This window comes from Panicum hallii, chromosome 5, assembly GCF_002211085.1.
Source record: "Panicum hallii strain FIL2 chromosome 5, PHallii_v3.1, whole genome shotgun sequence".
Lineage (NCBI taxonomy): Eukaryota > Viridiplantae > Streptophyta > Magnoliopsida > Poales > Poaceae > Panicum > Panicum hallii.
Genome location: NC_038046.1, coordinates 47,369,937 through 47,442,025, shown reverse-complemented (window position 1 = coordinate 47,442,025; position 72,089 = coordinate 47,369,937). Strand labels below are relative to the sequence as shown.

The window sequence follows — 72,089 nt, the reverse complement described above, 5'->3', positions numbered from 1 at the left end:
AACTCGAAGGAAATCAAGTTTGAAATCTTCTCTCCTCTTTTCACTTTTTTCAATTTTTGGGTAGCACCTCCCCTGAGCAAACAATGGGTGGCCGGAGAGGAGGAAGAAGGGTGGTCTGCTATTTTTGTCAGGTACTTTTAGGGGCGGGTGAGGGGTTGACCCGCCTCTACAAATGTTAAATTAACAAGCCCATTTTTAGGGGTGGGTCACGCCTTCACCCGCTCCTGAAAATGCTTTTCCAGAGGCGGGTTGGTTGCTATAGTAGCCCCTCTCCATTTGTAGCAACGGTTACATTTTGACCTGCCCCTGGAAAAAAATAGGCTGTTCTTATAAATTATTTTTTAAGTGGTGAAATGATAATAATAAATTTTAAATTACCTATTATAAAAGAGATTTGATACCATAAAATTTCTCATTATAAAATTATTTTCAAGAAAATTCAGTAATTGGTAATATGTACGCATGTATAAGTACTTGTTTAAAATTAGTGATTAAAGCTAGTAAAAAAATAGATTACATGTAGTCTTGTTGATAATCCCTCATTTCATCTTATAAGGCGTTCACACATATGAAAAAATCAATTCTCATAATCCTAAACCAATAATTAGCCTCACAAGATATAAATTTATTATACAAAAATGATATCATTCGATCACATTCAAAAATACTTTCTTATGGTGGTTTCATTGCTATAAAAATTATAGCATAAGAGAAATTAAGAGTCCAAAAATTCTAGTTTTAGTGACCTTGCCAAGTCAAACCACACCTTATACTTTGCATTGTAGGGAGTAATATATATATTTTTGCAAGCAACAATTTTGCAGTTTAACAAATAATCAGTAAGCCCATGCAAAAATCAAGTTCCTCTAGATCTAAAATGAACTTGCTTCAAAATAAGGAGAAGTCGCTTCCGAACAACTCAACCAGCTAGCATATTTAAACGAATTTGCTTCATTTGGTATTTCGTTCGAACATGGTGATGAAAGTTGGGAAACACACTTCGACGGGTATTCAGATAAAATGAAACACAAAAAAGCTTTGATCTCTCTTATGCAAGGAAAAGCAACAAAGGTGGCCATTCATTTAAATTTAGTTAATATAATACGAAAGGTAACAGCATGCATGCACAAACTATGGGCCTATGGTCCGTGAATGATTCTATAGCAATGGCATCTTTGTCAAAGACTCTGGCATCACGTTCCTTCGCCTCAAGAACTGTGCCTACCAAAATCTTTTTTCTATATAAACCGTCATGTCTTGTCCCACGATAGAACAACCACTCTCTGAGACAGAAGTAGCCTTAGCTAGATCTAGCCAGAGGCGTACGTTATCGCCATGTCTCCGGTTGCAAGCAAAGGAATGGATGGTGCGGCCGCGGTGGCGGCGGCGGCGGCCATGGCGGCCGCCGTCGCTCTGCTGTGCCTCCAGCTGCCGGCTGTGGCCCAGGGCCAGCTGCAGGTGGGGTTCTACAACACGAGCTGCCCCAACGCTGAGTCCCTGGTCCGGCAGGCGGTGGCCAACGCCTTCGCCAACGACTCCAGCATCGCCGCCGGCCTCATCCGGCTGCATTTCCACGACTGCTTCGTCAGGGTATGCCTGCCGTCCCTTCAATTCTCCATGGATAGTTTCCGTCCTTCTCTGCTTGCTTGGCCAGATCTTTTGGTCGTGCTTTTCTATGGTTATGGACCGAATAAAGGGTTCATGCAGCTAGTTGACACAGTCGCATATGTTTTTCTTGCATCCTAACTGGGGTTCTTCACCTTTTGGTTCCTTTGGTCGGTTTCCTTTCTTTTGGAGATGTGGACAAGACTTGACAGCAGGCTTGTGTTTTGCAACTAGTAGTAGTAACTAGACTAGAATACAATTCAAAGTTGTAATAAGGAACCAGGAGGTCCAGGAGAAAATGAGCGCCGATAGCATGGAAGTCATAGTACTCTAGATTTCAACCCATCAAGTCGTCGTTCCCCAACCTATATCTCTACGTAATGTATAGCTGGAAAGCTCAAGGTAAAGCGAAAGAACCTCGTGTATGAATCATTTGTCAAACCAAGTAACGAATCGTCGAGATGGACATGCTCCTACCATGCATGATGAAAAAAGTAAAGTTAAAGGAGCTAGATCTACGTACCCTTGTTCCTCCTCTCTCTACCTGCTCTCGATCGAACAGCCTTTTCAGCCCACAGATGATGCGGATGAGCACTGCGCCACGTGCATCTTCCTCGCTTGTGGTCGCCACTCGCCACTGTGGTGTCACTGTTGTAGTGTTGTAGGTGGGAACAATCAGAAGAAAGTATCCCCCTGCTATTGTCTTCCTTGGTGAGAAAAACACGTACAAGGGACAGTAAAAGATTCAGTAATTTTTGGCTAATCATTAGTCAGAATAGAAACAAATGAACCTGAAATCTTAGGCATATTTGATATGATCTCAGCAGTAGCTTCATTAATTTGCGCTATTATTATTCTTGTTTTTTTCAATCTTTGTCGTGCAGGGCTGCGACGCGTCGGTGCTGCTGACCTCCCCGAACAACACGGCGGAGCGCGACGCGGCGCCCAACAACCCGAGCCTCCGCGGGTTCCAGGTGATCGACGCCGCCAAGGCCGCCGTGGAGCAGAGCTGCCCGCGCACGGTCTCCTGCGCCGACATCGTCGCCTTCGCGGCGCGCGACAGCGTCAACCTGACGGGCAGCCTCCCGTACCAGGTGCCCTCGGGCCGGCGCGACGGCAACGTCTCCCTCGACACGGACGCCGTCAACAACCTGCCCCCGCCGACGTTCAACGCGTCGCAGCTGGTGGCCAACTTCGCTGCCAAAAACCTCACCGCCGAGGAGATGGTCATCCTCTCCGGCGCCCACACCGTCGGCCGCTCCTTCTGCACCTCCTTCCTCAACCGCATCTACAACGGGTCCACCCCGATCGTAAGCCCTTTATTCCTTTGGTCGTCGTCCTTGTCGATCAGCATGCACTGCACGTCTCGATCGAGATCTCATAATCTATATACGCTGTCCGCCATGTATGTACGTGCAGGTCGACTCGGGGCTGAGCTCCGGGTACGCGACGCTGCTGCGCGCGCTGTGCCCGTCGAACGCGAACGCGTCGACGCCGACGACGACGGTGCTGGACCCGAGCACGCCGGCGGTGCTGGACAACAACTACTACAAGCTGCTGCCGCTGAACCTGGGCCTCTTCTTCTCCGACAACCAGCTGCGGGTCAACTCCACGCTCAACGCGTCCGTGAACAGCTTCGCGGCCAACGAGACGCTCTGGAAGGAGAAGTTCGTCTCCGCCATGATCAAGATGGGCAGCATCGAGGTGCTCACGGGGAGCCAGGGCCAGATCAGGCTCAACTGCAGCGTCGTCAACAATGGCTCGTCGTCGTCGGTGGCGGCGCCGAGGATCGAGACGACGGTGCCCTACTCTGGATCCACCGCGTCCCTCGAGGAGATCGCCACCAGCTGATCGGCAACATGGTGCTGATGATGTATGTGTTTGTGCGCACGTTGTCCATCGTCTTTAGGTTATGTGTTTGTGTTAGTACCTACCTACTAGTACGTTATACGGCTATATATGAGTACGCAAGTGCGTGCGTACACGAAACTTCATTGCTTTGTCACCATGTATCCCATGCATGAATGCCGTATATCATCGGTGAATAAAACTGGACGTCTTACGCCTTAATTTATAGGGGTGAGAAGCTAGAATAGATCCCTGCGTCGCAGGACGCTAGGGATCTGGTTCTCTCTATGATTACCCTGATCGATGCCTGCCTTCAAAATTCTAGCAAGAACGGCAACGCGAGGATTTGAACCCTGGCTGCTCCGTCATCTTCTATCACCAGAAAGAAAATATGTTTTTATATGTTGTACGTTCTTCCGAACCGTTTTATTTAGATTTACAGAATGGACGATTTGGACATGCTAAACCTCAATTACATTGCAATTGTGTGTGTGCGCGCGTTTTTTTTTTGTCAACGATCCACATGATTGACATATGAAGATTATCGAGTCGTTTTCCTCCTCCATTTACTCCTTCCTCACGACACACCTCCCAAATGTATGCATTTGTCCCGCTTGCCAGCTGGCTACCTGCGTTTCTGGTGGCGGATCCACCACCTCGCTGTGCAAAATGAAATTAAAATCCCCTACAGTTCTCTTCAATCTCACCACACTAAGCAAATTATTGAACCCTAAGGCTGCAAGCAAGCCTCGCCAAAGATAAAACAATGCTAACCTTACTAGATCGAGTTCACACTAACTAACTTAAGAGTAAAATGCACAGGCGGTCCTTAAACTTGTAAGTGTGTGTCACTTAGTTCTGTCAACTCTGAAAGTGCATTTTTGGATCCACAAAACTGTAAGCGTATGTCACTTAGGTCCGTCAATTCCGAAACTGCATTTCTAGGGTGTGTCACTTAGCTCCGTCAAGTGACAACACATAAGTTTAGAGGCCGCCGTGCATTTTACTCTTAACTTAATATTCATCACAGTTCCAGTCTCCAGTACTCTAGGGCCTAGAAGTGTGGATATATTAAACATTCAAAAAATTTATGTATATGCATTCTGTTTACTTGATAATTGTGCCGCACTGCTTTATTGCAATTAAAACTTGTTTTGGTTGTAATAATTAATTTATAAAACCTGAGCATGTGTTCTGTACAGATCAGAAAGATTGTGTTATTTGATTTAGTTAACCTTTGAAGCACCTCTTGGTGACAACTAAAAAGTTGTAGTACTTTTCATGGGCTTTCCAAAATGTTAAAGAACACAACTTTTGGTGGGTTAGAACTCTAGAAAAGTGTTTAAAGCTTAGTGCCAGATTCTGTCCAAGCCTGCACAGAATTGTTTCTTCATGTTGTTTAACCTTGTTAATTGTTGAATTACCTTGAGAGGATAACAAGAAAGTTATAGATAATTTAATAATATTTTCAAAAAGTTAAGGATTATGGTTGTTGGATGTCGAGAACTCCAGATATGCATCTCTGACGTTCATATCAGTTTTCTGTCCTTGTTTGTGCAGTTCTGCTTCTTTATGTTTTTCAACCTGGTTAAGTTATGAATCAGCTCTGGATGACAATAACAAAGTTATATACAATTTCATAAAATTTCCAGAAAGTCTATAATCACCTTTGTTGGATGCCTATAACTCTAGTTATGGCTAAAACAAGTGCCTACTATGTTGCTGTCCAGAATCTGTGTTTGTACCTAAAGCTAATTGCTTTCACTTTGCTTTGCTTGGTGTGTTTGGTAGTGTTAGCTCATGAATTCAGTGATGTTAAATTAATTTACCGGAGGTATCTTATAACTTTTTTCTATATATGTTGGTTAATCCAATTAAGTTAACTAGTTAAGGTGTAGTCTTATGTACTTGATGTTTCCAATTGTTTGGGTGTATGGCAAGAGGATCTTGATTGGGCTTGTTAGAGCTAGCTTCCATGAGAGGTCTAAAAAAATTGTGGAACACTTAAATTAACTCTGACCTGCTGATTGTATGAAGTGCATGTGTGTTAAGCAAATGTAGGGTTGATGCAACTTGTGTTATGCACCTCTATGTATGTTGCTTGTGCATGCTCTCTAGTTGTGCCAACTTGTTGGTAAGTGCTTTATGCTATATGTGTCTTGTGAAACACTTGGTTAATATGATGGTTAGTTGGTTGGCCATGTTAAGTAAACCATAACAACCCTAGTACCTTTGGTGATACTAAATTTAACTAGTTCTTGATAACTAAATGTCTTGCAATAGATTAACCAAGTTAGCTTGATGTGCCTTGCTATATCACTAGGATAGACTTGAGTAATGTCTAATTAAACACCTATTGGTGCTTAAGTCTGTCTGGTGTGATCCCGGTTCATCTTGTGTGCCTTTTAATTTGTAATGCATCATGTGTTTCCATTCTTTACATTCATACGCTTGCATTGTTGCATCTCATATAGGTGCGCTAGATGCATAATGCGGAGGACTAAAGAACGTGATGTTGGAGCCGAACCGCAAGATGGTGTTTGGTGGACAAGTCCAGAAAGATGGAAGGACTACCCGGATTTAGCACCAGGAGTGGAGGTGCTCGTGGAACCAGAGAAGCTAACTGAACTGACATTGTGTCGAACCCTAGGCAAGCTCCGGAGCATAACTTATTATTTTAAATTATAAAATATTATCTATTTATTTATTATTTTAAATTATGAAATATCATCTATTTAGTTTATGCATTACATTTCTAGGAGTCGATTGAAACCCTATTCGCATGATTCTTAAGTTTCCTCGGTCTTAGTATGTGTAGGTCGGTAGCACCGCCATGCTTAATAGGACTCGGTAGAAGCCGAGTGATTTCCTATCACTCACGAGATGCAGGATCTATGCATACTTGTGGCAAGAAAGTTAGAAATAATGATGTGAGGTATGAAAATGGAGTTAGAAATAATGATGTGAGGTATGAAAATGGAGACCGAACGCAACAGAACAAGTTCCTGGGTGTCTTAGTCCCGTCTGTGTCGCTAAAGGCCCGTTCGTTGCTGGCCCTGCTGATTTAGTTTGAACAGTACTAACCACATGCCGGCAGTAGGAGGTAGTCGAACCCTGTAAGTGTAGTACCTCGGTCACTCTGATGTTTGAGCTAATACCTGCTTCTCCGGTCGAGTGCTGGTCAGTAACTCATGCCTAACCTGTTGTAGGTATCGGTGGGGATTAGCTACTTGCGGGTCAAGGGGTGGTTCAATTATTTTATAGTGGCCAACGGGAAATGTTGATGCGTGTGACTCGACGGGGTTGCATTTGTCGTGTGGTTAGCTTTTCCTTGTAAGGATTAAATCGGATCGATTCACTGCCGCTCTTGGATAAGAGAACCTTAATCGCTGCGTTACATCGTACAAAAGAAGTAAAAAGGAAGGCTGTAACCGTCGATGTTCACTATGGTTGCTATATAATTATTTGGTTTCCAGTTTAAATATTGCAATTATGTTGCGAATATAGAAAATAGTATATCTCATATACTTGTGCTAAAATCTTGAAAGTAAGGATTCACTATTAGTAGTTTTTTAGCAAAAACACGTCCACCAGCTAAAAATCTTGCATACTAGAAGTCGACTAAGTATATACTATTAGCCGGGTAAATATATATCATTAACCAGGATTCACGTTAGTGGGCTCGATGTGACATCCTCACGTCTTTGTATTTTGTTTTGTCTATTGAGCATTAAAATTTTTCTCATGTTAGGTTCTTTTCCGCTGTTATCACTTCTTGTGTTGATTCTAATTTTGAAAGCTGTTTTGTAAATACCTTATGTTGTACCTTATTTTTAAAAATTATTCATGCTTGTATTATTTGTGCTTGTCGTCGTGTGAGACTTCTGGTGTACATTTCAATCGAGATTACTCGTGGTTTATCGGGATTTACCCGACAGACTGCTGAATTACACGGTTTTAAGTGTGTAATGACCTGATAAATTATTAATATAATAGTTAGCACACTTAAGCCGGTTTAATTTGAGCGGTTCTGCCACAGTCAATCGGGAAAACACTTGGAAATTTATAGAAATCTTGTACCGGATGCGCATGGCTGTTCATTTTTTGTTACCAATTGACCCAACTTGATAAGCACACAATGAAAGACTAACATGGAGACACCAACACACGATCAAAAGTTAACACACAACTTGTTACTTAAATTTTCACCAGATGGCTATCAAAGATGTGGATCACTGTATGCCTTCAACCCTTGACATGTCTTTTTTTTATTAACTGGCGTTGCTCCTTTTTTTTCATCAAGGATCAAAACCATATCCAATCACGTACATACTATGTCTAAATTACTCTTGTAACTAAATTTTGGATTGAGGATTATTTGAACCGAAACACGTAAACAATATGGCCAAATCTTAACTAAGTTTTATTGGTCCCATTTGAAACCTTGGAATTGAATTCTATTCTAATAATTATAATTTAAATATAAATCTATTAAGCTAATATAATCTATTAAGCTAATATATTTGTATACTATTGTTGGCCATACGAGAAAGATACTTATATGCTACATTTCTACTGTACAGGAGTGAGCCTCAGAGTGTGCTATAAGTTACAAAATACAAACATAGCTTGGTGGTGTGCAGAAATAATTTCGATCTTCCATCCTATAAATTTAGTATAGGTTTATATCTAAATTTTGAAAAATTGGTGAAATGTCAAATTCTAAATCAAATAGCCTAATTTATTAAGTAGATTTGAATTCCTCCAAAATAAGATGATCCAAAACAGCCCCTTCTCATATTATTGCCTATAACCTGCATGTCGGTAAGTTTATTATATAAATAAAATAATATATGTAGTCGTAGGAATGAATCAATTATATGGATCAACAAAATCCGCATGAATCACCGCGTTATGCAACCTAACAAGCCACCAAGATTGACACTTCTCCTGTTGGAAATTGAGCGAGTCATCAGTCATCAGGGACCTACGTACTGTGCGGCTGTACCTTTGCATTGACTTTTTAAGCAACCTCAATGAGAACCCAAAAAGGTGCCTTGGAATAGTCTGTCCGCGTCATCTATCCTATCATGTTCTAGACATTAAGCGGACAACTCATCTCCTCGGTTCTGAATGTGAGGACGGTAGGACCATGAACCCCACAGAGACTTATCATTATGTCAGATCACAGACTATCAGCAAGTTTTGTAGCTAACTCATCCTATGATGATTACAAATATGCATGTATATCAAACCATGCTGATATTTCACACAGACACACAAAAAACCCATGCTGATGTTCAATAGAACGGAGGTACACCAGCTCCCTTTGGTAGTTAATCACATACTTTTAGAGTCTGACTTTAAACCTTTGATCAATTACCATGATTTATAGTTGTACTTGATGTTTTGGATGACAACCAACTTTTTTTCTTTACAAAATACAGTATAGACCAAGATGCCTAGTTATCGATGGGCATGTCGACTACTGAAAAAATAACATCGTTTATTCGTGGAATAAATTTAGAAAAATACGAACAAATAAGCACCAATTCCACCGTAAGAAAACTAACCAATCGAGCACACTTGTGACTATTGCCTTTTGCTCAAATATATTTATAAAATCTAAAAGATTTAATTTGTGATACAATAGAGATACCTTTTCAAAGGTTATTTTCATGCCTTTAAAATATCTTGTCAAAACATTGTTTGCCCAAGTTAAACAAAATTTGTCTAAAACCATAATCACTCGTGAAGGGGTGACGAATTTGAATTTTTCTCACATACTCTCAGTATTTTGTACTATCAAGCACATATTTAACGCCGATATTTCAGTTTCGACATGGGCAAATACTAGGCAGCTTCTATAAAAGAAAATAGTGAGGACGACCGGCGACTAGCATAACCAAGAGCAAGCTACGCTCTTGCTAAACAAACCAGGCCCCGGCCGGGTGCTTCTCTATAAATGCTATCACAACCATCGAGTGAAACAGGTGCCTGCTCATAATCAGTCGAGTGGTTGAGGAATCAGGATAGGCTCTGACGTACAGTGCCGTTCTGGCAAGGCCAGATCGAGCTCAGGATGAGGATGAGGAGCTGCCTGGCCGCCCCAGTGGCGCTCGTCGCCGCCGTGTGCCTGCTGCTGCCGGCGGCGTGCCTGGCGCAGCTGCAGGTGGGGTTCTACAACACCTCCTGCCCCAACGCCGAGGCGCTCGTGAGGCAGGCCGTCACGGCGGCCTTCGCCAACAACTCCGGCGTCGCGCCCGGGCTCATCCGGCTCCATTTCCATGACTGCTTTGTCAGGGTATGTAAAGATCTAAAGAAATATATAGTAAACATGCATATACAGGTTTGGTGTCGGCAGAGCATACATGTATTACACATGTAGGCTCACCTTTATTTTTCACTTTTTCATCTCTAATACAGCGAAATAGTTGGTAGATGACGTACGGAAATATACCATATATACTCCCCTAAATGAAAAAAAAACAGAATAAGTAGCATCCAAGTATGAATTAGATATACATAAGACTATTCCCTCAAAAAAAAGAAAAGAATACAAGACTATAAGAGGACGGAGCCTGTCGATTTGGTCTATAGCACTCGTCTTGTCTATTTGTCGTCTAGCAGGACATCTGTCGACATGTTTCAAATCAGAACAAAGTTTTGGCTATTTTTAGTTTTTAGGTTTTCGTATTACAGTATTGTATAAATATGAAACATGTAACGATCGTCTAAGTATCTATGGTAAGTATGTTAATATATAATTCCTTTGCTTTTAAATACATGATATCTACAATAAGTCAATTAGTTTACTTTTTTGAGCTGATTAGCTTATACTAAACACCATATATTTTTTGAAAATGGAGGAGTTGTTGTAACTCTCTCGGTACAGTTATCAAAATTGCACATCTTGGTATCACATCTTATTAGATAATGGTTGGAGGTAATTATCAACACCGTGCCCATCGATATACGTGAAACAGTTAGAATGAAAATGGAACTTCTAAGCAGGACACGAAGGGGTGGCATTAATTTCTTTGATTAGTCTGTCCCAAATTATTAGTATTTTAGATTTTTTAGATACATAGTTTTTGCTATGTATCTACATATATATTTATGTCTAAATGTATAGCAAAATCTATAAATATAGAAAAGTTAAAATAACTAAATTACATATATGTGTCACGTACATATGAAAAAATGGTTGGATTAATTCAAGTCAAACAAACAAAACTTCAACATCAGTGTGAAGTGGAGAATTGTTTTGGAGAAAATACTACCCAACATGTGCGTCGTCTAGTAAGTGTACACATATGTGTTGTTGTTGAAATAAAACTCAAATGGTTTAAGTTCTCTATTGAACGCACTGATTAACTATATATATATAGAGAGAGAGAAAAAATCCATTCTACATGCGTAGGGCGTATCTGATCCAACAAAAGGTACGTACGAAGTGTATAGGATCATACTAGACCATCTGTGATGGTATATACTTTTAGTATACGTGACCATACATGAAATATATAAACATACTCATTTTTATAATTTATAATCATGATATATTTAAAAAATAGGGATGCTTTTGAAATTTTTTTGTAAATATCCTTTTGAAGTATCTTAGAATTTTATATATATATATATATTTGTTTCAGTTAAGAACAAAAAGGGGTTGATTGTCTTTATCATAAAAATAAGTGCAAATGTCACTTGTTGCAACCAAACAAAACCCTACGGTCCACCTAACACGTGCCAACAATAGTCGTGTCTTGGTCAGTGTTCCCAATCTTTCTTCTCTAAAATAATAGACCGTTCAACCGCCATGAAAGCTAAGGTAATTTGGATCCCTGGCAGCATATGCTCCCTGAAATCTTGGAATTATTCTTAATTTGTGGATACATGATACAAAACGGCATATATTCTTGTACACGAACTTATACATATATCATGAATCACAAACATTGAATTGTGGGACGAATAAGTCAATAGTGATTGCTACACGTATATATACTGGTATAACCACCAAGAAATCTATAACAATATAATAATACCGTCCAACGGGTACTTATTCCCTCCGTTCTAAATTTTAGGTTGTTTTGATTTTTCTAAATACATAATATTTCTTATATATCTGGACAAAATATATAATTAAATATATATCTAGCAAATACTATGTAACTAGAAAAATTAAAATAACTTATAATTTAGAAATAATTTAGAACAGAGTACATATTTTCTCTAATGGTTTTTCCTATATCCTTAACGGTTTCTGGCACACAACAAAATTTCCGTTTCCAGTAGTGAATGTTCAACACCTGTTATTTGGATCACGGAATCACTTGACCACCACGTGCGCGTGCACATCACGCACTGATCCATCGATGTTTCACCTACTTAGCTCTTACATATATCCATGTTGTGTACTAGACAATTTGATGAATTGGACAATTGAAGTCATTGTTAACAATGTTGCTGTCAATCCAGATCTGATCAGGGTTGAAGATTGCGTGTAAACCCCATATCACCAGATAATTGAACATGCTTCGATGGCACATATAAATTTACAAATCAATGCAATTTTTTTGCATTATTCAAATTGTTTAAGTTTGACAATTTATTTGAGTAGTATACCTAACTAGATGAATAAGTGGGCAAATTAAAATTTTCCTACCTTGTCATTAACTTACTGAGACATACAGATTACATCAACGTTGCATCAACAATATACATACTCCCTCCATTCCAAATTATAGATACATAATTTTTACTATACACCTAGATATACATTATATCTAAATAAATAGTAAAACTATATATATATCTAGATTTGCTAAAATGATCTATAAATTGGAATAGAGGGATTATTTGTTTATGTTGAGCACAACAAAATGAAAGGGGTTGTTTGTCTCTATCATAAAAATAAGGGAAAAATCTAGTTTACACCTTGAACTGTAGCAAAAGTATGATTTTCAATCTTAAACTACAAAATCGGAGAAGAGATGCCATCCAACTGTTGAAACCGGACAAATTTGACTCTTAGGGTGGTTTTATAATTTTTTTTAAAAATAAAAATTCTAATTAGATCTAAAAAATCAAAACTAATTTATTTTAAATTAGAAAAATATGAAACTAGTACCAAAATTTTTCAAAAATGTAACCTATATATTATTTTTCTATTTGAATCTTATTTATTCAAAAATAGTAGGCATAACTACAAGCAACCAAATACTATGAACATAAAAAAGTTAGATCCGTATAACTGAAGCATAGTGCCAATAGATAGGTTATATTTTTAGAAAAGTTTTGATACTAATTTCGTATTTTTGGATTCAAATTGAATTACTTATGAAATTTTTAGTTTAAATTTGAATATTTTTACAAAATCGAAACCACCTTCGAAATCATCCTAAGGGCCAAATTTGCCCGATTTCTGCAGTTGGATGGTCTCTCTTATCCAATTTTATAGTTTAACCTTGAAAATCAAACTTTTGCGATAGTTAAGGGTGTAAATCGGATTTTTCTCTAAAAATAAATACGAACATTACAACACAAAATCTAGGTTCACCTAACACGTGCCAATGTAGTCTTGATGGTCCGTTTTTCCAAACTTTCTTCACTTAAATATTAGATCGGTCAACAGCAACGAAAGCTCAGGTCAGTTTGGATCCTTGCAGCGTATTCTCCCTGAACTCTTTGAATTATTCTTTATTTGTGGATACATGATACGAAATGCCGTATTCTTTTACACGAACTCATACATATATCAAGTACCACGTACGTTAAATTGTGGGACCAATAAGTCAATATAGTGATTGCTACACATATACTTGTATAACCACCTAAAAATCTATAGCAACGTAGGAGTATATAACGACGCCATCCAACAGGTACTACATATACTTAAGAATCCTACTAAACACCTGTTGTTTGGACCACCCTACCATTTGACCACCACGTGCCTGTGCCCATCACACACTGATCGATCGATATGCCGCCTACTCCCTCCGTCCCAAAACTAAGGTCGTTCTAGGATTGAGGGTAAGAAGGTCATTTGCTTTCTCTGCTTTTTTGGTGGCTGGTACATAGGACGACCTTAGTTTTGGGACGGAGGGAGTACTCAATTTGCTGTACATTATCGATGCTGTGTACTACCCACTCAGTTTCTAGAATATAATTATTTTTAGATTTTTTCAAATCAAATCTTTTAAACTTAACTATGAAGGTTAAGAAAAATTGTAAACATTGACAACATAAAAATAATATTAATTTATTTATAATGAAACTAACTATTATAACATGTAATATTTTCTATTTAAAAGTAATTATTTTTGACGATATTACCAAATCTAAAAGTTGCTATATTTTAGGATAGAGGTAGTGGACAATTGAAATCATGTTAATCGTGCTGCTGTCAGTCCAGATCAGGTTGAAGATTGCGTGTAAACCCAGATAATTATATTGAACATGCATTGATGTCACATATACGTGCAGAAAACCAAAAATTTACTAATCAATGTGAAATCTTTTCCGGTCCATACAGGGCTGCGACGCCTCCGTTCTCCTGACCGTGAACCCCGCCGGCGGCCCCACGGAGCGCGAGGCGCCGCCCAACTTTCCCAGCCTCCGCGGCTTCGAGGTGATCGACGCCGCGAAGGCCGCCGTGGAGCGCAGCTGCCCGCGCACTGTTTCCTGCGCCGACATCCTCGCGTTCGCGGCCCGCGACAGCGTCAACCTCACCGGCAACACCTTCTACCAGGTCCCGGCGGGCCGCCGCGACGGGCGCGTGTCCAACGCGTCGGACGCCATCCAGTTCCTCCCGGGGCCGAACAGCACGGCGCAGAACCTCACCGACGGCTTCGGCCTCAAGGGCCTCAGCACCGAGGATATGGTGGTGCTGTCCGGCTCCCACACCATCGGCCGCTCCCACTGCGACTCCTTCCTGTTCCGGAACAGGGAGCGGCTGGCGAACGGGACCATCAGCCCGGCGTACCAGGCGCTGCTGGAGGCGCTGTGCCCGCCCAACACAAGCCCTCTCACGCTCATCACGACGGAGATCGACCTGAGCACGCCGACGGTGCTCGACAACAACTACTACAAGCTGCTGCCGCTCAACCTGGGCCTGCACTTCTCCGACGACCAGCTCATCCGCAACGCCACGCTCGCGCCCTTCGCCAACGCCTTCGCCGCCAACGAGACGCTCTGGAAGGAGAAGTTCGCCGCCGCCATGATCAAGATGGGCAACATCGAGGTCAACACCGGCACGCAGGGGGAGATCCGCCTCAACTGCAGCGTCGTCAACCCGGGGTCGTCGGCCGCCGGGATCGAGATGCTGTTCCCGGCCGGAGATGCTACAGCCGACGAGGTAGCCACCAGCTGATCGATCGGTTGAGATGTTATATACACGTGCGTGCGTGTATAAGTGTAGTGTGATCGATCGGTGTACAACAACTTGTTTGTTGCGCGCAGTCGTCAGTACACACTGGCCTGGTACGATGCTAGAGTCGTTGATGCCTGTGGGTGTACGTGGTAATGGAACCCTGAATAAAATTTGGTTGCATGGTAATATTTAGGGGACTATAAAAGTGCGTCCATAGCTCATCTTTTATTTCATCCTTATCTAGAAGTTGTATTAGAGCATCTCCAGCAGTCTTCCTTTCTCTAACAAAAAACAATTCATATTAGGAGAAAGATACGTTCCAGCAGTTTCTCAATACCTTTCCTTTTTCCAATAATATTGGGTTATCCCAATATTGCACCCCAATTCCTCTCAAATAAAGGAAAAATTTCAGCTCTCCCAATATGTTAGTTGTATTGGAGAACTGTAAAAGTATCTCCCCTAATAAACCATGAAAGTGGTATTGAGATATCCTAATAATACGTTATTGGGAGATGTTTATTGGGGACTGCTGGAGATGCTCTTAGATCAATCTCAATGGGAGTATCGTGGGAGTTTCAATCTCATTAAATGACATGCCAAATAGGCAAAAGTGATGACATGACAAGCAATTTACAAGGAAAGAGAATGATAGAGTTTCATAGTGATGAAACTTGGTGTAGACAGTTACCAAAAGCCATGACACTAGATGGAACTCCATTGGGAGGATTTGAGTTTCATCAACACACATTCATCAACTTCTATTGATCACATGACACATTTGATCACAACACCAATCAGCAATTAAATGTAACAGGTTATCTATAAAATTGTGCAACGAAAAAGTGCATTGAGGGGATGCTTTTATTCTAGTGTCAAGCTGACTTGGCGGTCTTGGTAGCTGTACGATTGTGCATTATATTAAGGTTAGCCTTAGGCAAACATAACTATATAGCTTACTACTATTTGAATTATCTACAAAATGGGATTTAGTTCCGGATTCCCAACCAGGACCAGGAGTGTGGGACTAAAGGTTTGGGATCTTTAGTCCCGGGTAAAGGGTATCCAAGGGGGAAAAAATAATTGGTGCATGCACCTCCAACCCCACTATTTGAATTATCGAAAAAATAGGTTTAGTCCTAGATTCCCAACCGGGTAAACGGTCTGCAAGGGAAAAAAAATAATTGGTGCAAGCACCTCCAACATTGCAGTTCACTTGACTTGAAGCCAAGACTTCTTACCTCATGTATAGTTTCTTTACTGCCCCCACCTACACAATACATGTGACTTTAAACGGGATGCTTCCCTTTTAAATTAACCCGTGGAGAACCCTCCAACCGGGACTAAAGGGTGACAACCTCAATAGTCCCGGCTGGAGGCTCCAACTAGGACTAATATTCCCTCCCACCCTCTAACCGTTGGATCCGGAACTAATGTCTAGATTAGTCATGTACCCAAATGTGACCGAGACTAATGCAATGGACTGATGTGTTGTCCTGTAGTAGTGTTATCTAGAAGCCTTCAAGGCATATATGGAGCATGCCTAAGTGTTTCATGATAATTAGGTTGTACTCAAAAATTGCCTAATGAGCTGAGATGTCACGCACAAGTATTTCTCATAATAGCACATTAAGATGTCAAAATTGAGCTCAAGTTGCGAAGGTGCCTCCCTTTGGGGTACAAACATGGCGTTCTCCTCAGCTTAGAGTTCGGCTTCAATGGTCACCTCGTCTGACATCTCAGTCCATAATGAGTGCACGTGATTCATAATTATCACAAATGTCATGAATGAATGAGTATTATACATAAAATGAAATTATTGAATGCTAGACGTAATGTTTAAGCTAATGTAGAAGTAGAGAATCATGACCACATGGATACAAGATAGCTATGTCATGAGTGTGTCCAGCCAAGGATGGTCAGCCTCACCGGCCTAGACATTATGAAACAACACATATTCGAAGTATATGCTCGCCCCTTGTGGTCTGACCGGAGCTATAGCGGTCTAACCGGCTGAAGAGTCAAGGTTGGGTCAGGTACAGTTTGGTTTCTGGTAAGGTGGCAGTTCGACCGGTCCTACCTGTGGTACAATCGTGTGAAGATACTTTGCTAGTAAGAGGTTCATTGTTTGAATTCAAGCTCAGGGATCTAACAAATGCTAGGCGCGGTATGTATGATCTCGACGTCTGGGCTAAGGCTCAATCATGAGCTCGTCAGTGATGGACAGTCAATGGTTTCTCATGTGGTTTCTTTTATAGTTTCCTATTTTGTCTAGAGAGCATACACCAAGCTATATTGTTCACCTAAGTTTTCTAAGGTATATATATGTCATCAATGGTAAACTATGGCTCCTATGTCAAAAACCTAGGTTTAGGGGCGAATCAGAGAGGAAAAAGGAGATTAAACTTACTAAGCGGGGAGAAGCATGAGCTAGGGCCTAATGTTGAATTAGATGGATGTTAAGGAGGCTCATTGATTATTGGTGTAGAGGAAGCAGATGAGCATAGGGTAGAAGATCTTTTGAGTCCATGGCGAGGAAAAATCATGATCTCCTTCAACGAATCTCCGACGAACATACACTCCAGCTATCCACCACCGAACAATCTACTACATCAGGGTATCCTCTCGGTAGGTTGACGGATAAAACACCGACAGCTGGCGTCCACGTGGGGCAGATCGTTGAGATCATCGGTCAAGCTTGAAGGACCTCTTCATCAAGATCAATCCACTCAATGCGGCGGATTACCACTTTGTACATACGAACCTCGGATCGATTCACCGAGTTCGAGATCGGATCTTTTGAGCGAACGACTACATCAACCTTGACTACTTGGCTCGACTCCAGCTTGTGCCGTAGCGACGATCTCGACTACTCAGCTCGACTTCAGCTCGTGCCACAATGTCGACGCGCCGCCGCCAGCCTCAACTACTCGTCTCGACTAGAAACTAGTCCCAAGGTCTGCTAACTACTAGCTCGCAGGCTTGGTGCATTGAGTTCGTAGGGCTTAGTCCACGCGCTTGGTATATCAAGTTTGCAGGGTGCCGCCCATGCACTTAGTAAATTAAGTCATGTAGGGCTCTCTCCACAGGCTTGTTACCGAGTTGTGTCGGGCTCACAACGGCAACACCCTAAGGAGGCATAAATCCTTGACGCACAACATGGGCTCTCCATGCCGAAGGGCTGAAAACCCTCGCCGACTATTTTATGTGCAACACACGTTCTCTTTGTTAAAGGTCGCTAATTTACTCGAGTAGCAAATGACTTAATCAGTGAAAACTAGGCTCTTTTGTCACGCCTAATGCCTTTACGTGTACTCGGGACAAAGATCTCATGCACGCTATGAGCAACGGCTAAAAAAGGACCAGATGCTTAAACGTAACAGGCAGACTACTCGGGAGATATAAATAGCCTAAACAAGAGCTTGACACGGCAAGTTTATTTTTACACCGAGTAAATTTTGGTATCTTCGCATTATGCTACATAATTCCTGCATTGTCTTTCTTCAGATCGAGCTTCGACAACAACTCGCCAGGCCGCTCGGCATGCCAACATGGCTCTATTAGCTCCCAAGCTCGGAGGTTGGACGCTGCAAAACTACTTGGATGATGACTTGCATGAAGACTAAGATCACCAAGACCCTTGAATTGATTATTCAAATCATTTCAAGGCACGGCTAACCAATTGATTTTTTTCAAGATTTTATTGACCCTTAGCCTGATTCTTCGATTCAACCTAAGGCTCGGGGGCTACTCCATATGTAGTGCGACTTTCATCATCCTCCATATCACATCCAAGCATGAAGATTACAAATTCAAGATGATCAAAGTTTGAGCTCATCACATCCTCGTAGCAACCTTGAAGCACTTTGAAGATTCAACCAAAATAAGTACTTAAAAAGAGGTAAAACTATTTGGTGAGGATCTGAAAAGTAATTGGAAGGCTGCACTTGGCTACGAAGAGCTCGGGGGCTTGTCAGGGATAGATCCCCAAGTACCTGCAAAAAAAGAAGAAGTCGGACTCCTACTAGGATTCCTCTGTATTCCTACTAGGACTCCTATCTTGTAATCGAGTAGTAACCCGCCCCTTGGGATATATAAAGGAGGGCAGGGGAACCTAGATCGGTAGAGTCAACAAAGAAACACAACAACCAAGCGCAAGGCAGAATATACAATACCCCAACAGGCCACAGGGTATTACGCTACATTGGCGGCTCGAACCTGTATAAATCCATATCTTGTGTGCTCGCTTTTACCATCAAGCTCCAGGTCTAGCGATCCCTCACCGAACAATCTACTACCTTGGGGTATCCCCTCGGTAGGTTTGCGGAGAAAACATCGACAAGTGCCCCCAATCACCGCCGATTTTGGTGGTTGTTGGAGTTTACTCGGCGGTGATGTGGGGGAGGGGGGAGGGGCATCATCGTCGGGTCCAAAACCGGTGGTGATGCCCTTGTTACAAAACAAAAAAAGGAAAAATAGGTATATGCTTTGCTCAGCGCGCTCGCCCTCTCTGCCCATGCCACTCGCTCTGCTCGTGCCATGCGCCGCAACACATGGCCTCGCTCCCGTGGACAGTAGGGTAGGTGGGGGGAGGAGGGGAGGCGGCGGCGGGGGACTGGAGAGGAGGAGGAGGAGGAGGAGGAGGAGGCTGGGGATGGGAAAGGATAGAAGAGGGGAGGAGGAGGAGGCGATGGTAGGCGGTGGGGAGAGGAGGAGGAAGGGGAGGGGATGCGGCAGGGAGAAGGAGGAGCAGAGGGGAGGCGGCGAGAAGAGTAGAACGGGAGGGGACGGTTGGGATGGTAGGGAGGAGGAGGGGAGGGGAGGCGGGTGAGAGAAGATGAATACTAAGAGGGAGAGGAGTGAGAGAAAGAGAGGGAGAAAGGAAATAAGGTAGTAACAGTATTACCGCTGGTTCGTAACGACCTGGGGGTGATGCCGGGTCATGGCATCACCGCTGGTTCGTATTACAAACTGGCGGTGATGTCTATTACCACTGCCGGTTCGGTTCAAACCGGCATTGATGGAGCATTTGTAATGACATGTTCTGTAGTAGTGATATCCCGGGAGGTGGAGCTTTGGTTTGGCTTCTTGGTTCCTCCTCCTTTCTCTCTTGTGTAAGTGATCAAAGGAAGAGTAAGTCTCTCTGTTTCATGATGGTTAGGAAAGGTTGAGTAAGTGGGGAGTTGAGAGAGAGGCCTAACAAGTGGGGATCGTGCAGGTCACATGGTGAAATGTTCTATACGCACAATAGCTCGCCTTCAGTAGTGACATTCCAATTGCCAACTAGGTCGATGCTAACATGGATTAGGCTGACCAAGTTGTGGTTGTCTCAAGCCAACATGTCATATGGTGATAATTATTAAAGGGACCACATCACAGTCTAACCTCCAAGGGTATTGGTTCGATCGCCCTTTGCTATGAACGGGGCTTAACCATATATTTGGGTGCTTAAACCTAACTATTTATGTCTAAATGCTTTAGAACTCAATTAAAATTTGAGTTGATAATATATAAGAAGCTTGTAAAAGTTTCTGATCACATCATAATTTCACATGTCATTTGATAGATGTCCTTTTAATAGTGTTCCATCCTTTTGCAATGCTTAATTCACAATTAAATTCACATTCTCTAATCTAATCTCCATTTCTTGTAAAAAAACTGCTACGATGTTATTAAAGATCATATAAATATATATAATTAAGTCTCCATTATCTAATATTGTAAGATAATAACAAAATTATGCAGACATACGTATAGTAGAAATATCAAATGCGCCCATGAATGGGACCTCCTATTCCTACCGCAACCTACAAATAATCTGTTGAAAATGCGCATATACCTAAATATAGGCAACATGATTTGAACCCTTGTGGATAGTTTTGTACCTACACATATATATGCATCGCACTAAGTGGTGGTTTCTAGTCTAGAAAGTGATCTAAAGCTTGTTAGTTTTAAATATGTTTCGTCTTAAGATATTTATCTAGAATATAGACATGCATTATTATATAGCAATTATGCAATGGCCAAGTGTGAGACTTGGCCAGATAAAAGCATAGTCATTTCAATATAAATGACCAAATTTGTTTTCCATACTTGAAGCCAGATGACTTCTCTACATCTCTAATGGTGCAATCACATCGTTTTGGTAAGACCCCTTCCCCTTGTTCCACAAACAAAATAATTGAAAAAAAGAGTTGCTGATGAGTTAGTCCAACAAGCAAAGGCCATGAGTATGTTTAAATGCTCTCATACTTCCTACTCAAATAAAAAGAAAAATATCATGTGCTCTCAAATTCATCAGGGCTGGGATTCTTGGATATTCAAAAGCAATTGTTTCCATGATTAAATAATCAAGTATAGAATAATAAATCTTCCTAATAACAATAGTTCTAATGTCAAGTATTAGAATAACATATATTTAGCAACAAACACACACACACACATGTACAATTATGTTTCCACCATTGCTTTAATACAAGCAAGTTATATGGTCAAAAAGAAGATGGATGATTTGGTCCAGGTCTTACAGGTTTCTCATATTTTGACACCTACTGTCATGTTAAAATATTTAATTTGACCGGTGGCCCCGATATGCTCCACATGCTCCAAATTGGAAGGGTGTGTGAACACTGCAATTTTTTCGCATATGCGATGTGTAATCCTCCCACTTGCCCCACATCCCACTATCTCTCCGTGCATTGTCAATAGGTGGGACCCCATAGTTAGCCTCCTCGCAACCACCCAAGCTGACCTAAACCGATCCCAAATCACGACCCCTACCTCTCTCCTCACCGCCACCACCACTCCTCATCTCCTCAGTAATCTTGCTCCCACATGACCGGCATGGAATAGGAGTAGTGGAAATATTGGTTATGGAAGGATCTTTGAAGTCACGTAGAGGGGGGGGGGCGTGGATAGGGGGTTCTGATTTTTTAGACAAAAACTTACAGTAGAATTAGTCACTAATGGAAACTCTAGAGATAAGGAAAGTTTCACAACACGCTTATGCAAACCACAACCAAATGTAGATGGACGATCTATATATCCAAATAACACCCTAGCATTGCTAGTCGAGGACCCTCCACCTCTTGATGACTTGGAGGATAAGAAAAATGAGGAAACCATGTTAGAGGCGGTAGCGGTTGTGTAGATTGCCAAGGTGTATACGGAGATGAAGGATAAAAGCCCTACGGATGCATTGGGGGAAGTCTCACAAGCGATCTAAGCATAACCAACACACTTATTGCATTGTCCTATATTATCCTTAATCTAAATTGGTTTGATGATTGTTGGTTCTAGTTAAGAACACCAATCATAAACTGCAAGCACACAGATCAGTCATAACTTTTTCTATATATATAGTATTCCCCTAAGGTTTATCAATCTGTGGAACAAATAAGCAACAACAATTTTGTTGGGGATCGTCAAAACGCCAATGTTGCAACCATCGAGAGCCCGTAGGAATGGATATAGGTGGTAGGGAGAATCCTGGTCCCATTTTATGTGCAGCCATAACCTTCGATCATTGTCTTCACTTTCGGAGCTAGTAGCTGGTCTATTTGTGTCGATTGCTATCAGATGCAGGTGATGTGCCGATAAGGGACTTTGAAAGTGGCGGTGCAAACTGAGAGACAAGGCTGGTGGTGATAAGGACCTCCGATAACGTGAGGAACACAATAGTTCATGGCCAAAGGTGGCGAATGAGACCCATAGGTATGGCATGATGCAAATTGAAGGTATAGGTTGGGGATCATGAGGGAAGCATGACCAAGGGAAGAGAAGTCTGACTTGTGTACTTTTTTTCATAATGACTCAAATATGCAGCATATTCTTAGGATGTTGTAAATGGTTGGGGGTAAAATGGGAATGTAAAAGTCCCATCATCTTCCTATAAATACCCCCTGAATCGAATTGTAAAGAGAAAAATGTTTTGGGGAATTGTGTACATCTTTCTTAATGTCAAGACAATGGAGCTCAAGTTCTCTAACTGTTTGGTATCAAATTCATTTGGTACCAACAAATTCCAACTAAGCATTAAGCAACATGATTCAAATTGTAATGATCAGATATTAGAGTAAACATTAGTATGAATAGACAGATAAAAGATATGAGCAAGAGATAACCAATCTAGAGAAAGTCTAGACTATGCATAAATTGTAGTTCTAAACAAGATAGTAAGTGAAACACAGTTCTCACACAAAGCATCTTTGAATTGCCATCTCCGGTTTGACTCTCGAATATTGACCGCATAGGCATCGCATCCTGTCATGATCCTACCATTCTGTGCGAGAGGTTCTAAGAGCATGAACACAAGGCACGCGTCATACTACTATGATAGATCAAGCATGCAATTATTGTCACCGAAAATACTATAAAATCCTATATAATCTACATTGATCATAGATTGAAATCATAAGAAGTGTCACATGGATCGTTGAAGAATCAGAACTCATGAACTACAAAGCTATGATAGATTGTTCATCACCAGATCACTGCTAAGATCATACCTTCGATCTGTTGATCCTAACACCAGAACTCCAACGTGGTTCATCCTCGTAGGTGACCACATTAGCAATATTTTATCCTATACTATCCTCTAGATACTTGCACAATCTTCATCTCTTTGGAAAGATGTCCCTCCGGCTCTTCTGGTTCTCTACTAAAAATGCATCGAATGTGTTGAATTGATGTTGATGCTGATGGGGGAGGGGGTATTTATACTCTGAGGAGGCCGTAGTTTCAATGGCATCATAATTGGGAAAAGTAATGGCTTAGGTCGATCAATCTAGGTGGGTCCAGGATGATCGGTGTAGCCTTCCTTTTTGTCCTGTGCGCTCGCCTTCGCCGCCAAGTTGCTCCCTGATCATTGATGCCTCTACTCACTTGCATATGGGTCTGCCTCATGGATTTCTTTGAGATATGAATGGATCATGATAACCTTCCAAATGCCCTACTCTCTTCATCTTGATCTCGAGGTCAACATGCTAAACAAGAGAGTGATTAGCCTCCAGTCTTCTAGAATGCACGTATGTTGGATCTGGACATTATTTAGTAAAAAGAGGGCTACGTTGATCGTCCTAGCCATGCTTGTAGTAATCGGACTAGGTGGGTCCTAGGTCTGATGACCGCCATCTTTTGTGGGCTCATCCTTGATTCTAGTCTTGTTCTAATATGCTCTAAATTAGGCCAATTTCCTGCGAAAATAGAACATTCTCCAAAACAGAAGGCACATACAAATATGACCTGATTATTATGTATGATCACTAATAATGCTGCTATTTTCATACCGATAATGAAGACAAACAAGAGTGAAATAGTATAGTTAACGAGCACCAGCATCAATAATCTTAGAGTAGGGAGAATTACTTGGTCGATAAGTGTCAATTGGTATGTCCCTCTGCCCCCATCCACCCACCCAGAGAGTTTGTTTCATGCATGCTTATTTATTATTGATGCTTTTACTTTTATATATCTTGATTTATGTGAAACACTAGCTATATGGTTGGGGCATGTCGTTCATCCTACCTTGTATTAATTGTTCACAACCACAATCTCCTACGCTTTCTTAGTTTAATATTTGCATTTGCTTATCTTTTTAGTAGTTATTACCTGAATTCAAGAATCCATTTTGCGTCGTGTCCTGAACATAGACTAGAGAAATATGTACTGCCTCAACTCCATCAAAACAACCTATAATTTGGAATGCAGAGAGTAGCACCTAATGAAGATAGGTGAATATAACTTGGTGAACCCGTGACGAGTTTGCCAACCTTGCCCCGGCCTGTTGTCAAGTTTATACAAACAGTTGAGAGGAGCAAAGTAATGGACATGAAGTTCTGTTTATATTGTAAATTAAACAAAGTTCAAATCTATGCGTCCGGGCTCAGAACCAGAGGTGCTTTTCTTGTCTTTTTGCTACGAGATGCGATAGATGCTTAAGCAAAGAGCATTCGGTTGTTAAGCACCTCTTTTGGAGTGCGTTGCAACATGCTAACAATGAGCCAATGCATGCCAATCTTTTCATAAAGAGAAATTAAACAATCTCAAAGGCAAAGGAGCATGTCTGCCCAATTTAGTTCATGCTGATCGAATCAAATCGTCGCATTTAGATTTGGAAGAAAAATATTTGCTGAAAGGAAAAGGGAAAAGGGAAAAGGATGCACGGTGTTTTTGGGGAGAACAAAAAAGCGAAGTGGTTGATGCGGCCGAGTAATTCTAGATGAGTGTAATCAATGCGTGAAGCTTTCTTTCTTTTTCTTTTTTTTTTGACCGCGATCCGGCACACCACTGGTAGGAGACTACGAGTACGGCCATAATTTGCACACCGATGCTAGAGCCAAAGACCAAATCGTTCAGCTGATTACCTGCATGCAGCAATGGAGAAACTTCACCTCTGTTCAGTGGCATATAAATAAAGATCGATTGGACAGTTAAGGACAGGTTAGCATAAAGAAGAGGTTATGTCAAGGTGTGAACTTTACTTATTTTCAATGAAATTGGCCAACAACGATGGTCGGCAATCAATTCATTTACTAACTCGGAAGAGCACAAGATTTAAGACAGCAACTAGAGAATACCAAACCTGAAAAATGCTAGATTCCCAGACAGTAGCAGTTGCCCATTGAGACTTGAGAGTCCACACTACCGGTTCCGATCCCTGCAGGTACTTCACCTACCAACGCTTGAATATATATCATCCTATATCTGCTAAGAGATAATAAAGATTAGTTACTACAAAATAGTAGTTTAACTACCCCCAAAGGTGAACGAAACATCAGAGATTCCCGGGCCTATCAACTTGTCCACACACTCGGTTATTCTCTTCCCTGGGGACCAACAGATTGATTCCTTATTGTTGCTGAGTCTGAGGTCACAGAACAGTGATCGAACACCCGTCCTCACACCCAAGTAACAGGAAGCTTCAACCTCACAAATGGGTCCTGGCAGCTAGGGGGCATGCACAGCATGCACGGTGTCATAGATTAGAAAAAAGCAATCCAATGGCGCGCCACTTGGGCCGTAGTACACTCTTTCACATTGTTGTTTGACAAATCTACCCATGCATCCATTTCACAAGGGAAACAAATGTACTCATGCATCCTTTATTATAAGCTATATAATCCCCCATGACACACAAGGCTTAGGCAGCCAAAGAACCAGCAGCTGGAGCAAGCTCCGTGAGTGCCAACATGAAGGGTTTCTCCTCCTCCTTCACCACCGCTGCACTTATTGCCATCCTTGCGCTCCTTCCCGCGGTCGCCATAGGCGCCGGCCTCAAGTTCGGGTTCTACAACAAGAGCTGCCCGTCGGCGGAGGCCCTGGTGCAGCAGGCGGTCGCTGCCGCCTTCAAAAACAACAGCGGCATCGCCGCTGGCCTCATCCGCTTGCATTTCCATGACTGCTTCGTCAGGGTATGTGCTGTGGCCTCCATACCTTTTTTTTCTTCCTTCCCCTTTTTTTTTCTTTTGCATTTCCGGCTTTCCGCTGTTTATTTGCAAAGCTGCCCGCCTTGTGGCATTTTGTTGAGGTCGATGGATTTCTTTGTTCTAAGCACATTAAGGGAAAGAAACACAAAGGCAGAGATTAGCAATACCTTTTTCGCAGAGTTATTTTGGCGTAGTGCACACATGGATGTTTTGTAATGCACAGTTGTACACTTATACTATTCTTACAATCAAACAGATACTCATGCTGATCGACTCGACGAGCACCGAGTATATATATGATCTGTATTACTTAAAACTTTAAATGAGCTAATTATTAATGGATACAACACCTAAAAAGAATTAGGTACATGATAAATACAGACACAGTTAGCAATCCTAACCTCATTTACATTTTGTGTGGGTATCGTTGACTAGTGCCTGCCGACTGGCCGAGTCTTTCTTGTGGACATTTATCTCGGCTGCTTTTACACACATGCATCTCTGGGGACTTTAGTTGTTGCTGGTCCCAGACGAAAAAGATGACTATGACCATGACCATGCATAGCATATATAGTGGCCAGCACCACACATATCCCTTGCTAAAATGTGTAGCCGGCCGGGAAATGCACGTCTGAAGTCTAAACCACATCTAGCTAGCTATAGCTAGTTACTCAAAAGGCCAAAGTAGGCAGAGGTCCTGCCAGCAAAGCAAGGAACAAAACAGATCGGCAATATCATTTTGCAGTCTTTTTCCGAGTGAAGTGTGAGAACCGCCCAATTTAATGTTATTTTAAGCAAAACCGTCGGTCGTTATCGTGAAGATGAGAGCTAACACGCACTCGCACAAATGGCGCGTTACGGGTTAAGCCACATCTAAACTACTAAGGACCAACTTAATCTTTCGCCAAAAATAACATTAAACCCGGTAGTCCCGGTATGTGCTCCAACGCATGCCCAAGATCGTGCACATGCACATACCGTCACAAGCTCTTACATCACCAATGATCCACAAAGAGCAAATTTTAACACAAGTTAAGCAACTAACTATTACAACATTAATTTAAGGAAAGGTTCCGAATCTGAAATTTAAGGTTCAAATAACGAATACAAGCCTTGGGCTCACAATAACATAAAAGAGATAAAAACCGTAGAGTCTAGTGTTTATCATGATATCCCAAGAACGATGCGCAGCGGAAAATATAACGATAGATAATAATAATGGCGTCTTGCTCAAGGACGCCATTGACCATATTGGCCTATTCCTCGCCCGCGCCGGGTTCGGCGGGGTAGAAATGGCCAAACACCACTTCCGGCTCACCTGCAACTTAGTATAATAAAGCAACATGAGTACAAAGGTACTCGCAAGACTTACACAGATAAATAGATCAAGGAAAATGCATATGAAGGCTCACAAAAAGGCTTTAGGGTTAAGTAATTTAAATAAGCATGAGCTCCCTAGTTCCACCATCTAGCCTCCTAGCATTTTAATTAGCTTGCCCAACCCACCTCAAATTTTAGTTAATTAGCTAACTCAATTCCTAAGCACCAACAAGAGGGAACGTATCATGCCACCAACCATTTGACCACAACTTCTACGAAGATTTTGTAGGATAAAGAGCTTGCTCGTAACCGAGAGCGCGGCAATTCGAATTGATTCATTAACCTTGTAAGGGTGTACAACTTTACCCACACGACACAAGGACCATACGACTCGCCCAACCGATCACGTTGGGTGAGGGGGTACTCGCATCAACCATTCCCGACGAGTTGTAATCGTTGAACATCACGCCTAACTTGCGCGGAGAGTTACCTAGATCCACCGGGGACACCCCTAAGCCTCTCTACAAAGCCCCACGGCCACGCATCTAGGACCGTGCATCAACGATTAGAACTAGAGGGTATTCGGTTTATCCACCCCATGAATGGATATGTGGTAGTACGATAAGTGCTCAATTTCCAAGGTCATCCACGGACGGTCCTTAATCGGTTCAAGCGGACTAAACCTCCGAGACTCCTTTCTCTAGGCCCTACCTTCCGCTCGAACCAAAACCACACTTCCAACTAGACCGATCCAAACCAACATTCCGACACCGGACAACATGTTTAAGGTAACACAAAGTGGGTGAAACAAGTGATCCTATTCCAATTTTCCCTACAAGATATCTACCAACTCTAGGCACGACTAAGCATTTAGTTAAATGAGTTGCAAGTGGCTACGTGTGCCAAGGGCATGGATATACAAATCAAGAGAGGGCATTGCATGAAAATAGGACCAACGATGCAATAGATAAATATTTAACATAAGCATAGATATCCCAAGTGAATTAACTAAATTTAAGCAAGTTAAATAGGTCAAGGAATCATGCTTAGCTGCTTGCCTTGGTTCTCTTCTTGCTCAACAACACACTCGGCTCCCGGCTCGGTCTCAACGAACTCGGTGGGCTCAACGGGTGCGTCCTCCGGCGTCTCGGTCACTAGAATGCATGAATGAGATGTGTGCATTAGGATGATGCTAATGATATGAAAAGAAATGGCATGATATGGAATGGAAATGAAGTAACACCCAACACAAGGAGGCATGCAAACAACGTACATGAAGCTCGATCAATCAAATAGATTCTAAGCCCGAAGGCGAACTTGCTCATGCAACAAAATAGCAAGAATAAAACATGATTTAACTTCTGCACCCAGGGGATCTCAAAATAAACTCATGAGAGTTGAGTTTGCATCAAAAACATATTTGTGGAATTACTTATGATATTTATAAATTTCAGCCGCTAAACTCAAGTTAAATCTTAAAAGCCATGCAAAACATTTTCAAAAATCCTGATAAAATTACCAGGGGTACAAGACATGATAACAAGGATAACAAAAGTGGCTTTATCATTTTATCAATTTTCTATCAAAAGTTATTCATTTTACAAGCTTGCAGGCAGCAAAACCAAAAACGCATTAAAAACCTATCGAACAGTACAGGAACAAATACATAAGCTGGACCATGAGAAAGAGCATTTCACAAGGAACACAACAGTATTTAGTTTGACATTTTTAGAGCACCACAAAATAAGATTAACAATTAACTTGGTTTAGCAAGGATAAACTATAACTCAAGGTACAAGATTCTAACATGCATAAAATCAATTTATCTAAGTAGATCTATTACAGAGGAGTCAAACAAAATAAATTTCACAATTTTTGGAGGCCTACAACATTTTCTACGCAAATTACAAGAATCAGCATGAAATAACGGGGTGAAACATGGGGAAAAAGGCTAGAGCCACCCGGATCCGGCACTCCCGGGCGCCGACAGGTGGGCCCAGGCTGCCAGCCCCGGGCCGGGCGAAGTCAAGGCCGGCCGCGGCCTTGACCTGCCACGAGGGGCGCCAGCACGCGCCCACGACGCGGCCCGCACGCGCGCACGACGTCGCGGCGGCGACCGACGGAGCGCGGCCACGAGGGGCGAACGGAGCGGGGCAACGCGCGCACGAGGGGCGCGGCGCGACGGGGAAACTCACCCGCAGCGCCGGCAGGCGGAGCGAGGCGGCGAGCGGTGGCGCGACGGAGCACGGCGGCGGCGGAAAGAGGCGGTCGCGGGGGAGGGGCTGCGGGCGAAGGAAAGGGCGGCGGGCAGCCGGAACCGAGCGAGGAGGGTGAGGGGGTGGTGCGGGCGTGGCCAATCGAGCGGAGGCGAAGCGGCGGCGGCGGATTGTGGCGGCGGCGGCTCGGACCGGGAGAGGAAGAGGCGGAGGCGTGCGGGGCTAGGGTTGGAGGGGAGAAGGTGAACGGCGCGATTTGAAGTGGGGAGGGGAAGAGAAAGCGGCGAGCGCGGGAGACGAGGAGGCGGCGGCCACGCTGGACGGGCCAGCGGCCGCCGGCGTGCGCCACCGCGCGGTCGCCCAACGGGCGGGCGCGGAGGGCCGGGGGACGCGGAGGGAGGCGCTGACGCGCGGGCCCGGGCGCGCGGAGGAGAGAGGGAGGAGGCAGACAGGTGGGGCCGGGAGGAGAGAAAAAGAAAAAAGGCAACGGTTCAACTTGCAAAATCAAAAACCTGCATTACTCGGGCTCCAAAATTCACCAATTTTTAACTGAAGCAAGAACACACTACGAAGAATATAATGCAACAATCAAACACTCAAAAATACATCAAGAATTGCCCACAATAAATCATCCAAAACTGCAGTTTCCAAACTTTCCCAGAATTTTATGGCTCGGAGGAAACATCCAAAAATTGAGGAAAAATATCTAAAAATCACCATTTAAAATCTAGTATTTGAATAAAATATTTGGGGGCACGGCCACAAAGCAGAATTTGAACTTGCTTCACAACTTGCACATAAATCATACAAGAAAATGGATGTTCATGATGTAATTAAGTGCATATGATGCTCCTTGATGCTTGGATGATGCTCATGTTGATGTAATTAAATTTTCCTCCATGTGGTTTTAATTTGTGGGTCGTGACATGAAGGGAATATCATTTTTAGCAGAAGATATAGAATTTTATCCCTTTCGAGAAAGAAGCACTCAGGCAGGGCGCAGCTTGCAAAGGGTACCAGCACTTCTATTAGGGAAGTATTCCATGTCTCCATCATATATGAGCTCTATTTGTCGGATATTTTCCTTTGTAGTACTTGAATACTCCCTCCGTCCCAAATTATTAGTCATTTAGACTTTTCTATATTTATAGTTTTTGCTATGCATCTACGGATATATATTATATTATATCTCGGTGCATAACTAAAATCTATAAATCTAAAAAAGCTAAAATGAATAATAATTTGGAATGGAGGGAGTAGTTTTCATTTATATTAGTAAATGGATGAACAAGTTTCTAACATCAGTAAGAAATGTAGTTAATAAGGTCATTTTAAAAAAATAATACGAAGAAAACTAATGGACTGGATGTAAAATTAATGGATACGGCCGGTTAGCAACCCAAATCACATTTATGTTTGTCTAGGTACCCTTGATTAGTGCTTGCCGACTGTCCAACTCATAGATGTTGCACATGTATCTCGATGGCTGTACGTACTTGTTGCTGGCCCCAGGCAGCTCGACATGCATGTGTACGTGTATGGCAACTACAACGACAGATATATATAGATGACATTGACCTTGACTTGTGGCGACCACTGCACATGCATCTCTCTGGAAACGACGCCTAGTTGTTGCTTCCTGCTAATACATGTAGCTGGAAAGTTTCATGTTCATGTTTGATCCACATCGAGCTTACCACCCTTCAAGCAATCTAACACAGAGACATATGGAGAAACGACTCCAATAAAAAGGACGGCCAGTTGGGATCATGGACCATGCCACATGCTCACCATCTTAAACATGGTCTATTAACCTAACAAATAATCTTTATTAGATGGATGCTTGTGGGAAAGAAGTACCATGAATAGCGTCATTTTGTTTGTGTTAAGAACTTATGATATCAAGTCACTAAGCCCCTCTCCGAATTGGAGGACTTGGATTACCTACTACAACTCGGGAAAGAGAAGCCACCGTACAACGGGAGGCTCCCCTCTTCGATAGCTTCTCAGTTTCTAATGCAACGCTCTTATTAAGCGGCCGCCATGGCCCAACGATCGCATCAACTCAGTCGGGCGGGCTCGTGCGTCAAAAGAGCACGGAACCCCTAGAGCTATTCGACATCAGCTTACCTCTCTACGACACCGACTCTGATGAGCTCCTGTTCCAGGAAGGCAGGACCCTCAATACCTCTGACGGAGAAAAGGAGCAACCCGCTAAGAACTCAGCACTAGATCGCGAGGTGTTCATGGCGTTCATCGAGGAAATCCAGGATGCAGGGGAGGAAGTATTGGAGCATGTTCAATTGGATGACTACAACATTAATGATGATGACAACATCTCCGACACAGCCGATTCAAACCCAGACGCAGAAGGGGCATTCGCCCATCACGAGCTACCTGTACATGCTCTCCACACCATGTGTACCGTGAAGATCAAAGATGAAGACGACGTCCAAAAAGAGCGGCGCAAGTACAGGAATGCCAAGCGTGCCGCACGCACGCAGCGCATACCAGAACAGCACCAACATCAGCCTGGCAACTTCTACGACTTCTCCACTATGGATCCCCGCAACTTCATCAATGTTGATAGAGATGCCCACAATGTCGTCATCACCAGGCAACAAGAACGCATCGAGATGGAAGCTTACAGCCCCACCAACTATCACATCCCTCAAGATTACCTAAATTCAACTTGGAAGCACAAGCCAAATGCTCCTGATGCAACATGGAGTGATCGACCCGAGGAAAGAGGACGCTCAGTTCGCAATAGCGCTTCGAACAAACCCTCCACAGGTATTGCCCGAGGCCATCCAAGTTCTAATCATTTCGGTTTCAAGTGCATCCACCTGCGCAGGGCCCTTGGGGCTCCCCCACTCAAAAAAGGCTGCAAAAAAGCTCATGAAGGAAGGCTGCAGGACTACTCGAGCAACGATATGTACCAAAATTAAGTTCCGATTCAAGGAGGTTTTTTGAGGATCTTTAAGGGATCATCTATATAACCATTCTTTCGTAATCGCGTATCGGAACAAGCTGTCGGTGTTTTACCGCCTGCCCACCGAAAAGTATACCCGTGTGACATTCAGGTATTTAGGATTAAACCATACTAGATTCTAGTATAAAGTGTGTATGTCTGGTCTTTTGTATGTATGCTAAAACGTTAAAGCAAAGGCAAAAGGATCTTTTTATAATTCTGAAAAATTTAGGTCCCTTGGTGCAAAATGGGAGAGAATGGGAGGTAAAATCAAAACATATGAAGGTTGTTTTGCAAAAAGGCAAGAACTTACCTTTAAACCACAAATAGAGGTGAAACTACCCCAAAGGATTCAAGTGGAGTGTAGATTTTAAATAGGATTTCTCTGAAGTTTAAAATTGTGCCAAGTTTTAAGTTAAATTCAAATCCTTAACTCTTTTGAAATTGAACCTTAAAGCAAAGTTTTAGATCTTATTGAGCTCCACACTTTTACTTTTGGGAACATTTTCATTTGAGCTATGGTTTTGAAAGTTAACACGGCTTTACAGTGGAGTCCCTGCACTTTTGCTAAATTGCAGATGAGTCCTCCTTCGTCTACCTCCAGTCCCCCTCTGCTCTGCCCCGCGCTCGTGATCCCGCTGCCCTCGCCGACCGTTTCCCGAGCCCCAGCTGCCCCGCGCCGCCTCTCTTCACGCCACGTGCCGCCCCAGCACTGCGCCCGCCACTCCCCACCCCGCGCTGGCCCTCTCCCTGCTTCTCCACATCGCGCCGCCGTCGCCCGAGCCTCCACGCGTGCCGTCGGCTTGCCAGCAGCTGTTCCCGCACGCCCGTGCCTTCTTCTGGACCTAAAACACATCCCTGAGCTCTCCACGAACTCACTCTTGCCTTCACGCACTCACATTTCCGTCGCCTTTCTTCTTCCCGAGCACTACACCTCGCCGGAGCCCCGCCGCTGCCTCGGCTCACCATCGCCAGCCACCTCCGCCGCTTCCCACCCTCGATCCAGTGCTCTAGCAGCACCACCGCAACCCACTGAAGCTCACACACTAGATCGCCCGGACCACCACGCCGGTGAGCTCGAGCTTCCGCCGCCGCTCGGCCTCGCCGTCGTCCCGACAATCCACCGCCTCTTAGCCCCGGCCAAGCATACCATCAGCACCACATCACCCCGAGGAAGCTTCCTAGCTACTTCCCCGCCATCCTCCTGCCCTCCGGCCACCGGAACGCCGTCATCGTTCCTCGGAGCACCGCCGCCCGCCTCTGTTCGCCGTTGACCCGCCGCCTCAACCCTTCTCTTCCCCAACACCGGCCACCCCTGTGACCGCCGTGAGCTCCTGAACCTTTCCCCTCACTTTCCCCTCGCCGCCGGTGAGCTCCCTCGCTGGAATTTGATCGGCACCGATCGGCATCCCTGTGTTGCCCGACCAAGGACCCAATTGCAAGGATTTGAATCTTTCCAGGGGCCTTTCTGTAGAAAATCAATACCCCCCTTTAATTCAAATCAGCCAACTTGTAAAATCTATAGGAAATTGTAGAAAAATCCAAAAATTGCCAAACCAGTTTTGTTATACTCCTGAAGTCTAGCTCTACAATCTTTCTCTAATCCAACGCTGCATTCTCCGAAGATTGAGGAAAAACCGCCTGGAAGTCCGAGGACCTTTAGTACCGTACCGAACCAGCAGCCTTCGCGCCAAGCGACGATCGCCCTTGTCCCTTTCCGTGGGTCTCCAAAACCCAATGTCGTAGGTTCAAATCCTACAGTTTTGTTAGTGGAGTTCAGTTTGAAACCAAATATTTTTAGAGTTATTTTAAAGTTTAGCAAAAGAGTATCTTGAGTATAACTTATGCATACTAGCTCTATTGCTTATGAATTTTGGTGAGTAGCTTGTATAGGGTATGAATGAGCTTGTGTGAAAAATTCACTCATAGTACTAAACCCTAGCTTGAATTAATTTAAACTTATACAAATCAAGCTTGAAATGGTTTAAATTATTCAAGCATGTTACTAAGGTTTTCATACTTAGATCTTTTTACCATGTGATGTTCTGCAATAGAGTAGTTCATAGTAAATCTTTCAAAAATTTATAACACTGTTTTGCCTAAGATTTGAATTTAAACTTGACATTTGAACTTAATTCAAATGCTTTAGTTTCTATTCTCAGAAAATTTTGAAAAATTCATAATAAGCTCATCCACTAGGAATAAGCTTACCCACAAAAATTCAAGACCATAACCTTTGTGAATTTCAAGATAGAAATCAAACTTATTAATCTAATTCAATTAATTCAACTAATTGAATTTGAATACCAATAGTAGTAAGGTTAAATTCAAAATTGCTTGTTTTATGAAATTGTGTTTATCAATTTATTAGATTGTAACTTTATCGTGAAGTAAAATTCTTAACTCCAGAACCCTCTAATTCAAATCATTGCATATCATGTAGAGTCAACGACACTCGACGACAGAGACTACGAACTAGTCCCGAAACCCGAACAAGGGTTTTCTGAAGATCCTGCGAACGTCACCGAGGTTATAACTGAAGCCCCGAACCAAGGTTCGGAAGTCTTTGACATTCCCGACCCTAGCCCCGCTCAAGAAGGCAAGCCCCGAAGCATAACCCCAATATTTTAAATTACTACACTTATGCAATTTTATACTTATATATATATATTATGCATTAAGTCTAGGAGTTGAAATGGAACCCTAGATGCATGAATCCTAGGAACCTATGCATTGTGCCTAAGTCCCTATTGAATAGATGCTCTGCTAATAGGACCGGCAGAAGTCGAGTGATTTCCGGTCACTCGCGCGATATAAGAGTTGAATGTTTACTATTCTGCAATCACTATAAGGATGATGGACGGGGTCATGTGCAGTATCATGACTTGAAAGGTTACCCCGACTGTGTGGATAAAAATTGATAAGGTCGCAGCGTGTGGTAGCTGTGGTTAAGTGTTTGAAAGTACTAGCCACATGCCGTGAAATATGGAAAGCGGTAAGCCTAGTAACCAATCGGCCTGAGGAGTGGATATACCTCCCACCACTCGTAATTTAGTTTTTCACACACACCGACGTGCGGGAGTATGTTCCGCGCAGCAGACAGGAGTACGGTCATGTAGTCATGCTACAGACGTATGTCCTACACATTGGATGTGCGTATGGTCCTACAGTCGCTTGTGGTGGCCCTGATCCACGAGTTGGAATGAAAGGCAAACGGTTGCTTCGGAATGATCATTGGATGTTCTGAGCGTGTGAGTTAGGTTTACCCTTGCAAGGTTTGGAAATTCGATTCAGAATCATCCGTTTCTCGCGGAGATTAAGACTGCTTATTCCTTCTGCCACATAGAGTAAGAACAGTAACTATTATTGGAGTAACCTTGATGGATGATAAGCTCTACCTTGCTTGTCTAGTATAAGGGCTTACCTAGAATGGATAATGCAGCTAGAATATGAAAGCTAAAATATGCAAGTTAGATCATACTCTTTGTTGCATTTCAGCAAAAAGAAAGCCAAAACCTCTCAATCCTCCATGGTCTAGTTATGGGCTAAGTATACTCGATCTCGGTTAAGTCTTGCTGAGTATTAGCCTACTCAGTTTTGCTAGTCTATTTTTCAGGTATGGCCTATGAGAACCAAACGTATGGTCCAGCCTGGCCATTTTCTATTCCGTTTGGCTGGTCCATGGAATGGGATCTGTCCCCGACTGGCAGTGACCCTCCGGAATGACGCCAGGTTTTGGGCTGAGCGTGGTGTCAAACTTTGCGACGTGTAGTCGCGCTGTTAATAACTTTCTTCCGCTATGACTTTGGACAAGCTGTTTAGCTTGTCGTTTGAAACAATGTCTGTATAAACTACTTTCAGCTACAAAATAGTTTGTAATAATGTTTACTTATTCTATGGCTTAAAGTTGTTGAGCTGTTGTGCGATTGTAAACTCGCCTTCGTGCGAGGTAAACATGCTTCGATCCTGTTGAACTATGGTTGTATCGGGCAGAGACCCGACAGACCAATGGGTTGCTTCGTTTGAAGTGCGTTGAGTTAGTATCGGCTGTATAGCGATGACTAGCGCACTTGAGCCGGAATAATTCAGGCGGTTCTGCCACAACCCGAGGTGGTAAGTTTTAGGTAGGGTGACCCCAAGATCAGGAACTCGAAGGTGCAAGCAACACAAGGTTTAGACAGGTTCGGGCCGCGATGTGCGTAATACCCTACATCCTGTATGGTGGTTTGTATTGCTTTGGGTGTTGATGTTATGTTTTGAGGGGGTCTCTGCCCGCCCTTGTATATCCGGGAGGATAGGGTTACATGAATCCTAGTCCGACACTAGCCTAGGAACCGTACTCGAGTACAACTCGAGTAGCTACTTCGCATGCGAGTAGAGTAAAACATAGACAAAGTATAGGACATATCCTATCCCCTAATCCTGTATGAATTACGTTATCTACACAGTCCCGTAGTCCCGGGTTTGACAAGCCCCCGAGCTCTACGTAGTTGAGTACTGCAGGCTCCTCGAGTACTTCCGAAGTAGTCTTCGGCTTCTTTTGAAGCTCCGTCTTGAAGTTCTTCTTCGAGTACTTTCTTGGCTGCATCGAAGCTATGAGGTGCTCATGCCCCGAATTACTTCTTTGGTATGGTGTGCGATGAAAAATCGCACTCCATATGGAGTAGCCCCCGAGTCTTAGGTTGAATCGAATAATCAGGCTGAGGGTCACATTAGTCTTGAATCTTCCTTACTTACTTTTCGAATAAATTCGAAAAATAAGTAGTTGATGCCACGTATCCCATAGCCCCCGAGCCTTGAATCCAAATCTCTAAGGTTTGGAAATATGGATCCAATAGTCGTGGCATGCAGTGAAAAAATGTTCTCATGAGAAATAATTGGTGCGACGGTACAGTTGATGAAAGTTAGATTTGGGATTCGAAAAACCCCTTTTTTCGGGACAATTAACCCTAAAAAATAATTAATCGAATAATTTATCTAAAAAATCCACCAAATGACCCCTCATCTTCCGAATATTCCCTGTGATGACTCTTCAACTTCAACCGCTGGTTATTTAACCCCGCGGTGACGGAGAGTAAAGACCCGTGCTTTCAATCTTCAATCCGCCAAGAAATTTCTGAATCTCCAACCAGATCCGTGCTCCGCCTTCACCCCCTTTGACAAGCCCCAAACTAGCCGAATCTCTCCGCCCCTTCTCTGCGGCCCTAGAGCTCCTCGTGGCAAACAGATCTGGTAATGGTGCCCAAGAGGTCCAACAAGAAGACTTACAGTAAATGCTCCAATAACGAACTCCTGAATCTTGTTTCTAAGGGTTTGCTTCAAGAGAAAAATCTTGTCAACTGGCCCCCTTCTTTTCGCCAACTTCCCCCATGGAAAATGTGGTCGAAATCATCTCATTTTACCATTTCTCTAAACGGGGTTTGGCTCTCCCCACTTGTTCTTTCTTCCGTGGCCTTCTTTATTTCTACGGGCTTGAGCTCCAGCACCTCAACCCGAACTCGATCTGCCACATTGCTATCTTCATCCATTTTTGCGAAGCATTCCTTGGAATTGAACCCCATTGGGATCTTTTCCGCTATCTTTTCCGGGTAAAGCTGCAACCAACCTCCAAAAATCCATCCATCGTAGGGGGCGCCGGCATCCAACTTAGACAATAGGCCGGCGACAGATACCTTTCCTATAAATTCCCCTCCAATATTCCTGGATGGAAGAGCCATTGGTTCTACATCGGAAACCATGCCCCCCCAACTCTCTGAAAGATCTGGTAAACCCCCTGTCGTGAGGCCAGAGTGGAACACCGAACTCTCCAAAGGGGATATGGATTAGGTCGATGAATTGGTAGCCATCATAGCAGCCCATAAAGAAATAGGAGTGACCGGCGCATCCGTAATGTTTTCATTCTTCAAACGCCGGATTCAGCCAATCCAACAGCGCCATACGCTAGGCCACATGTTCAGCTCTAACTTGCTGCACTACCTTCTGTCAAAACTTATTTTCAAGCATAACCAACCCTAAGATATCTATTCATATTGTTGTGTTCCTCAACGTTGAGACAAGAAGGTAAGAAGGCAAGGATCCTCAGCCAACTGAGGGAGATTGGCCTTCGCGTTGGTGATGCGAACTGAACGCTGTTTCTAAAGCAGTGGCTTACTTGAGATGCTGCCAATATATCAATGATTGGTTGATCATATCGGGAGTATATGGTTCGGCACAGGGTATGGTGATTGCTATTCGTACCCCCGTTTTATACGGTACCCCCCGTGAATACGTTGCAGATGTAACATATGTTAACATTGTCCGTATGGCGAAAATTGTACGGATACTGTTTCTATAGTGAACAATACTATTTGGGGACACTTTCATGTCGTGCTGCCATGAGAGGTTCATGTTATATAAATGTGATCTTCTGTAGGTACTCTAACCCCGATTAAGAGGTTAAGACGGATAGGACTTATCGATTAGTTATTAGTGAGAGACGTATGTATTATGCCACCGAAATTAACCACGTAAGTCCAAAGATATTTGGTAATTGTTATGGTTGTAAGGTCGAATAGTACGTGCATGCATAATCCATCATCAAGCAAGGTGAATACAATGAATGTGTTGTTCTTTTAAGGACATGTAGAGTATTGTCTATCTCTAGTATGGTTTCAATAGGATTTTTATGCTAGCCTTAGTTGAGTTTTCGACATCCTTCAAAATCTCACCATTTGAATTCTTGCTTCAGATGGCGGCTCCTTCAAACGTCTCTTGGGATCATGCAGGGCATCTCCATACTAATGCCTTGCACTGGGAGGGTTTTCCCCGTCTTTTATGGGAATCACTTAGGATATTCTTCTACACCGAGCACCCACAGTATGATGGAGTGGAGTATAGGAAGGAAGGTGTTCCTCGGTGCAGAGTCAAGATGACCATTCCTCAGCATCCTTTCCGCTCTCAGTGGCAGCCCATCGAGGTCTATGTGGTTGGTTATCGTCTCGTCGACACCATTGAGACCGCAGCTTTTGAGGCCATCCAAACTTTCTGCAATCAGCATCCCATGGAGGTTGCCAGGTATCCTATCGGCCTATTCCCTGCCATAGATTCTAGTGATCCTGAGTGGAATTTCAGGATAGCCCATTATGGCCACATGTTGGGAGATTCAGCCGAAGAGACGCTCCGTGGTACCATCAGGTTTATGAGTGCCTAGCACCACTATCAGATCCTACTACACCGCGGGATGGGTCTGTTGACTAGTATAGCTCAAGGTCACTACAGAAATGCTAATCGACAGGTTACTCAGATCGAAGGGTTTCAAGCCTTGGTCACGGAGAAGGAGGAAATTATTGCGGAGTGGGATGAGACCATTGTCCATCGGGAGGATCAGATCAATGAGAGTGATGCGATAATCACTCAACGTAACATGATTATTGAGTTCCTCCAGGAGCAAATCCACGACCTTATCCTTGAGGTTGACGACGTCCATGCTCACATCAATGAACTTCAGCAGCAGCCAGTACCTCCTGTTGTACCGGAAGCACCTGAAGGCGAAGAAGAAGAACCGGAGGAAATTGAGTGAGTTTCTGATCTCGACTCTGAGCACAGAAACCCAGAGCCTAATCCTCAGACATATCACTCCTCTTCCGGCAGCCAGTCCTCCGTAGGTGACCTCGACGATTTCTAGTTCACCCAAATCGTCGATCGTTCAGATGTAACTAGTGTAGAATGATGTGACATAGGTAGTGAGTAGTCTACCTGGACCCAAAGCCACTTGCTGTAATATATGTGGCATGTGTACATATGGCTTGACCTGTAGCAATCGAACCACCCTGATGTAATATGTTAAGGACAACCAGTGTCTACTTTGTAACCTAAGCCTCATGTTCTGTTATCTTGTTTCAATATCTTTGCACCTGGAATGAGTTGGTTGAACAGAACATGTGAATTACATATTTGTTTAGCAGCAGTACATCTTCTGAAAATAGAAGTAAGGACATGTTGTTAATAATGGACATCTCCTTTATTTCAGATGGTTGGAGCTACACGTGGAACCCCGGAAGGTTTCTGGCCTGACCAAGCTAGCGGTTCCCAACAACCGCCACCAGCCCCGCCAAACCTAGCGGAAGTCATGGCACGACAGACGAAACTTCTGAATCAGCTAGTACAGGCTCAGATGGGCCAATTTCATCACCAGTCCCGAGGTCATGATGAACATCCATCGGCTAGTTACCAAGACTTTCTCAGCACTCAGCCCCCATTGTTCCATAAAGCAAACGAGCCCCTTGACGCTGACGCATGGCTCCGCACTATGGAGTCTAAGTTCGCATTGTTGTCTGCACCCTGCTCAGACACGAACAAGGCACTCTTCGCAGCTCACCAACTTCGCGGCACCGCCCGCATGTGGTGGGACCATTACTATGCCATGCAGCCGGCTGGTCATGTCGTCACATGGGATGAATTCTGGACCGCTTTCAGAGCGCACCACATTCCAGAGGGACTCATTGAGTGGAAGCTCAATGAATTCCTGACATTGACTCAGGGAACCCGCACTGTCATGCAATATGCACAGGTCTTCAATCATCTGTGCCAGTACGCAGGTTATCATGCGGACACTGACGCCTGCAAACGAGATTGCTTCCGTCAAGGCCTAAACACAAAGCTTAAGGAACGGCTGAATCTGGTAAGGGCCGACAACTCCAACGAATTGGTCAATATGGCCATTACCCAAGAGGATTGCATCTCAGCCCACCGGGCAGAAAAGAAACGGAAGACACCCACGGGACCCTCAATTGCACAACCGCCAAGGTATCGGTTGGTCCAGAACACTGCTACCCGAGCCCCGCCCCGAAATAATCTACCAGGCAGATGGGTAGCCAGGCCACCCCCGCAGGCTCGATTCAATCGACCACCGACACCACAACCCCAGCAGCAACAGCAGCAACACCCGCGGCTGAGCTTTCCGCCATCCAATCAAGGAAACAACAACAATCGTTGTTTCAACTGTGGCAGCCTGTCCCATTTCATTAAGGATTGCCCTCAACCCAGAAGATCTTTCCAAGGGCAAACCTCCGGCCCAAACAACAAGGGCAAAGTCAAGAAGTAGGTGGTACAAGTCCGCCAAGGGAGGGTGAATTTCACAACTCTCTCCGAACTCCCCGAGGGTGCGCCAATAATGACGGGTACTTTCTCTATAAATCATCAACCCGTGATTATACTTTTCAATTCTGGTGCAACCCATAGTTTTATCAGTTTAAAATATGGACAAAATAGGCCTGGATCTCTATCCTACTAAGGAAGCCTATATGATAGTGACTCCCGGCGGTAAAATTTCATCAAATCAAATTTATAGGAAGGTACCAATTCAGTTGGGTAGCAATGTGATAAAAACAGATTTACTGTTATTGGACCTAGAAGGAATGGATGCCCTCCTAGGCATGGATTGGATGACTAGGCACCGAGTGTCATTAGATATCTTTTCCCGAGCTGTGGAGATAGATTCACCTGATCATGAAGCTACTAGCCTCTATCTTCCACAACGGGAATGCAATAACTCTTGTGCCTATGCTGTAGAAGGGATCAAGATAAAGGACATCCCTATTGTTTGTGAATACCCAGATGTTTTTCCAGATGATTTGCCTGGAATGCCCCCGGACAGGGATATCGAGTTTATCATAGAACTACAACCCGGCACAGCCCCATCTCTAAAGGGCCGTATCGGATGCCACCCAATGAGCTGGCAGAGTTAAAAATCCAACTTCAGGACCTTTTTGATAAGAGTTTCATTCATCCAAGTGCTTCACCATGGGGTTGTCCTGCCCTATTCATGAAGAAAAAGGATAATAGCTTAAGGCTATGTGTAGATTATCGTCCCCTCAATGCGGGAACCATTAAAAACAAATATCCTCTGCCTCGCATTGACATTTTGTTTGATCAGTTAGCCGGAGCCAAAGTATTCTCTAAGATTGACCTCCGCTCCGGATATCATCAGATCAAGATCAGGTCGAGTGACATTCCAAAAACAGCCTTTTCCACCCGATATGGACTCTACAAATATCTGGTCATATCATTTGGTCTTACCAATGCACCAGCATATTTCATGTATCTCATGAACTCTGTCTTCATGCAAGAACTCAACAAATTTGTAGTGGTCTTCATTGATGACATTTTGATTTATTCCAAAGATCGAAAAGACCATGCGAAACATCTTCATGTTGTTCTTCAGAGTTTAAGAGACCACCACTTATACGCCAAATTCTCCAAATGCGAATTTTGGTTGGATACCATTAAATTTCTGGGATATACCATCTCCAGTGACGATATATCCGTTGATCCCAGTAAAGTTCAAGAAGTGCTGGACTAGAAGCCTCCAATGTCAGTCCATCAAATCCATAGTTTTCTTGGTCTAGCTGGCTATTATCGCCGTTTCATCCCTGACTTTTCTAAAATAGCCAAGCCTATGACTGAACTACTAAAGAAAGGAGTTAAATTCTCCTGAAATCAGAAATATGAAGATGCATTCCACACCCTCAGAGCACATCTTACTACTGCCCCAGTTCTAGCTCAACCGGATGTTTCCAAACCTTTTGACATCAATTGTGATGCTTCTGGAATCGGACTTGTTTGTGTGCTTATGCAAGACAACCGAGTGATTGCTTATGCATCATGAGCACTCAAAACTCATGAATAGAACTATCCTACTCATGATCTTGAACTCGCAGCTGTCATCCATGCACTTAAAATTTGTAGACATCATCTGATGGGTACAAAGTGCCATATCTATACTGATCATAAAAGCCTCAAGTACATCTTCATGCAAGCAGATTTAAATATGAGGCAAAGACGCTGGCTAGAGCTTATTAAAGATTATGATCTGGAAGTACACTATCATCCAGGCAAGGCCAATGTCGTCGCGAATGCACTTAGTCGCAAGGCACATTGCTCTTGCTTGTCAGTAGAAGCTTTCAATGAGACTCTTTGTTGGGAGATGAGGAAGCTCAATCTTGAGATCACTCCTCAAGGTAGCTTGAACCATCTCTCAATTGCAGCTACACTTAGGGATAACATCATTCTGGCACAATATCATAATAAAGGGGTCAGAATCATCAAGCAGAAGTTAGCACAAAGAGAAGGAAAGTATAAGTGCTTTCGAGTAGATCATGAAGGAGTTCTATGGTTCAACGGTTGTACCCAAGAACCATAGGCTTCGTAAGCAAATTTTGGACGAGACTCATCTGTCCAAATTCTCTATGCACCCTGGTAGTACCAAGATGTACCAGGATTTGAAACAGAACTTTTGGTGGACTCGTATGAAGCAAGAAATTGCAAAATATGTCTCGTAGTGTAACATTTGCCAAAGAATTAAGGCCAGTCATTTAAAAACTGCTGGTGTTCTTCAACCTCTACCCATTCCTTCTTGGAAGTGAGAGGATATCAGTATGGATTTTATCGTTGGCTTACCAACACCTCCCAAAGGCATGACTCTATTTGGGTAATCGTTGATTGATTAACCAAGACCGCCGATTTCCTTCCCGTGCATACTACTTACAATGCCAAAAAGTATGCTGAGATCTATCTGGATCAAACCGTTCGTCTTCATGGAGTACCTAAGACGATCATTTATGATCATCGAGCATAATTCATTGCTCGATTCTGGGAGCAACTTCAACATGCTCTTGGAACTAAAAATCTGAAGCGCCGCATATCATCCTCAGACAGACGGACAAACAGAAAGGATAAATCAGATTTTAGAAGATATGCTTAGAGCCTGCGTACTTCAGTACGACAAGAATTGGGACAAATGCTTGTCATTGGCAGAGTTTTTTTACAACAACAGTTATCAAACAAGTCTCAAGATGGCTCCGTTCGAAGCATTGTACGGTCGCCGTTGCCGAACTCCTTTGAGTTGGTCACAAATCGACGAGCGTAAGATTTTTGGACCCGACCTTGTCACTGAAGCAGAGGAAAAGGTGAAGACTATTCAGAATAATCTAAAAGCAGCCCAATCTCGATAGAAAAGCTACGCTGACATACGAAGAAGATCGTTACAATTCTAGGTTGGAGACTTCATGTATCTTCAAGTATCTCCTACTCGAGGTATTCAACGGTTCGGTGTAAAAGGAAAACTTGCCCCTCGATATATTGGACCCTTTGAGATTATCGAAGTTTGTGGACCCGTAGCTTATCGTCTTCAACTTCCTCCTCAACTAGCGGCCATTCATAATATATTCCATATATATCAACTTAGGAAGTGTGTCAAAGTTCCTATCGAGATCATCGATCCCCAAGCCATCGAAATCGAATCTGATCTAACTTATACCGAACATCCGATCAGAGTGCTAGACACCAAAGAGAGAAGTACTAGAAAAGAGACCATCAAGATGTTCAAAATTCAGTGGGATCATCATATTGAAGAAGAAGCGACTTGGAAAATCAAGTCATATCTTCAGAAAAACTTTCCAGACTTCCTTCAAGCCAACTCCCAAATCTGATCGATCAATTCCATTCTGTTCCGGAATCTCGGGATGAGATTCTTTTTAGGGGGGAAGGTTGTGACATTTAGGTATTTAGAATTAAACCACACTAGATTCTAGTATAAAGTGTGTATGTTTGGTCTTTTGTATGTATGCTAAAACTTTAAAGCAAAGGCAAAAGGATCTTTTTATAATTCTGAAAAATTTAAGTCCCTTGGTGCAAAATAGGAGAGAATGGGAGGTAAAATCAAAACATATGAAGGTTGTTTTGCAAAAAGGCAAGAACTTACCTTTAAACCACAAATAGAGGTGAAACTACCCCAAAGGATTCAAGTGGAGTGTAGATTTTAAATAGGATTTCTCTGAAGTTTAAAATTGTGCCAAGTTTTAAGTTAAATTCAAATCCTTAACTCTTTTGAAACTGAACCTTAAAGCAAAGTTTTAGATCTTATTGAGCTCCACACTTTTGCTTTTGGGCACATTTTCATTTGAGCTATGGTTTTGAAAGTTAACACGGCTTTACAGTGGAGTCCCTGCACTTTTGCTAAATTGCAGATGAGTCCTCCTTCATCTACCTCCAGTCCCCCTCTGCTCTGCCCCGCGCTCGTGATCCCGCTGCCCTCGCCGACCGTATCCCGAGCACCAGCTACCCCGCGCCGCCTCTCTTCACGCCACGTGCCGCCCCAGCACTGCGCCCGCCACTCCCCACCCCGCGCTGCCCCTCTCCCTGCTTCTCCACATCGCGCCGCCATTGCCCGAGCCTCCACGCGTGCCGCCGGCTTGCCAGCAGCTGTTCCCGCACGCCCGTGCCTTCTTCTGGACCTAAAACACATCCCTGAGCTCTCCACGAACTCACTCTTGCCTTCACGCACTCACATTTCCGTTGCCTTTCTTCTTCCCGAGCACTACACCTCGCCGGAGCCCCACCTCTGCCTCGGCTCACCGTTGACAGCCGCCTCCGCCGCTTCCCACCCTCGATTCAGTGCTCTAACAGCACCACCGCAACCCACTGAAGCTCACAAGCCTGCCAAATTTCGTTCTCCCGCACTAGATCGCCCGGACCACCGCGCCGGTGAGCTCGAGCTTCCGACGCCGCTCCACCTCGCCGTCGTCCGGACGATCCACCGCCTCTTAGCCCCGGCCAAGCATACCATCAGCACCACATCACCCTGAGGAAGCTTCCTAGCTACTTCCCCGCCGCCCTCCTGCCCTCCGGCCACCAGAACGCCGTCGTCGTTCCTCGGAGCACCACCGCCCACCTCTGTTCGCCATTGACCCGCCGCCTCGGCCCTTTTCTTCCCCAACACTGGCAACCCCTGTAACCACCGTGAGCTCCTGAACCTTTACCCTCACTTTCCCCTCGCCACCGGTGAGCTCCCTCGCCGGAATTTGATCACCACCGATCGGCATCCCTGTGTAGCCCGGCCAAGGACCCAACTGCAAGGATTTGAATCTTTCCAGAGGTGTTTCTGTAGAAAATCAGTACCCCCCTCTAATTCAAATCAGCCAACTTGTAAAATCCATAGGAAAAGCCTTTCTGTAGAAAATCAGTACCCCCCTCTAATTCAAATCAGCCAACTTGTAAAATCCATAGGAAATTGTAGAAAAATCCAAAAATTGCCAAACCAATTTTGTTATACTCCTAAAGTCTAGCTCTACAACTTTTGTTAGTGGAGTTCAGTTTGAAACCAAATATTTTTAGAGTTATTTTAAAGTTTAGCAAAAGGGTATCTTGAGTGTAACTTATGCATACTAGCTCTATTGCTTATGAATTTTGGATCATACTCTTTGTTGCTTTTCAGCAAATAGAAAGCCAAAACCTCTCAATCCTCCAAGGTCTAGTTATGGGCTAAGTATACTCGATCTCGGTTAAGTCTTGCTGAGTATTAGCCTATTCAGTCTTGCTAGTTTATTTTTCAGGTATGGCCTGTGAGGACCAAACGGATGGTCCAGCCTGGCCATTTTCTGTTCCGTTTGGCTGGTCCGTGGAATGGGTTCCATCCCCGGCTGGCAGTGATCCTCCGGAATGACGCCAGGTTTTGGGCTTAGCGTGGTGTCAAACTTTGTGACGTGTAGTCGCGCTGTTAATAACTTTCTTCCGCTATGACTCTGGACAAGCTGTTTAGCTTGTCGTTTGAAACAATGTCTGTATAAACTACTTTCAGCTACAAAATAGTTTGTAATAATGTTTACTTATTCTATGGCTTAAAGTTGGTGAGCTGTTGTGCGAATGTAAACTCGCCTTCGTGCGAGGTAAACCTGCTTCGATCCTGTTGAACCGTGGTTGTATCGGGCAGAGACCCGACAGACCAATGGGTTGTTCCGTTTGAAGTGCGTTGAGTTAGTATTGGCTGTATAGCGATGACTAGTGCACTTGAGCCGGAATAATTCAGACGGTTCTGCCACAACCCAAGGTGGTAAGTTTTAGGTAGGGTGACCCCGAGATCAGGAACTCGAAGGTGCAAGCAACACAAGGTTTAGACAGGTTCGGGCCGCGATGTGTGTAATACCCTACGTCCTGTATGGTGGTTTGTATTGCCTTAGGTGTTGATGTTGTGTTTTGAGGGGGTCCCTACCCGCCCTTATATATCTGGGAGGATAGGGTTACATGAATCCTAGTCGAACACTAGCCTAGGAACCGTACTCGAGTACAACTCGAGTAGCTTCCTTCTGTACCGGCTAGTCCTACTTCGCATGCGAGTAGAGTAAAACATAGACAACGTATAGGACATGTCCTATCCCCTAATCCTATATGAATTATGTTATGTACACAGTCCCGTAGTCCCGTGTCTGACAAGCCCCCGAGCTCTTCGTAGTTGAGTACTGCAGGCTCCTCGAGTACTTCCGAAGTAGTCTTCGGCTTCTTTTGAAGCTCCGTCTTGAAGTTCTTCTTCGAGTACTTTCTTGGCTGCATCGAAGCTATGAGGTGCTCATGCCCCGAATTACTTCTTTGGTATGGTGTGCGATGAAAAATCGCACTCCATATGGAGTAGCCCCCGAGTCTTAGGTTGAATCGAATAATCAGGCTGAGGGTCACATTAGTCTTGAATCTTCCTTACTTACTTTTCGAATAAATTCAAAAAATAAGTAGTCGATGCCACGTATCCCGTAGCCCCCGAGCCTTGAATCCAAATCTCTAAGGTTTGGAAATATGGATCCAATAGTCGTGGCATGCAGTGAAAAAATGTTCTCATGAGAAATAATTGGTGCGACGGTACAGTTGATGAAAGTTAGATTTGGGATTCGAAAAACCCCTTTTTTCGGGACAATTAACCCTGAAAAAATGATTAATCGAATAATTTATCTAAAAAATCCACCAAATGACCCCTCAGCTTCCGAATATTCCCTGTGATGACTCTTCAACTTCAACCGCTGGTTATTTAACCCCGCGGTGACGGAAAGTAAAGACCTGTGCTTTCAATCTTCAATCCACCAAGAAATTTCTAAATCCCCAACCAGATCCGTGCTCCGCCTTCACCCCCTTTGACAAGCCCCAAACTAGCCGAATCTCTCCGCCCCTTCTCTGAGGCCCCAGAGCTCCTCGTGGCAAACAGATCTGGTAATGGCGCCTAAGAGATCCAACGAGAAGACTTACAGTAAATGCTCCAATAACGAACTCCTGAATCTTGTTTCTGAGGGTTTGCTTCAAGAGAAAAATCTTGTCAACTGGCCCCCTTTTTTTCACCAACTTCCCCCATGGAAAATGTGGACGAAATCATCTCATTTTACCATTTCTCTAAACGGGGTTTGGCTCTCCCCACTTGTTCTTTCTTCCGTGGCCTTCTTTATTTCTACGGGCTTGAGCTCCAGCACCTCAACCCGAACTCGATCTGCCACATTGCTATCTTCATCCATTTTTGCGAAGCATTCCTTGGAATTGAACCCCATTGGGATCTTTTCCACTATCTTTTCTGGGTAAAGCCGCAACCAACCTCCGAAAATCCATCCATCGTAGGGGGCGCCGGCATCCAGCTTAGATAATAGGCCGGCGACAGATACCTTTCCTATAAATTCCCCTCCAATATTCCTGGATGGAAGAGCCATTGGTTCTACATCGAAAACCATGCCCCCCAACTCTCTGAAAGATCTGGTAAACCCCCTATCGTGAGGCCAGAGTGGAACACCGAGCTCTCCAAAGGGGACATGGATCAGATCGATAAATTGCTAGCCATCATAGCAGCCCATAAAGAAATAGGAGTGACCGGCGCATCCGTAATGTTTTCATTCTTCAAACGCCGTATTCAGCCAATCCAACAGCGCCATACGCTAGGCTTCAAGTACATGGGTGCTGAAGACCCGTCTTTGGATGTGCGCAGAGGAGCTAACTGACGATGCCGCGCTCATCCGGGTCAAGCGAGTGCTGCTGGACGTGAACACAGTTCTCTACGTCCCGGAGTTGTTTTCTGCATAAAATCCTCCAAAACCAGTAAGTATTCGACTACTTTGGAATAAGTTCTGTTGTTCTGTAACCGCTGACTGAGAATCTTCTACAGGGACACATAGAGTTGTACCGGAGTTATCTACCACAACCCGACATCCCACGACCAGATCAACTTATTCCCAGCGCCGCAGCTGAATGGAAAAAAGCTCAAGCATCTGATGCTCTGCCCAGCGACGAGACGACCGAGAGCGAGAGCCCCCTGGCGGAGAGAGCGGCTGAAGGGAAAGCGAACAAGAACAACTGCTCCGGATCATCCGTGGAGTTGGTGGAAGCCTTGCCATCAGTCTCTTGGGGTCATCGAGTAGTGCGCAAACGTAAAGCGCACGTAGTCGAGCCCACCAGGTATGAAGCTGCCATTTTTTAGAATTGTCAAGTCTTGAATGCTTAATGCTTACGTTGTCTGTTTTGCAGTTCCTCTGCTTCTCCTTCTGACCCCAAGCACTAAAAGGTGGTCGGGGCCGAATTCGCTGGGAATGATGTTCCAGCAGGTGGTGCCACAGAAACTGCTGGGACGGACCCGTCGACTACATCAGCAGGGGTTATAACCGTTGCCATGGTGGGTACCTCGCCATCGGCTGGTGTGACCCCGCCACCAGCAACGAGTACCATGGTTATAAAACCACGGGCCCTGAGACTGAAGAAATCCGCCATGAAGAAATCTTCTCTGTAAGTGCATATCCTTTTTCATAATGTATCTTCTGTTCTTTTCGATTTGATGAGAAAACTGATTCTGCTTCATTAGGATTGCGTTTGACTTGGGGTTTAAGCCAGAGCTTGTCTTGGCTACTCCAACCCCTGAGCCGCTAGCCCCCGAGGAGAACACGACGCTGCCCGACCCACCACCTCCCGAGCCCCAGCAACCCGAAGCCAGCGCCGGTGGTGATGAACAAGTCGAGGCCACTAATGCCACTCCTGTGGATAGCACAAGTAAGTGTCTGACCCCCATGGCTAACTGCTTAGACCGCAGACTTCATGCACTGAATGCGTTTTGACTTGCAGATGCCCCACAATCATCAACCGAAGAAGCTACGGGTACCTCAAGAAACCCTGTAGATATGCTGGTGTCCGGGAGAGGATACAAGAACATCATCACCAAAGATCTAGTGGATTATCCTCTCCTGACGAGTGACAACATGCGATATTTCCAGAAGATCTCCAAAGAGATGTACAAATTTACCCTGGTAAGGCATGACTGCTCTTCTGCCATTGTGCTTTGTCGAGTTGCTTGTCTTAGTCTTCCCCCTTATGGAGGATGTGGCCAAACTCTCCCAAGAAAAATCTGAGAAGCTGAAAGCAGTCGAGAGTGGCCTCCGGGAACTCCAAGCAAAGGATCAATGTATATCAGAAGAACACCGAAAGAACATGTATTTCAGAGGGAACTCGACAAGCTAAAGCAGGAGTGGACACGAGAAACATGGCTTCTCAAGAACAATCTCCACAATCTTGAGAAGTCCAACTCCGAGCTCCAAGAACAGCTTAAGGAGCAGGAAAAGGCGCACCAAGGCAAGTCCTTTCCTCGCTCGAGTACTTTCTCTTAGAATTTGTCTTGATTTCTGAAAAATGTCTTCATCGCAGAGCTTAGGAAACTCTTAACATATAAAGAAGAGTTGCTTACTAACGTGAAGAATATGCTGTATCACCGTACAGATGACGTCGAGAGGCTGCAGAAGGTGATTGCCGATACTAAACAACAGTTCGTCGACTGCCTTCAACAAATTAAGACGCTGGGCAAAGAAAAGGAGCAGCGCCAGAAGGAGCTGGAGGACCTAAGGGGGGCCACTGTGACGCCCTGAAAATTTACCAACTTAAAACATGCGTTAAAACATTCCGATCAACGACTTAGTCGTCGACGAACCCTAACTCTAACCCGCTACCTTTCCCCGCCATCTTGACAGCCGACGCAAGCCAATTACGTTTTTCCCCCCCCCCTCGCCCTGTGCCGCACAACGCTCGCGCGCACCGCCTTAACCCTCGCCACCGCGTCACGGCAACCGCGCGCGACCGCCTTCCGCAAACAGCGCCGGCGCAAGTCCTATCTCACACAGCGCGCGAATCCCGCGCGCGCGTGGCCGACCGGCCGCGGCTGCGGCCGCGATTGGCGCCGGCGCATCTTCCTTTTCCCCTCGCCGTTCTCCTCGCACCACGCGCTTCTCTGCGCGTGGCCGACCGGCCGCGGTCACCGCCGCGACCGGCGCCGGCACCCCTCCCTCCTTCTTCTTCCTTTCTCTTTTTCTCCCTATTCCTTTCTTTTTCCTTTCCTTCTCTTTTCTTTCTTTTCCCTTCTTCTTCTTTCCTCCCTTTCCTTTTTCTCCTTCCTTCCTCCCTGTTTCTTTCTCCCTGCTCCTCTGCTCCCGAGCGCCACCCCCGCACGCCGCTCCGGCCTCTGGCGCCCCTGTCCTCGCGTGCACGCCGCCGTACGCGCGCGCGCCGCCGACCCTCGCGCGCACGCGCTTCACGCGCACGCGCACGGCCGAGCCGCGACGCGCTCGCGCACGCGCCGCCCGCACGGCCGCCGCGCCGTCCGCCGCTGCCGCGCCCCATTCGGGCCCGCGCTTCGCCGCGCCGCCCGCTGCGCCACGCCGTGCCCCGCGCCGCGCCGTCCGTCGCCACGCCCTCGCCCTGGCCCGCACCGTGCCGCGCCGCGCGCGCACGCGTGCACGGACACTGTGCCGCGCGTGCCGCCCGTCGCTGCCCCGCCCCGCCGCTGTACCGCCTCGCCCGCCGTGCCTCCCCTGTGCCCGCACACCGCCGCCGGCCCCCCCCCCACGTGCACGGCTGTGCACGGCCGCGCCCCGCCGCAAGCCATGGGCGCCATTAATGGCCGCCCGTGGAGCCGCCCCGCCGGCCACCGCCTCCCCGTGCCGCTCGGCCGCCTATAAGTAGGCCGGCCGCGGCCTCTCACCCCCCACAAGCCTCCACCGCAGCCCCTGCCTCTCCCCCGCGCTCCACCGCTGCCCCCGCCGAGCTCCCGAGCCGCCGCCGCTTGCCACCGCCGGCCCGCCGCCTCACGCCGCCCCGGCCCGAGGTAAGGCCGGGAATCGAACCCCCTCTTCCTCCTCCCCCTTTTCCCCCACACGCCCGAGCCAATTAGGCCCTAGGACCGCCGGATTTGGGGGCCGGCCGAGCCCCCATCCCTCCTCTGTTTCACGCGGTGAGGGGGAGGAAGAAGAAGGGGCGATTTTGCCCATGGCCCCCTGCCCTTTCCTGTATTCTTCAAAAAGAACCCCCCCCCTCCTTTAGTTACTTCTCTTTGCTAAATAACCCTGCTCCTTTTAATATTTCAAACAAAGCCCCTCCATTATGTAAACCCAAATATATTTGACATCCTTTAGCATACCCTGGATGTTTATAGAATTCGCAAATAAGCCCCTAATCTCTTTATATAATTATGAATAGGCCCCTGAACCCCCGTTTAAGCCCTAAAACTCCCTTTAGCGTGTCATTTTATGTGTGAAACAACCTCCGATTGACCCAAAACTTTACCACACCCTTTCTAGTATAGTTTTAGCCATGCCAATAAGAAACCACCCAAAAATATTACCCCTAACTCCGTAACTAAATTATTTCCGATTTGAGCTCGACAATAAAAGCTTTTACTTATTGTGCTTGATTGTGTGCCTATTTGATTGCGTCGTAGGATACGGAGTGAACGAGGAAGGTCCCGACTGTGATCAAGCGAACGAGGACCAGTACCGCGACCCCGAGCCCGAGGGACAGTGCTTCGATCAGGACTTCTCGCAAGAGTTTGACGATGGCAAGTTCAATTCCGCCCTTTGATGCATGTTCTTGTCCTAATTTTTATAAACACAACCCGATGGCCTGTTTTATAAAATTGCATGGTTTTGCGTGCCGTAACCATGGTAGGATAGCCACCCTTGTTGTGACAACCATACCTTGACCACCTGATTTTATAAAGAAAATGCGTGTGTGTGGGAAGGGGTAAAAATGTGGATTTGAGAAACGAGTCGGACGGGATGGATGGCATTTCTGTGTGAATTGCCGTTGGTGTGCTCGTACCTGTGTGGTTGAGCGTGGAGGGGAGATATCCATCTTGTCACCCCTAAGGACCGAGTTGATGTGACATCTCACCTAGCTTCTTGTAGTGCGAACCACTTGACCGTTGTATGGGCAACGGCTTAGCATAAACCCCACTAGTTAGCCTGATAGCCATCAGGAGAGCTGAGAGCAACGGGTGATCAAGGAGAAGGGATAAGCTCTGTGTGACTTATGCCCCGGTTAAACCTCGGTGGTAGGTTGAATGACCCCTTGATAGATCCCGTGGTGGCTAGTCAGGTCTAGCTAAGGTGGGTAAGGGCTTTGATGGGATCTGCACCGGCACTAAGGTGTTCGTGCTGTGGTACCCCACCTGTGGGTAAAGTTGCACACCTCTGCAGAGTTAAAATCTATTCGAATAGCCGTGCCCACGGTATTGGGCAAGTTATGGTGTGGTCACATAACTAGTGTTTATCTCTGGGAAATGATGGGCTGGTGTGAGTAGTTTGGAAGGTGTCCGGCAGTTGTGCCGTGAGCTACGGCGGACGGGGAGTCCGGTAGCATTTTCAAACCTGGATCCTGTGTGGATTAACACTGTGTGCTTCTTGGTATAAGAACACCTGTTTTGAAAAGTGCTTTTAAAACGAACCCCTGCATATAACTGTGTTTTCCGCAAATGAACCGTAACCTTATCCTTGGAATATCCTGTGCATTAAATTCTATTACACCCCCCCCCTCCGTGGGTGTGATTGGACTTGCTGAGTACGTTCGTACTCACCCCATTCCTATTTTTACAGTGGAAGACCCAGACTACGTCCCCGAAGACAACGAGTAGGGTTTCGTCCTGCACCCAGTCTTGCCTGTGGTTGAGGCCACCGCTGGATTCCGCATGGCGCAAGACTCTGATGATCCTTTGTTCGTAGCTAGTGTAGTTGTGTGGGTTTTGGTTGTAATCCTCGCGATAGTGGCGCTTCACTGCCCATTACCGCGTAGAGTTGTACGGTGATGTACCATCTGATGTAATAAAAGTGTTATCAGCCTCCTGGGACTGATAAAGCAACACTTTTAAGTCTTCCCTGATGGGGGGACGCTTCAGGTGGTATCAGAGCCGTAGGCTGGCCGTAGGACGTGACCCTAGGAGCGAGACCCCATTTTAGGCCCTAGAACTTGTCCTGACATAACCCTTTGCTTACACAAACACTCACCGCTGATTTCTTTATCCTGTTCCAGATGGCTGACAATGGATGGGTCAACGGAATCTGCCACGCAGAGCCCGGCCTCCCCAAGCTACTATTGCTCAGCCTGGAACGCATTGGAATCATGGAACCACCGGAGTATGCCTACCGAGAATACATCTCCGGGGGCACCCTCCGGTGTGACATGATGATTTTTATGGAGAGGAGCACCCGCTACCCTGAAGTAGACCCGTGGTTCATCTCCACAAAGGGCTTCCGATTCCCCGACACCTACCGAAAGGCCGCCCGTAAAGCCCTGCGCCGATTACGTGTGCTCTACAGGCACTACCTCCAGCGGACTCCTATGGGATTTTTCCCACCCGCTGAAAGAAGTGGACGCACTTGGATTGCCCGGATGAGGGGACTTGGACGAGAAGAAGAAGATTTAGAAGATGCGGTCTCCCACCTATCCATCTACCTTACTGGCTTGGATGCACTCTGCCGCGAACAGTCGGCACAACTGAAGAAGCTAATCCATGGGGTTGAAAAGTTAACCCAGGAGCTGGAGGAACAACGGACAAGAGCCGCAAACGCCGAGTATTCCTTAGCCGCCCTCCAAGCCCAGATGCAAGAATACGAGAGCCGCAACGGGATAGGTGGATGGATCGAAGAAGAAGAAGAAGAACCCATGGAGACCCATTGGGACAAGGGTACTCAGACCGAAAATGAGATGGATCGGTTCCTTCCAATAAAGAAGCGCTCTATCAGGACTGAGGAAGAATCCCCATGATAGGATTAGCACCCCTAGCAAAAACCCTACCCTAATGACCACGTATCCATGAAAACTGTACCACCCTTGTTGTAATAATAAATATCATCTACCCGCTTTTGCACCTATACCATGTTGTTTACCCTACTCCTGTTTCAGATGGCTGAGGAAGGATGGACCCAGGGCGATTGCCAAGCTGCACCTGGATTTCCCAGCCTCTTGATCAACACCCTGGAGGACCTTGGCGTTACAGAGCGCCCAAGGTACTACAGCCGAGAGTACGAACACCATGGTACCCTCCGCTGCAGGGTGATCCTGGTCATCGCCAGGAGCCACCGCTACCCCGACATCCAGCCCTGGCGGGCGACCGCCACAGGGTTTAGACACCAAGACACCTGCCCCTTGGCTATCAGGAAAGCACTCCGTTACTTGTGCCGGATTTTTGAAGAACACCTCGCCCCTACACCAGCGAAGTTCTTCCCACCGGCCATCAGAACCCCAGTCTGGGAAGCGCGCATGAGAAACCTGGAGCGACGTCGCCACGAAGAAGGCCCCCTGTACCAGGTGGCTACCTACCTAGCCGCCCTGGACCAACTCTTTGACGAGCAAGCCAACCTTCTGAGGGAGCAGACTCACCGAGCCGAGCAAGCAGAGCTCGCGGTGAGGATACAGCAGATCCGAGCCGCCCATGCCGAGGCAAGAGCCGCAGCCGCGGTCAGTAGCGAAGCTGTCGCCCAAGAGAGCCTCAGGCAGGCCCGAGACCGGCGTATGCAAGATTGGACCCAAAGTGGAACACCAGTCCCGGCGATAGGGGAAGACCATGTTTTGCTCGGGACACCCGTCATAGGGTGGGGATCACTCTTCGGGAGCGCACGAGCCCCACCCGAGAACCCTGAAAGCTCTGCTGCCGCCGTCGAGGGAGATGCTGCAGCGCAACCCTTGACCGATGGAAATCCAGAAGACGGCGAGCAAGGATCACTCACGCTTTCCGCCCCAGAAGAAGGCCTACCCCGCGAGTAGAATGACCGACGCCACCCTAGCGGTGTACACCCCAGCCCCTTTTTGTCTAAGTCGTGCCCTTGGGCGTGACCCTGGACGAGTAGTGCGAGACCTAGCCTTACCCCAAGCTGTACCCCCCTTCCGCAGTAATAAAGTTGTTTGTGCCTGTTGTGTGATGTTGTGTGCTGTGTGCTGCTTGTTAAATACCTACTGGCAGGAAGTAGATTCCGCCCTATATACGAATTAAACGACTTAAACATCACATAATCGTAACCGTAATCAGCAGGTGACCCCCCGGAACGTTGCGAGAGCCTCCCGCGGCCGGAACCCCGTAGCCGCTAGTGTCGGAGCACATCCCGTTGAACAAGATCTTCCCCAAGGAGAACAAGAAGTAAGCCAGAACCGAGGGGGAAGTCAAGAAGGAGAACAACTACCGCCGCCCCCACCCCTCGGAGACCTGGCGCAGATCATCCATAACCAGACCCTCATACTGGAGACTCTAGCAAATGCCCTCATTAACCGGCAGCCACGAGGGCAGAACATGAACGACAAGCTGACGGCCTTTCTAAGGACCAAGCCACCAACCTTCGCCGGATCCTGCAACCCGTTGGATGCTGACGACTGGTTGCGAGTAATTCAGAGGAAGCTCGAACCATTCGAATGTCAGGACCGGGATAAAGTCCTTCTGGCAGCCCACCAGCTCACCGGAACAGCGTTATCCTGGTGGGAAAACTATTGTGCCGCGGCCGAAGATGCCTCTACCATCACCTGGGCAGAATTCGTAAGGGAGTTCCGCCGCTATCACATTCCTTCGGCTACCATGAAGCGCAAGGCGGATGAATTCCGCGCACTACAACAGGGAAGCATGTCGGTGGAAGAATACACCCACCGATTCATAGAATTAGCCCGGTACGCGCCAGAAGAGGTGAACGATGATGACAAAAAGCAAGATATGTTTAAGAAAGGATTGAGCCCAGAACTCCGGACCTTGCTCACCCCTCAGATCTACCCTGACTTCAACACTCTGATGAACAAGGCCATCCTTACGGAAAGGGCCAAGGCTGAAGAAAGAAAGGACAACAAACGCAAATTCCTGGAAAGCAAGGCCCGCCAGCAGGACCGTTTTCAAAAGCCGAGAAATTCCAGCTATACTGCACCAGGAACTCAAGCCCCAATGCAGTATAGAACTCAGTCCCAGGTGACAGGATCACAGGCCCCGCCTAGAAGCCAGAATACCTCGAGGGCCCCGCAAAGCAATGCAAGTCAGGCCACCCCCGACAACAACAATGTTAGGGCTTGTTTCAACTGCCGAGAGACAGGGCACTTCATCGCCAATTGCCCCTACGCCAAGAATAAGCCGGCAACGTCGACCTTCTCCAACACAGTGAATGGGCCCAGACCAGCCCTGACCGGTGCCAACCGAGTGCCCGTCCGCAACAACGACAACGGCCAGCAAGTGAAGCAACAATCATTTGGACGAGCCCGCGTCAATCACATCGACGCGCAGGAGGCTCAAGAAGCACAGGGCGTAGTGCTCGGTGAGTACTTAGTCAACTCAGCTCTGGCGACAATATTATTTGATTCTGGAGCATCACACTCGTTTATATCCTCGAGCTATGTGGCGAAGCACAAAATACCTACAGTACTACTAAAAACACCCCTATTAACCCGGACGCCTGGAGGCGACATCAATTGCCAATTAGGTTGTTCACGGGTAAGGATCAACTTAAGTGGGGTAGACTTTCTAGCAGATTTGGTAGTACTTAAGCCTGGGGGAATAGACGTGATCCTTGGGATGGATTGGTTAAGCCGACACAATGGTCTCATAGGCTGCACCGACAAAGTGGTACACCTAACAAACCACGAAGGAGTACAAGTGATCTGCCGAACCCGAGATAGTAAGTTTGACCCAATGGTGTTTAGCGTGGAAGCCAAGCCCTTAGAAGGAGTCCCAGTAGTAAGCGAATACCCAGATGTATTCCCCGAAGAGCTTCCCGGTATGCCGCCAGACAGGGATATAGAATTTGTCATAGACCTCATTCCCGGAACCTCTCCGATAGCCAAGAGACCCTATAGGATGGCGGCTTCTGAGTTGACGGAATTAAAGAAACAATTAGAAGAACTGCAACGAATTGGCTTCATTAGACCAAGTTCGTCGCCATGGGGAGCCCCAGTGCTGTTTGTCAAAAAGAAGGATGGGAGTATGAGGTTATGTGTAGACTACCGGGCACTGAATGAGGTTACCATTAAGAACAAGTACCCTCTCCCCAGAATTGATGACCTGTTCGATCAGCTAAAGGGAGCTAAGTACTTTTCTAAGATCGATCTAAGGTCAGGATATTTCCAGCTCAAGATTAAGGAAAGTGACATCCCTAAGACAGCTTTCGTCACCCGCTATGGGCAGTTTGAGTTCACCGTAATGTCCTTCGGACTAACCAATGCCCCTGCTTACTTTATGAACCTCATGAACAAGGTGTTTATGGACGAGCTGGATAAGTTTGTCGTGGTCTTTATCGACGACATACTCATTTACTCCAAGAGTGTTCAGGAACATGAACAACATCTGCGGGTGGTGTTGGAAAAATTAAGGGTACACAAACTATATGCAAAATTCAGCAAATGCGAATTCTGGCTGGAGAGAGTAGCTTTCCTTGGTCACATTCTGACCGCGGAGGGAGTAGCAGTGGACCCAGAGAAGGTTGAAGCCGTATCCAATTGGCAGCAACCGACTAACGTTAGTGAGATCAGAAGTTTTCTTGGATTAGCCGGATACTATCGGAGATTTATTGAAGGATTCTCTAAGATAGCCCGACCCATGACGGAACTTCTTAAGAAGGAGAAAAAGTTCGCTTGGACAGAATCCTGCGAGAGGAGTTTTCAAGAATTGAAGCGAAGACTGACGACCGCCCCAGTGCTGACCCTACCGGACATTCATCGGGACTTTGTCATTTATTGTGACGCATCCCGACAAGGATTAGGGTGCGTACTGATGCAAGACGGGAAAGTCGTTGCATATGCCTCCCGCCAACTAAAGACCCATGAGCAAAACTATCCGACCCATGATTTGGAACTAGCAGCTGTAGTGCATGCCCTTAAAATTTGGAGACATTACCTGATCGGGAATAAGTGTGAGGTTTACACCGACCACAAGAGTCTGAAGTATATCTTTACCCAGCCGGATTTAAATTTAAGGCAGAGAAGATGGTTGGAGTTGGTCAAGGACTATAATTTGGAAATTCAGTATCACCCCGGAAAGGCGAATGTGGTAGCCGACGCCTTAAGCCGGAAATCCTATGGGTCCAAGGATAACAACCTGCACGAGGAAATGGCACGATTAAATGTGCACATTGTCCCTCAAGGTTCCAGCCATGTGTTAAGCGTCCAATCAACCCTAGAGGATAGAATTAGAGAGGCTCAAAGCTCGGATCAGGAGTTAGTAAAGATCTGCAAGCAAACTGGAGAAAACAAAGCGCCAGGTTTCAGAGTGGACGATGAGGGAACATTATGGTACGAGGATAGAATTTGTGTACCCCAGAACGGAGATTTCCGGCAATTGATCATGGACGAAGCCCATAACTCGGCCTACTCCATCCACCCAGGATCCACCAAAATGTATATGGACATAAGGCAAAAATACTGGTGGAATGGAATGAAAGCGGATATCGCACGATTTGTGGCACATTGTGACACCTGCCAAAGGATCAAGGCCGAACATCAAAAGCCAGCAGGATTATTGCAACCCTTGCCTATTCCGGTCTGGAAATGGGATGAAATAGGAATGGACTTCGTAGTAGGCCTACCCAGAACACAGAAGGGACACGATTCCATATGGGTAATTGTGGATCGACTCACTAAATCGGCACATTTCATACCCGTAAGGACCACTTATGGCGGAGAAAAGTTGGCAAAACTTTACGTGGAAAATATAGTGAAGTTACATGGAGTGCCCAGCAGAATCGTCTCGGATAGAGGGACCCAATTTACGTCTAGGTTTTGGAAAAGCCTGCATAAAGCTATGGGTACTAAGTTAGACTTTAGCTCTGCATACCACCCACAGACAGATGGTCAAACCGAAAGGGTGAACCAGATTATGGAAGATATGCTGAGAGCATGTGTCTTGACCTATGGAAATGATTGGGAGCAAAGTCTGCCTTATGCAGAATTTTCGTACAATAATAGTTACCAAGCCAGCTTGGGTATGTCGCCGTTCGAAGCCCTCTATGGAAGAAAGTGCAAAACTCCCTTAATGTGGTCGGAAGTTGGAGAACGTGCGCTAGTAGGACCCGCACTAATAAAGGAAGCAGAAGAAAAAGTAGCGGAAATCCGCGAGAAGTTGAAGGCGGCTCAGTCCCGACAAAAGAGTTACGCAGACAAGAAGAGGCGGGAAATAAGTTTCAACCCGGGAGAATCCGTCTATCTCAAAGTCTCACCCATTCGAGGGACACGGAGGTTTCAGGTACAAGGAAAATTAGCCCCTCGATATATTGGGCCATATCGAGTTTTGAAGAAGGTCGGAGCAGTAGCATACCGATTGGAGTTACCAGAAGAAATGTCGGACATACACCCAGTATTTCATGTCTCGCAATTAAGAAGGTGTTTGAGAGTGCCTGAGGGAGAACATGTGCCAGTGGAAACAATAGACCTGCAACCGGATTTGCGATATCAGGAAGTGCCGGTCAAGATTCTAGACACTGTCACTAGGAGAACCAGAAACTCCGAAGTACGGATATGCAGAGTTCAATGGAGTAGACATGGAGTAGAGGAAGCAACTTGGGAGCGCGAGGAGGCCCTAAAGAAGGAATTTCCCCATCTGTTTAGGGGCCAGCCGAATCTCGAGGACGAGATTCATTTAAGTGGGGTAGGTTTGTGACGCCCTGAAAATTTACCAACTTAAAACATGCGTTAAAACATTCCGATCAACGACTTAGTCGTCGACGAACCCTAACTCTAACCCGCTACCTTTCCCCGCCATCTTGACAGCCGACGCAAGCCAATTACGTTTTTCCCCCCCCCCTCGCCCTGTGCCGCACAACGCTCGCGCGCACCGCCTTAACCCTCGCCACCGCGTCACGGCAACCGCGCGCGACCGCCTTCCGCAAACAGCGCCGGCGCAAGTCCTATCTCACACAGCGCGCGAATCCCGCGCGCGCGTGGCCGACCGGCCGCGGCTGCGGCCGCGATTGGCGCCGGCGCATCTTCCTTTTCCCCTCGCCGTTCTCCTCGCACCACGCGCTTCTCTGCGCGTGGCCGACCGGCCGCGGTCACCGCTGCGACCGGCGCCGGCACCCCTCCCTCCTTCTTCTTCCTTTCTCTTTTTCTCCCTATTCCTTTCTTTTTCCTTTCCTTCTCTTTTCTTTCTTTTCCCTTCTTCTTCTTTCCTCCCTTTCCTTTTTCTCCTTCCTTCCTCCCTGTTTCTTTCTCCCTGCTCCTCTGCTCCCGAGCGCCACCCCCGCACGCCGCTCCGGCCTCTGGCGCCCCTGTCCTCGCGTGCACGCCGCCGTACGCGCGCGCGCCGCCGACCCTCGCGCGCACGCGCTTCACGCGCACGCGCACGGCCGAGCCGCGACGCGCTCGCGCACGCGCCGCCCGCACGGCCGCCGCGCCGTCCGCCGCTGCCGCGCCCCATTCGGGCCCGCGCTTCGCCGCGCCGCCCGCTGCGCCACGCCGTGCCCCGCGCCGCGCCGTCCGTCGCCACGCCCTCGCCCTGGCCCGCACCGTGCCGCGCCGCGCGCGCACGCGTGCACGGACACTGTGCCGCGCGTGCCGCCCGTCGCTGCCCCGCCCCGCCGCTGTACCGCCTCGCCCGCCGTGCCTCCCCTGTGCCCGCACACCGCCGCCGGCCCCCCCCACGTGCACGGCTGTGCACGGCCGCGCCCCGCCGCAAGCCACGGGCGCCATTAATGGCCGCCCGTGGAGCCGCCCCGCCGGCCACCGCCTCCCCGTGCCGCTCGGCCGCCTATAAGTAGGCCGGCCGCGGCCTCTCACCCCCCACAAGCCTCCACCGCAGCCCCTGCCTCTCCCCCGCGCTCCACCGCTGCCCCCGCCGAGCTCCCGAGCCGCCGCCGCTTGCCACCGCCGGCCCGCCGCCTCACGCCGCCCCGGCCCGAGGTAAGGCCGGGAATCGAACCCCCTCTTCCTCCTCCCCCTTTTCCCCCACACGCCCGAGCCAATTAGGCCCTAGGACCGCCGGATTTGGGGGCCGGCCGAGCCCCCATCCCTCCTCTGTTTCACGCGGTGAGGGGGAGGAAGAAGAAGGGGCGATTTTGCCCATGGCCCCCTGCCCTTTCCTGTATTCTTCAAAAAGAACCCCCCCCCTCCTTTAGTTACTTCTCTTTGCTAAATAACCCTGCTCCTTTTAATATTTCAAACAAAGCCCCTCCATTATGTAAACCCAAATATATTTGACATCCTTTAGCATACCCTGGATGTTTATAGAATTCGCAAATAAGCCCCTAATCTCTTTATATAATTATGAATAGGCCCCTGAACCCCCGTTTAAGCCCTAAAACTCCCTTTAGCGTGTCATTTTATGTGTGAAACAACCTCCGATTGACCCAAAACTTTACCACACCCTTTCTAGTATAGTTTTAGCCATGCCAATAAGAAACCACCCAAAAATATTACCCCTAACTCCGTAACTAAATTATTTCCGATTTGAGCTCGACAATAAAAGCTTTTACTTATTGTGCTTGATTGTGTGCCTATTTGATTGCGTCGTAGGATACGGAGTGAACGAGGAAGGTCCCGACTGTGACCAAGCGAACGAGGACCAGTACCGCGACCCCGAGCCCGAGGGACAGTGCTTCGATCAGGACTTCTCGCAAGAGTTTGACGATGGCAAGTTCAATTCCGCCCTTTGATGCATGTTCTTGTCCTAATTTTTATAAACACAACCCGATGGCCTGTTTTATAAAATTGCATGGTTTTGCGTGCCGTAACCATGGTAGGATAGCCACCCTTGTTGTGACAACCATACCTTGACCACCTGATTTTATAAAGAAAATGCGTGTGTGTGGGAAGGGGTAAAAATGTGGATTTGAGAAACGAGTCGGACGGGATGGATGGCATTTCTGTGTGAATTGCCGTTGGTGTGCTCGTACCTGTGTGGTTGAGCGTGGAGGGGAGATATCCATCTTGTCACCCCTAAGGACCGAGTTGATGTGACATCTCACCTAGCTTCTTGTAGTGCGAACCACTTGACCGTTGTATGGGCAACGGCTTAGCATAAACCCCACTAGTTAGCCTGATAGCCATCAGGAGAGCTGAGAGCAACGGGTGATCAAGGAGAAGGGATAAGCTCTGTGTGACTTATGCCCCGGTTAAACCTCGGTGGTAGGTTGAATGACCCCTTGATAGATCCCGTGGTGGCTAGTCAGGTCTAGCTAAGGTGGGTAAGGGCTTTGATGGGATCTGCACCGGCACTAAGGTGTTCGTGCTGTGGTACCCCACCTGTGGGTAAAGTTGCACACCTCTGCAGAGTTAAAATCTATTCGAATAGCCGTGCCCACGGTATTGGGCAAGTTATGGTGTGGTCACATAACTAGTGTTTATCTCTGGGAAATGATGGGCTGGTGTGAGTAGTTTGGAAGGTGTCCGGCAGTTGTGCCGTGAGCTACGGCGGACGGGGAGTCCGGTAGCATTTTCAAACCTGGATCCTGTGTGGATTAACACTGTGTGCTTCTTGGTATAAGAACACCTGTTTTGAAAAGTGCTTTTAAAACGAACCCCTGCATATAACTGTGTTTTCCGCAAATGAACCGTAACCTTATCCTTGGAATATCCTGTGCATTAAATTCTATTACACCCCCCCCCTCCGTGGGTGTGATTGGACTTGCTGAGTACGTTCGTACTCACCCCATTCCTATTTTTACAGTGGAAGACCCAGACTACGTCCCCGAAGACAACGAGTAGGGTTTCGTCCTGCACCCAGTCTTGCCTGTGGTTGAGGCCACCGCTGGATTCCGCATGGCGCAAGACTCTGATGATCCTTTGTTCGTAGCTAGTGTAGTTGTGTGGGTTTTGGTTGTAATCCTCGCGATAGTGGCGCTTCACTGCCCATTACCGCGTAGAGTTGTACGGTGATGTACCATCTGATATAATAAAAGTGTTATCAGCCTCCTGGGACTGATAAAGCAACACTTTTAAGTCTTCCCTGATGGGGGGACGCTTCAGCCACCCAACAACTTGTTGACATGGTGGATCCGCAGGAAGGCGGCGAAGCAGACGGGCAATCCCTGCTGGAGCGACTCCTCGGAGCTCCGCAGAAAGTCCTCAATTTCATCGCCGAAGCCCCCACTACATGTGTCAGCCACGCCCTAGGTTTTGTGAAGTCCTTTTGGCCTTAGGCTCGACTAGAGGTATTCGCACAGGGTGCGGCTGCAGACTGCTCTGAAGAGCAGTTCAGCAAGTACCTCCTAGAAGCTTGGCCTGTAGCTGAAAAAATAGCAGAGAGTGTAATACAGGATTGAGATATTGTAAAAACAAGTACTCTTCTCCTTGTAATATATCTGTCATTGACGTCTATACTCATCTTTGCCTTACGATTTCTGGATTGTCATCCCTGTTTATAGGCCAAGTAGTAGACACTACCCCAGGTGCAGTGACCCTGGGAGTAGTCGAAATAGCTCCTCATGTGAGCCCGTCCAACAAGTTAGATTGAATCCGATCGAGCGGATCTAACCTATTAGGAAAAAATGCGATCATCATCGCACGACTGTCATGCTCATGGCAAGAAGTCGAAACCACCCTGAGTGCAGCGACTCTGGGAGTAGTAGATATAGCTCCTCTTGTGAGCCCGTCCAACAAGTTAGATAAAATCCAATCAAGCGGATCCAACCTATTAGGAAAAAAAGCGACCATCATCGCAATGACTGCTATACTCATGGCAAGAAGTCGATTCATATAAAATATGAACGTGGCTACAGCCTCCGTATTTTAACAAAAAATTTACATTCCGGATTCTATGGCACATAGCCTCCAAAGTGAATCAGAAGAAAACCGCCTAGGCGCTCAGAGAACAGCTATCCCTGCACGTCTTCTTATGGGTAAAACTTGCGCAGGTTCTGAACGTTCCAAGAATTTGGGACGTCTTGGCCCTCGGGGTATTGTAGTCAATAAGACCCCGGTCTTGTAATCTAATTGACGATGAACGGTCCTTCCAACCTCGAATTGAGCTTGTGTAAGCCAGACTCGTCTTGAATGCGGCGTAGGACCAAATCGCCTATACTGAACGACCGTTCTCTGACGTTGCGGTTGTCATATCGTCAGATCCCCTGTATGTATCATGCTGACTGAACAACAGTAGTGCAGCGAGCCTCTTCAACAGAGTCAAGCTCTAGCTGCCTTGCTTCGTCCGCCTCGCCTTCATTGTACATTTCAACCCTTGGGGATTTCCATATGATGTCAGCCGGTAAGATTGCTTCGGAGCCGTAGATAAGAAAGAACGGTGTTTGTCCTGTGGCTTTGGACGGCTGAGTCCTAAGCCCCCAGACGATATGTGGCAACTCATGTATCTACTTTCCTCCTTTCTTGCTGTTTTCATCATAGAGTCTTTTCTTGAGGCCCTCAATTATCATGCCGTTCGCCCTCTCGATTTGACCGTTGGCCCTTGGGTGTGCAATAGAGACATATTTGACTTCGATGCACACATTTTCATAGAACTCCCAAAACTGGTTAGCCGTGAAATTTAATCCCAGGTCCATGATGATGGTGTTCGGGAAGCCGAAGCGATGCAAGATGCCGGAGATGAAATCGACGACTCTGTCTGGCGTGAACTTGGTTATCGGCTTGTACTCGATCCACTTGGTAAACTTGTCGATTGCTACCAATACGTGGGTGAAACCACCTGGCGCCGTTGTAAATGGCCCAATCATATCAAGGCTCTAGCAAGCAAACGGCCAGGATGGCGGTATGGTAATAAGATTATAAGCTAGGACATGAGATTGCTTGCCAAAGAATTGGCAGTTTTGGCATCTCCGCATGAGGTCCTCAGCATCGGACACTGCGGTGGGCCACCAGAAACCAGCTCTGTATGCTTTCCCCACTAGCGTTCTTGAAGCTGCGTGGTTGCCGCATACGCCCTCATGTATCTCCCGCAGTATGTCATAGCCGTCGTCTCCCGTGACGCATTTCATGAGTACACCTGATCATGCGCCACGCCGGTAAAGTTTATTATCAACTAGGACAAAACCTTTGCTTCTGCGCATGACACGAGCTACCGCTGCGCTTCTTGCGTCCATATCCACAGGTAGTCTTTGGTCCCGGATGAAATCGATATAAGTTTCTCTCCAGTCCTCTCCAAGCATCATAACCTCCCGATCGGGTTGTTGAAGGCCGGTATCAGTGGTTATCTGAGGTGAGGACTTGATGGATGGCTGCTTCAGCTCTTGGACGAAAACTCCGGCTGGAACTTGTGCACGGGTGGATCCTAGCTTGGAAAGTATGTCTGCGCCAACATTGATTCCCGAATCACGTGATGAACCTCCAGGCTGGAAAATTTATTTTCCAGCTTGCGCACTTCTTATACGTAGGCGTCCATTGTCTCCTTGTTGCAGTCCCACTCTTTGTTGACTTGCTGAATGACCAGAAGTGAATCGCCGTATATAAGTAGTCGCTTGATGCCTAGTGATATCGCCAAACGTAGCCCATGAAGCAAGGCTTCATACTCGGCTTCATTATTGGATACCTCCCAAAGGATCTGGAGGACATACTTCAGTTGTTCGCCTCTTGAAGAAAAAAATAGGACTCCAGCACTGCCGCCATTGAGCTTAAGAGACCCATCAAAATACATGGTCCAGTGCTCTAGCTTGTCGACTAGAGTTGGAATTTGGTTCTCTCTCCACTCGGCCATAAAATCGACTAGAGCTTGAGACTTGATTGCAGTGCATGGCTTGAAGTCAATTGACAAAGTTCCCAGTTCCACTGCCCACTTTTATATATGCCCCGTGGCGTCCTGATTGTGTAGAATATCCGCCAACGGAAAATCCGTAATAACAGTGATCTTGTACTCATCGAAGTAATGACGCAGCTTCCTTGATGTGATCAGTATTGCATATAAAAGTTTCTGAACTACCGGATATCATACCTTAGATTCGGAAAGTACCTCGCTGACGAAGTACACGGGCCTCTGCACTCCAAATGCATGGCCCTCCCCGCTGCGCTCGACTACAATGGCACTGCTGACGACAAGAGTTGTCGCCGCAATGTAGAGTAGTAGATCTTCTCTCGGGAGTGGTGCTGTAAGGACCGGAGGTGACTGTAGGTGTTGTTTTAGATCTTGCAGGGCCTGCTCGGCCTCCTCCGTCCACTGGAACTTGTCTTGGCATTTCAGGAATTTGAAGAAGGGTAGTCCTCTCTCCCGAGTCGGGAGATGAAACTGTTCAGGGCTACCATACATCCTGTTAGCTTATGCACATCCTTGATTGTGGCCGGAGCCCCCATGTCAGTGATGGCCATGATCTTCATAGGATTGGCTTCAATTCCCCAGTTGCTGATGATAAACCCGAGCAATTTCCCTGATGGTACTCCAAAAATGCACTTTGTTGGGTTGAGCTTCCACCGAAACTTGCGTAAGCTGCTGAACGTCTCTTCCAAGTCTGCAATCAGGTCATCAGGATTCCTGGTCTTGATGACCACGTCATCCACGTAGGCCTCAACATTCCGATGCAGCGGATCAGTGAAGCACATCTGGATTGCGCATTGATAGGTTGCTCCTACATTTTTCAACCCGAAAGACATAATTTTTTAGGCGTATATCCCGAACGGGGTGATAAACGCGGTTTTTATTTGATCTTCCTCCTTGAGCGTGATTCGGTGGTACCTCGAATAGCAGTCAAGGAAGCAGAGGAGTACGCAACCCGCCGTCGAGTCGACAACTTGATCAATGCACGGCAACACGACAACTTGATCAAGGAAGAGAGAAGCGGCGTGCCAGCACCCTTACCCTACTGCGGTGCTCCTGCGGGGGTTGTTCGACGGCGGGGAGCAGCGATGCGGCGGCACGAAGAGCTCCGGAGGTCGGCAATGGCTGCGGCGGAGCGAGCTCAGGTTGCTAGGGTTTAGGGCTGCGGCTTGAGGGGAAAAACCCTAGAGCACGGGCGATACTTATAGGAGGGCCGCGGGGCGCGTTGGCGTGCGGGCCCGAGGCGGATTGCAGCGGGGACGTCACATGGGAGGGGGCGAGCCAGACTCGGGTTCGAGTCTGGGTCCGGTGTGGGGGGGAAGGACGAAGGGCCTGATAGGCGGGCCCCGCCTATTAGTGCGAGAGAAAGAAAGAGGGAGGGGGCGCGCGCGGGCTGGTGGGCCGGGGTGAACGGCTGGTGGGCCGCGTGCGGGAGGGAAGGGAGAGAAGGGGAGAGGGAGGCCGTGGGCCGGGCCGCAAGGGGAGGAAAGAAAGAGAAGAAGAAAGAAAAGAAAGTGGCCGGCCCAAATAGGAAAAAGAGAGGGAATTTAAATGCTATCCAAATACATTTGAATTTGAATTTGAAGTTTAAATTCAAATAAAGAGCAATCAATAAAACAATGCAATGAGGCATGAAATGCACAAACCCTATGTTTCCTTATATTTATTTTTATAGATAAAATAAATACTATTAAGTGGAGGTAAATTTCCTAAATTCAAATGAATTTAAATGAGACCCTATGAATTTTAAACAAGACCTAACAAAGTTTATTTTATACTTCTAGTTTAAAAATTAGGGTGTTACATGAGGAGAAGATTTAAGTTCCAGAATTGGTGGCTCAGTGAGGAGGACTTTCATGAGGTGGCAAGTTAAGCATGGAATCAAACTGCAGGTAAACCTTTTCATCAACGTTCTAGATATTTGGCTAGTTCTCTTAAGAAGTGGGTCAAAAAGAAGAAACCTTTCACTCAGCAGCTTAATGACATTGAAAATGAGCTTTCAATTATTCAGCAAGACCCTCCTCATCTTATAGATCATGTCAAAGAGGAAAATTTAATCCAACAACATAATCTGATTACAGACAAGATAACTAACTATTACAGACAGATTTCTAAAAAACATTGGGCTACCAAGGGAGATCGAAACACTAAGTTTTTCCAGCATGCTTGTTCAAGGAGGAGACGAAAGAATAGAATTTTGTTTATCCATAACAACTCTGGTCAGGCGTTTTCAAGCCTCAAGTTATTGCTCATGAGTTTATCCATTATTTTACAAATCTCTTTACCTCTTCAATTCCTATGCAGAGTTTCACTTTCAATAATGAAGGTACCATAACTAAAGATTACACTAATTCGACTCCATGCGTTGATGAGTGTTTACAGATCATAAAAATCATGCGTTTAACTGCTGCTCCGGGACCAGATGGACTCAATGTTGCTTTCCACAGAGCTGCATGGCCTTGGATCAAGCAAGACATCCACAAGCTTGTTACCGATGTTTACAATTCTGGTGATTTTCCTAGCTCTCTTAATGCAACTGAAATTGTTCTTATTCCAAAAAAAGCTCATGCAAATCATGTCACTGATTACAGACCTATTAGCCTCACCAATGTGATCTATCACTTAATTGCAAAATCCTTAGCACACCGGATTAAAGAAGAGTTGCCTGACTACATTCATCATTCTCAGCATGCTTTCATTCAGGGCAAGAGGATAACTGATAATATTATAATTGCCCAGGAAATTGTGCATTCTTTCAACCTCAAATCTTTTAATCAAGAAGCTTTCATGTTGAAAATTGATTTGGCTAAAGCTTTTGATAGGATAGAGTGGTCTTTTGTTCTTGATGCTTTGCGGAGTAAAGGTTATCATGGTCATTTTATTAAATTAGTCCATACATGCATCTCGACCACATCCTTTTCTATTAATGTCAACGGAGAAGCTGAAGAAAATTTCCAGGCAACCAGAGGAATCAGGCAAGGTTGTCCGCTCTCACCGTACTTATTTGTTCTTGAATAAATGAGCTGTCTTTGAGATTACTGCAGGATGCCACAGACAATGCGGGGCTAACAGGTGTCACCTTAGGTCCGGGCTGCCCACCTATCCACTCCATCCTTTTTGCAGACGATCTCATCATTTGTGGAAAAGCTTACATCCAAGAGATTTACATTATTAACAACATTCTTCAAAGTTTTTGTGCAATGTCAGGTCAGACCCCAAGTTGGACTAAATCTTCAATTCTCTTCAGCAAAAAGGTAAGTGAAGCTACTAAAATTCAGATTAAGGTTGTCTTCCCTGTTGCTGATTTCAGGCCAAACATTATGCACTTAGGTCACCCCCTTCTCATTATGCATGTTCTCCCCAATATCTGTACTTTGTTTGTGAGTTAATGAAAAAACCAAACATTCTCAAAAAAAATAAAGGGCAAGACCCTGGCGGCAGCTACGAGGGATGAAGCTCCGAGGGCGGCTGTGGAAGGGAGGCCGCAGCTCGTGGGGATTTTTCGGGCATGGCTTTGAAGACGTGAAAATTTCGGCAGCTTGATGGTGACCTGCCCGCAATGCGAAATTTTTTCCCAAGTCTAGAGACGGAATAAGTTCATATGGGAGGATTTGCAGGGGCTGTTGGTGGCGTTATTCGCTCCTGAAAATAATTTCTAGAGGCGGGTGGTGACCTCACCTGCCTCTAAAAATGGTGGTCATTTTCAGGGCGGCTACCCCGTTGCCCGCCCCTGAAAGTGTATCTCCAGGGACGGACTGAAAACTACAGTAACAACCTCCTATTTATATGAGCGGGTAGCTTTTTCGGCCGCCCCTAGAGAAAAAAGGTGGCGCTCTTACAAACCATTTTTGTTTGTAGTAGTGTACACCAAAGATAGACATCGGTAATATCAATATGATTCTTATGAATATCAATAATGCAGCATTGATGAAAAATCAAGTGATGATGATGGTCGTACAACTGTACAAGCAAAAAATGGACTGGCCCCCACAGTTAGTATATATGTTATCCTATACGATGTTAGGTGAATCTTTGCAACAAACACTCTTCTAGGAAATAAAATCAAACTTGGGGTGACTTTTGGTAGTTTTACAATGTTCTCTACATTTCTAGCTTTGTTTGAGGCGTGCACAACCTTGTTAATGGCCCATCCGCTCAACCACCCGTTCAAAGGGTAGCGCACCAGCCGGCGAGCACCTCCGCTCCATCCATTTGGGAGTTGTGACCAAGTCTCATGCGCACTATCAGGTATCAGCCCTCTCATTCACGACCCTCCAAACTCACTCCACAGTCCCATCCACGTACAGGATCCATACCTCTCCACTCCAAAATTATCTCCTGGTCCCTCGAGTCCTGCACAGCCATCCCTACATGCGATCTCATGCAGCCTATATATATAGGCCGCTCGTGTATCGACGAATGATGTGAGCCTTCAATGCCTGGTTCAAATGCCATCTTCACTTCCTTTGTTCTATCATTCCACTGTGAGCTACAACATACTCCACTGCCTAGCAAGCCATGAAGAACAACCACTTGTGTCGCACATGCCTTCTCCGGCGCTCTGCGTCTCTTCTTCGTCGGTGTTGTCATCTTCATCCTC

General features: G+C 46.0%; 3 protein-coding genes across 3 annotated transcripts; all 3 read left to right on the top strand.

The window, feature by feature from the left end:
* The first annotated feature begins 1,289 nt into the window (after positions 1-1,289).
* Positions 1,290-3,679, top strand: LOC112894086 (peroxidase 1-like). The gene is made up of 3 exons (XM_025961685.1): positions 1,290-1,590; positions 2,490-2,915; positions 3,025-3,679. Exons 1-3 carry the CDS (start codon positions 1,336-1,338, stop codon positions 3,454-3,456), a joined length of 1,113 nt encoding a protein of 370 aa, XP_025817470.1. The 5' UTR covers positions 1,290-1,335; the 3' UTR covers positions 3,457-3,679.
* Positions 3,680-9,362: 5,683 nt separating this feature from the next.
* Positions 9,363-15,090, top strand: LOC112894665 (peroxidase 1-like). Its single transcript, XM_025962440.1, has 2 exons — positions 9,363-9,757; positions 13,994-15,090. The coding sequence occupies exons 1-2, from the start codon at positions 9,536-9,538 to the stop codon at positions 14,828-14,830; spliced, it is 1,059 nt and encodes a 352-aa protein (XP_025818225.1). The 5' UTR covers positions 9,363-9,535; the 3' UTR covers positions 14,831-15,090.
* A 10,900-nt stretch (positions 15,091-25,990) lies between these two features.
* Positions 25,991-50,085, top strand: LOC112892681 (peroxidase 5-like). Its single transcript, XM_025959812.1, has 4 exons — positions 25,991-26,241; positions 36,380-36,406; positions 49,706-49,918; positions 50,065-50,085. Exons 1-4 carry the CDS (start codon positions 26,020-26,022, stop codon positions 50,083-50,085), a joined length of 483 nt encoding a protein of 160 aa, XP_025815597.1. The 5' UTR covers positions 25,991-26,019.
* Positions 50,086-72,089: the final 22,004 nt, after the last annotated feature.

Bases quoted from the DNA above. Each gene is read 5' to 3' on its own strand.
- LOC112892681 (XM_025959812.1), top strand. From the start codon at position 26,020: ATGAAGGGTTTCTCCTCCTCCTTCACCACCGCTGCACTTATTGCCATC. The intron at 36,407-49,705 runs GTCCAGCCTGGC...AATCTTCTACAG, and splicing joins CTATGAGAACCAAACGTATG to GGACACATAGAGTTGTACCG. The intron at 49,919-50,064 runs GTGGAAGCCTTG...TCTGTTTTGCAG, and splicing joins CCGGATCATCCGTGGAGTTG to TTCCTCTGCTTCTCCTTCTG.
- LOC112894665 (XM_025962440.1), top strand. From the start codon at position 9,536: ATGAGGATGAGGAGCTGCCTGGCCGCCCCAGTGGCGCTCGTCGCCGCC. The intron at 9,758-13,993 runs GTATGTAAAGAT...CGGTCCATACAG, and splicing joins TCCATGACTGCTTTGTCAGG to GGCTGCGACGCCTCCGTTCT.
- LOC112894086 (XM_025961685.1), top strand. From the start codon at position 1,336: ATGTCTCCGGTTGCAAGCAAAGGAATGGATGGTGCGGCCGCGGTGGCG. The intron at 1,591-2,489 runs GTATGCCTGCCG...TTTGTCGTGCAG, and splicing joins TCCACGACTGCTTCGTCAGG to GGCTGCGACGCGTCGGTGCT. The intron at 2,916-3,024 runs GTAAGCCCTTTA...ATGTACGTGCAG, and splicing joins ACAACGGGTCCACCCCGATC to GTCGACTCGGGGCTGAGCTC.